The following is a 72,089-nucleotide window of genomic DNA, read 5'->3' on the forward strand; positions in this document are numbered from 1 at the left end:
AGACAGAGAGGGGACAGGGTCGTGCGTGTGGAAATCTCATCTAAATTTCAAAGAGAAGTGCCGCGCGTTTGGAAATCCCCATCTAAAATGAGAGGATAGTTTCAAATCCGATAATTGTGTGTTTACCATCATTTATAACACACACCATATTAATAACCGTACATATAAGGGCCCATTTACTGAATGGTTAAGATATTTTTATATAAGAAAATGTACATATTATCCATCTACAACTAGACTCATTATTTTGTTGTTGTGGATAACCCTCTATCATTATCACTATTTATATGAACGAGTCACCACAATTTTACAGAAAATACAAAACTCACATACATTTACACTAAAAAAAACTTCCATGAGCGTTCGATCTGGTAGGGATCTATGGGCCCACCATGATGTTTGTATTATATCCAAGCCGTAAATCAATTTCTAAACATTATTTTAAGAATGATATTACAAAATGAGCTCGAAATAAATCTCGGGTGAACCACACCACAGGAAAACAGTAGCGATTGGACGTCCACCGTTTTAAAAAGATCTTTAGCTACGGAGAAATTGGTTTTAGCTATGGATTTTATCCGTTCTTAATATTGACTGCGTTTAGCCATAGCCAAAAACACCCAATATCCAACAACTATATCCTATTTTTTGATAATACCAGCCCAACCAAGCCATTGACACCCTATAAGTAAAGGAGACTCGAGTCTGAGCTAGGTTGGCAATCGTAAAGATAGAACATTTGTGAACAACGACAAATTTATTGAACAAAAACAAAAGAAGAAGATAAAGAACTACAGCAAGTATATAGTTGATAGGATACCAGAACTCAAGCTATTCCAAAACTTAGGTGGGCCACACCTTACAGATATGTATATAGTTTTTAAGTGTGTTTGTACATTACTCCTATGGTGTATCCTACATTATGTTTAATGAAATGAAAATACATGATTATTGGACCGTAATTGAGTCAAAATCTGAAAACTTGATTCACTGAACAAAGCTAACGAATCGTTTGGATATCTTAGATTTTTCAAGTAACTGAGTCAAAATCTCAAAACCCAACTATTATATTTTCTTTGTTTGGGCAACTTTTAGTAGACATTGTACTTCCTAGAAATTATAATGCCTGTGTTTAGTAGGCTTACAGGTTTGGAATCACGTGTGGTGTACTGTCCATTCAACTATGAAGTGTCCAAGTTAAATGAATAAGTAGGGATTGCTCCATCTCTTCATCAACTGCAACTCTCAATTTCTATGGTATATCATGTGACCAAAAAAATGAGTGGATTGGATGTTGCTGATGTGAGCAAAATTTGCAAGTGTGATTCATTATATCTAGAGAAATGATTGCCCACATAGTTCACATTTCTGATCATCCATCTAGAGAAATGATTGGCCCACATGGTTATTCAAACAACTCCTTACTATATGGGAGGAAAGGGGAATCCAAACACCTTAGAAATTGCATAGACTTTTGCCCGAGGATCGGCCACCTGAGCAACCTCTGAAGATCCAAACCTACAGGCATCTAATCGACCCCTAAGGGATCATTTGGCAACCTGTAAAGAATTTATTTCCAGGAAACAAATTACATTAGATCAAGATTCGACATTAGATTTTAGTAGCTGAAAATCACGAATCCCTAATTTTCCCAAATTCAGCCCATAATATCCATTTTAAATATTCATTTTCAGCCCATAATATAAATATTTAGGATAATCCAATTAGTGTTTGTTTTTTGGGTAATGGTGTATTTGGTTGCATCATGAAATTTCTTCATTAATCAGTATAATTTTGTGTAAACATCCACTAAACTAATTCAGTAGCAGTTCACTCAATAAGCAGTCAGGGTCATGTCTTGGGCCAAGGACCGGTGGCACTGCTAGTGTCATTTAATTTCAACAAGTGTAGGGAACGCTTGCAATACTATGCCATGGGTGAAAATTGAATTTCCTGACTCTTGTGTCTTCAGGAAGTTCCTTAGATGCTGCACCACGTAAATCAAATACACAATCCAACTTTGAGAAAAAAAAAAAAAAGGGATTCGGATGTTTTAGTTTTTTTAAATCAGATACATTATCCCCTCTTCAATTGAGAGTCTGACTATCAAATTTGCAATGGACTGTTCTACAGGGTGCAATCATGGCCATTGGAGCATCCCAACCAACTATAGTTGCTACCAAGGATGGCCAGATTGGTGTGAAAAGTCAGATGTGCAAGTGAGAAACATTCTGCTTGGTGAGTTATTTGGAAGCCCGGAACATCCAGTTGCCTTCCAGAAACTCACCTAGGCAAAATTGTGAATGCTTGCAGGTGAATGTTATTGCAGATTATCGTGTTATATATAATGCTGATTTGGCTTCATTCTTGCAAACTCTAGTGAAGATCATTGAGGATCCAAAAGATCTGACTTTCTAATCTCTGCTTCAAGGCCGTTGAAGTCTTCCTGAATCATTTGTTGAGATTATACCTTCCAACAAAAAAGAAATAAAGAAAAAAGAAAAAAAACTATGATTCAAGTAACTAGGGGCATATGGGTGATGCAAGGTTCTATAACTAGTATGTTTGGGGCAGCTGCTTGAAGGTTAGGGAAGACAAATATGTGATCCACTTGAGTAGTAGGCTGGAATCAGAGACTTACACGGTGGGACTCACCTGCAGTACAACTTGGATCTTGCACCCATGGGCTACTTTGGTACAAATGGTGGTATCTTCTCTCCATTTTGTTAACAATGGATCTATCTGATTTTTTATATCTCATTTTATCATGATTCAGAGAAAATGATGAACGGAGTGGATTTTACACTGTCATCGTAGTTGGCCCACAATAATTCATATATTTTTGTGTTTTTTCTCCATTTATATCTTTGTGATATTATGAACATGTTGGATATCAAATAAACATTACTATGAGCCCAAGGAAGGTATCAACGGTGGAAATTAGTATTCCACACTGTTTCATGTGGCATGGTCCACTTGAGTTTTAAATTTATTGAAAATTCAGGATCAACCCACATTGTTCATCCATTTTTTGGGATATAAATCTCAGGTGGGCCACACCATGATGTATGTGTTTAATCCATGCTGTCCCCATGAGGTCAAGCTGTGTGGGCCCTACCATGGCGTGTGTCAAACATCAACACCATGCATTTGATGGGTCCTCTTTAAATTATGGGATATTCCAAAAATCAACCATATATAGAACTCCGGTGGGCCATACCATCTAAAATCATGCGAAGACATGCCTAAAACACATAAAAGCACTTGGTGGGCCCCACTTGAAATTTGGATGCGTCTGAAACTTGGTACCCCTCATCCAAGTGGCACACACATAATGGATGGGCTGAATTTGTGGACCACACCTCTATGGGGCCAAAAAATAATTATGAATGTTTTAATGAAAGGTAACCCCTCCCAACTTTTGTATGTGGTGTGGCCCACTCAAGTCATAGATTGATTTGATTTTTAATCGCTGGGCCCACCATGGGATGATGCATCTGACTGATAGGGTAGATGTTTGACATGCATCATGGTGGGGCCCATAGAGCCATACCAGACCTCGACCTAAATTTGGGCGCATTCTCAAAACAGATGCCCGCCAAAAAAAAACCCCAAATCTCTGATCTCTCTCTCTCTCTCTCTCTCTCTCATGCGCGCGCGCTCCGTTCCCTAACCCTATTTCTCCCGATCTTGCTCCAGCTCTCTCATCTTCCTCCCTCTCTCTATTCGTTCCCCAATCTCTCTCTCTCTCTCTCTCTCTCTCTCTCTCTCTATCAGATTCATCACCTCAGAAAACCTCAGAGGACCCTTTATCATCTCGATTGGAGTTCCATCATTGACTTGTCTCGGTGCATCTGGGACTACTGGTCTCCCTCTTTGTTGCTAGATTGAGAGGCGCCATTGCAAGAACTTCAAGAAAAAAAAAGGTATATGCTTCTTTCTGACATTTACTGCTACCATTGGATTTTCTGTTTTAGATTCGTTTTCTTCATGAAATGCATGGATTTGGTTTCATTTGTGGTGGTTTCTGTCTCTATTGGCGGTGATATCTGGATGATTAGATTCGTGTTGTGGTCTGAAATGAGCGGATTTGATCTGATCTGGTAATGAAATTTGTGATTTTCGTTTGTTTTGAGGGAAAAATCTAAAATGTGCTTCAAAAATGCTGGACTTTGTATGGAAATATGAAATGAGCTGATGGAACTGAGTAGTGTTTTCTGTTTGGGTGGTAAATGTACTGGTGGGCCCACATTTCTAGATCCCAGGCTGTTCTCTGAAAGAGGTTTCTGTCGGAGAATTGAATTGGAAAGGCTTTTTCTCAGTGTTGGTGTTTGCTACCAGCACTGAGGAGCTGCTGCATTTTTATTTGTCATCTCATGTTACTTGTCAACATTTGGAAGGGCAGTGCATCTGGATGCCTATGAAATCTGGTTTTTGGAGCATTTGAAAGGGCTGTAGATTGCTTCAGATCCACCATTGGTGCGGTGGAGTTCGTGGATGAATTGCTGTGGATTGTTCGCCCTTTTGACAGACTCCCACAGATGAATTCTAGGTTGGTGATCGGAAATATAATCACTTGAGGCTATTAAGAAGTTTTGAGCAAGTGCCCAGCTAATCGGACACGCATTTGGACCAGCCCCACTTGCAAGCGAGATCCAGCCATTCATTAGGTGGGCTGCATCATGCCTTTCCTGGGCTGAGAATCAGGTCAGTCTGTTCATCAGGTGGGCCACAAGTGAACAAATGGTGTGAGATTAAGATAAAATGGCCATCAGTCCACATTTGGTGTGTATGAGCAAACCTGCCCTGACTTTTGGACCAAAGCAAATGCATTGTGGGGGCATGTGCCATATAATAAGCAATGTAGATCTCATGCATTTGCCACATTTTGCAAGTTTGGGTTGGGCCCCATTCACATCTTTCCATGTTTAATGAGTTGGACCATGTGTTAGTTTTTACAATATTACGCAGATAGCACAGGTTTACATCAGTTATTGTTTTTTCCTTCACTCTGTAGATTCACGAGTCATAAAAGCATGCCAATCTTATAAATCCAGGGTTAGGGACTCTCCTAAAAATGAGTTCATCTCATTTTAGTTAATTGCAATTATGTATTAGAGGTCATGATTCTTGGTTATCAAGATTGTTTTTAATCCTTGTTGTTTGGAAAAACAGGATATGAACATGTTTTTGGGCCTTCTAACTTCGAAATTCTAAAGCTAAAGCTCAAACAAATGAAAGGGAACACTCAAATCTCAGTCGATGTCAAACTGCCAATCAATCTCAATTATGACATCATCTTCATTTCTGCTATAATCAGCACTGTTGCAACTGTCCATGTATTGGATGTTTTGAAATGATACAAAACTCTCACAAGTGCTCTTGGAAATGGCCTTCTATGATGGAAACCTCTCACTTGTTCCAAAGGATTCCATAGAATTCAAACATGCGAGGCTGTCACATCAGGTGAAACCAGTTTCCATTTCCAATGAATTTGACAAGATTCCAGCTATCCAAACATTCCCAGCTTGGAATAGAAGATGGAATTTACCCCTTTTTTGGAGCATCTGGTCGGTGCTCCTGTTCCAGCAATTTGTGAACAAAGATCCGCCATTTTCTCAACATGAAAACAGAGTACAAACATTGGGAATGATAAGTTTCTGCCTGTCAGATGATTAATTGCTAAAATTTCCCTGCCTACAATCCAACTAAACACAACCATGCCATGGGGTGTGCAGATTCCTCCATGCATATGCTGTGGGAGCATTCGTATGACTATTTAAATCCCCCATTAGCATTAGGTTAAAGGATTGAACAGAAAGCTTTCCATTCTTTTCGAGATTCCAATTCCACTCATCCCTCTCCTCCTGGAATGTGCTTATCTAGGCATCCCATGAGACGAATAAAGTCCTAGTTGTTTGGCACCATTAAATAATTAGAGGTTTCAAATTTAGGGGGCTTCAAAGCTTGGATTGCATATAAAATCTTTCCAAGAGTTGCATTTGTAATATGTGTGTCACTAGACTCTATTGGACACATGACCTACTAATGATATTCCAAAATAATTATAATATTAATTGCATCACTATAATTACTTTGTGAAGTACGTCGTTTCAATCATTCTTCCCTTACCAATGCTGTCATGTGTGAACTACGTCGCTTCAATCTTCCTACCCTTGTGATTGAATTGTGTTTAGTGTTGCAAGCTACCTCATTGCAAGCTTGATTTAGATTTGTGAAAAATAATTCTTGGATTTAAAATTTTGAAAATCTATTCTCAGTTGTATCTCAATGATATTTGACTCCCTCTCTCTCTCTCTCTCTTTTTAACGAGTAAGGGGATCTATTTGATTTTTTATTTGTCTGGCCAATTGTGATGGTTCAGAAATTGTACATGTGTCATACATGTGGTGCAAAATGAACTGTTCTAATGATTAGAAATCAGATTGATAAAATGGCCATCAGTCCACATTTGGTGTGTATGAGCAAACCTGCCCTGATTTTTCTCTATGAAAAATGCAGTAACCCAACCTATTGTCTTCATTAACCAGCAATGTCACAACCATCCTTGGTCTCTAAGATCAAGAAGCTCTTATCCAAAGAGATCCTTTTGCAAGCACAAAGAAATAGTGGATTTTTTTTTTTTCTTTTTTGTTTTTTGTTTTTGTTTTGTTTTTGTTTTTTTTTTTTAAAATGTTGTTGTTGAGAAATCAAAGGATTTCTTGTGGGCCATACCCACTCAAAAACCTCCAAATCCAGGTGGTAGGCCACATGATAGTTGGATCAACCTTATCTTCTAGGTTTCCCATTTTCATGGTGGGGTGCATTTTAGGTTGGATGACATACATGCACCATGTTGGACCCATGTGTCTTCAACTAGTTACCTGTGAGAGAGTGGTAAAATGGTCAATTTCTCAAGGATAACAGTGATAGTAGACTCTGTGTAGGAGTCCGCAACGAATTTGTTAGGCAGAGGCCTGCCATAATCCAAACCAGAGGGGAGGTGTTTACAATTATATCTCATAAAAAAATATATATGAGCTTTGTTAAGCCCACACGTGTGCAATAAAGCTCATGTACACACCAAACATATGCCAAAATGGAATGATAGATCCAACAACCAATCCATCCATTAGAAGCCATTGAATGATTAGGACGGCCAGTGTGTTTTTGTTTCATTTTGTTGTAATTCCAGGTGTAGCTTTGAAAGAAGTTTCTTTTAAATATTTTTATTTAAAAACTATTGTTACTTTGGCTAATGGCATGAGAACTATTTTTTTTTTCTAGCCAGAACAAATCATAAAAACACATCTATTTTTGTTTCATTTTGTTGTAATTCCAGGTGTAGCTTTGAAAGAGGTTTCTTTTACATCATTTTCTTTTAAAAAATGTTGTTACTTTGGCTAATGGCATAAGAACTAATTCTTTTATTTAAGCCAGATGAAAAAAAATGTTGTTTCATCTGCACTTTTCTTTTTCTTTTGGAATCTCTACGAATGTCAATCCGAGTTCATACTTCTATGAAAGTTTGATTTACCATTCCTTTTTTGGTTGAAACCAATGGATAGCCTTGATGCTATCGAAAAGCAGGTCTTTGAAACCAAGTTTGCCAAAATTGGAAAGAGATTTGCTAATTCCACACGCGTGTGAGCCCTGCCATCCACGTGCATTCCAGGTTTGGACAATTTAGCTTAATTACTTGCATTCCAGGTATGTAATTTTTTTAGCAATTTTTAAGTGCTTGCCTTTCATCCATCAACTCTGCCGGATTACTAACTTTTTTCTCTTGTCTGAATGTATAAATAAAAGACAGTCCACTGCTAAATACACCCAAACCACAAACCGAATGGTTAAGCTATGTTTTTTCATTGACAAAAAGAAATGTAAAGGAAACTCCAAATGGTAACCGTGCCCCACTTCACTTGATTCCAGCAGGTGGATGAATGGGAAGATGCCAAGGAAACTCCTGATGAAATAGCTGCGAACTTGCGCGATGTTTGAGACTCCTCAAGATGTGCTCAAAGGTGCCAGGCACATGGTATGAATTCTACTTTATTGTTGCCCTGAATTTTAAGTTTCAATATCTGTGTGGAATTTACAGCATATTGTGCTTGGCATTTTTAGCATTTTCATCTTCTTCTTTTTTGCATGCTCCAGGCGGCAGTAGAGATCAGCTGTGAGCCATCTGTCAGGAAACATGTTCGCAGTATATTCATGGAGAAAGTTGTGGTCTCAACTAGTCCTACACCTGATGGGAAAACTACAATAAATTATTTTCATCAGTTTGCAACTGTCAAGTGGTTGGATGAGAAGCCATTCTATCAATTCAAAGATGCACAATGGCTTCTTATCCAAAAAGCGGAAGAAGAGAAACTCCTTCGGGTTACCATAAAATTGCTGGAAAATATTCAAACTAAGTTAATAAGTGATTCAAATGATTATTACATCAGTCTTCATGTTATCATTTTGGGAGCAGTGCTAATGAGCAGCAGCGCAAGAAAAATGACCAACAACGTCTATTGAAGTTTACGACAGACCACCAGCCTCATGTTGTCATTTTGGGAGTAGTGAATTTGAATTGTAAACGTCTGAAGGATGAAATCTATGAGGTATGCAGTCCAAAATCCTGATTTCTTCTAAATTTATCTAAAGTGATGATGATGACTGACTTGGCTTTATTACTAATGTGCGCGCATGCACTCGATCTGTCTCTGTGCATCCGCACACGTCTAAAATCATTAAAGACAAGTTCTAACATATATTATATGAAAGGCTTTTATCTTTATTTGGAACCATGGTTTTTGTACATCCACCTAGTTGTGTGCAAGGCCTATCGTGGTTTTTGTATAACATCTAACCTGCCTAGCAAGCTAGTCCCACCCATGAAAATGGGATGTTCCAAAATCTGGTCGATCTGACAACTAGGTAGGTCATCATACTATGAAAAATAATAAAGAACCACCTAAAAACTTCCATATATATTCATATTTGGGGCAGATTTTTTGGAAAAATAGCAACCCACTGCTATTTTGTGTATCCCAACTGCTGAGTGGACTGAATAAGCATCCACTCTGCAATCATAGGTTAGAACTGTCCAACAAATCTGATTTCGGGGTCACAACCTATCAAATGCCATAGATTGAGCTACACATACACCACGTGCACAATTTCTAAGTGCATGCATATCAACCATCACATTCTGCCAGAGTATCAAATAACTTGGTGTAGAGTTATTACACAATGCTTGGGTGGTGAGTTTGTACGGTAAATTCGGGTTTCAGGTCTGTAAAAGATGTAGTAATGTTCAGAGATCAAAAGTGTTGATATAATGGCCGCCACTCAGATGGTGCATGCACCCAAAATCTCCCAGGTGGGAAAATCCTAACCATTCAATCGTTGGCCAGAAAAGACAAATGACAATGAAAATACAGGAACAGTCCTAATTCCATCAAAATGAGGAAAAAAATTATGATCTCCCAATCAGGGTGATTTAGAACATGAACCATCTAAGGTGAGGCCCATCATGTGATATCAACAGTAGTACCACTGAACGCATTGGCTCCCCTTGTAGAAACTGAAAAGCAGAGTGCATGATACAAACTCTCGACAGCAGCATTGCATAATGCTGATTTTAGCTACTCACTTGATGGCAGTGTATATTGCTTCTTGAGGCTTCCTTTTTTGTATTAAGAAATTTATTTGAGGCTGGATCCTTGGATGGCATGGACCCTTTTGGATCACCTCTCTTTCTCTCTCCGTATGAGACTTTTTTTTCCTAGAAGCATTATACTTTGCTCTTTATGGAACCTGATGTGTACTTAACAGGTTAAAGTGCCACCCAAAAAGGACAAAAAGCCAACAAAGACACCTGTGAAAGAACCCAGCAGCAGCGAGGAATCTTCTTCTGATGAGGTGAGTGGCATGAATGGACATTGACAATGCTTTTAGTAATGATTATAATCATGTCTAGAAGCACATTGCGGACCTTATGTTTTGCTGCATTATCCATTTTTTTTTTTTAATGAAGCACATGCTTGATTTTATTTTATGTTTCTTTAGGAGCCTGTTGTTCCTGCAAAAAAACTCCCAGTTCCTGTCTCCAAGAATGGTACTCTGACTAAGAAAGCAAAGCCAGCAAGTAGCTCTGAAAGTGATTCAGATGAGGAAGAAGTGAGTTGGCAATATTAGTGTTCACTTGTCCTCATTAAAGATACATGCTTTTGAACTACTGTAGTTTGATGCGTCCACAGCACATATGGCATGCATGCAAATCAATGCAGACATTCAGAAATGTCGACCAATGTGGACGTGGCATACCTCAGTTTGAGTGATCCTAACAGTCAATGCACTGTTTAAAAGCAAATGGTTGTTGGTCCAATTTCAATGGTCAAATTAGATGGCTATGATATGGACCAATGCACACATGATAAGAATTTGCAATGATTTTGCCCAAGGAAACCCTGCCTAATTAGATGGCAAGGTTTTGCTCGGCAATTGTTGCTTGCTAGCGTGACTACGTGATTATTAGAATGAGGGTGTTTGAGAAAATCTCAAAACTATGAGCTTGATCCACTTGTTGCTTCAGTGGCATAGTGTACTTGTTATAGTGTGTTTGATGCATATTTTGTAAGAGGAAACTAATTGGAGTGCAGCACACCCGTTTCCTTTTTTGGTGCATTGTGATCAAATTGCACGTGGCAAGGTTTGGATCATTCAGCAGCTTGAGGTAAATACACATTGATTTGTTGTTGTTAGTTTATATCTTTTTACAGGATACTGCTATTGGCGCCCACAATTGTCGGCTGGAATTAAGGTCCGTGTTTATTCCTTTAATAGTTGTGCCAGACTGGAGGTGTATGGACTCTTGCACTGTGGTTATTCATTCTAAAGATTGGAGCCTGAAATAGTTAGATTTTTGGGATGCCCCATCCATTATGATGTGTAACTGATGAAAGGCCTAGATATTGTACACGTACTGCATATATACATGTCAAGTGTTTGATAACTTCCTTGGATTAAAAATCCATATTTAGAGTTGTTGTTTTATGGAATATAGAACTATCTCTTCAGTAATACAGTTCAATCTAGGCAGTCCATTAGCTCTAGTGGAGGTTTCATGAGCTACCATGTAAAGATCATACTGATGGGATGAATCTAACCATCTGATCAATGGCATATCAAAACCATCTATGAAAAAATAGGTCCAATCAAAAATTTGAGCTTTCTATTTGGTAGAGCCAATATCTGGCATCGCCGATATTATCAATAACATCAGTCAATAGTCTTGTTAGCTCTTTTTAGGATTTATGGAGATTTGGAAGGACCTCTTACATACATTAGGAAGCCAATAGTCTAGTCATCAAATCAGCATTGGTTACAACCTTTCTACTCTTCAAAGACTTTGCTGTGTATGCCTGTTTTGTAATTTTTTTATGCAATATTTCCAGCTTGGTCTTTTGAGTTGCTATTTTGCATTAAATTCTAATAAAGTTTCACATGCTTAAATGGAAAAATACTACTCCATAGTGACAGTATGCAACTCATTGATGTGTTTGGCATCTTTGATTCAGTTCCTTCAAAGGGAGATAATATTTAGCTTGTCCTCAATCTGTCTGTTGAGTTCATGATGTGAATGTACTTTGGTCATGTACAATTCTTTACATTTGTATTCTTGTTGTGTTTATTGATGCAGGAAACCCTATTTAAATGTTGGGACTATTGGACATGTCAATCATGGGAAAACTACACTCACAGCAGCCATTACAAAGGTTGATTCTAGTTGATGTATTTTATGCTTCCATATATTGATCTTAGCTAGCGGACCCCAATCAGTTGGGATAAGCCATAGATGTTGATGATGATGACATTGATCTTATTTGTCTCTCTCAAGATCTAGAGTTGATTTGTTTTTTTCTGAGTTTATGATTGTGTTGTCCCTTAAGGAGCTTGTGCGGCATTCTAATTTCTATGGGCTTTTTATAGGTACTGGCAGAAGAAGGTAAAGCTAAGGCTGTTGCCTTTGATGAGATTGACAAGGCATCAGAGGAGAAAGCTCGAGGAATTGCCATTGCAACGGTTAGGATGCCATTTTCTTTCTTGCATCATGCACATTATGTGTTGGGATATGCTTCTAGCATAAGTACATAGCATGTTTTAATGCTGTCTTCTATTGGCCAACCTGGAATTTGTAAAACGGACTTGCTATCTGGTGGAACACATGTATACATCAAATGTGTTATGAAGCAAGTTTTCTTAACTATCTATTCTTGTCTACACATGAGGAGACATGATTAGCCCATAGACCCGAGGTTTGGGCCAACACATCTAAGTTGTGGCTCCACCCGATGAACAGTCAGGATCTCAATCATGTGTGGATCAAGAGTCCCATTGGAAAATTCTGAAACAGATTGGTTATAAGTCCATGAATACCTTTCTTTTTCTTCACTATTTGGAGTGCTTCATGTAGCTTTTCCTTGTTTGACTGCAGGTTTGTATTCTTGAGTTGGGAGCTTTGTGTATTAAGAAATGATGTATTTTAATAAGGGAGTTTGATGTATTTTAAGAAGGGAGTTGATATCGTCCACACCCACCATTTTTCCATTGTGAGAATTGAAATATTATTGCTTTTGTACTATTTCAATTCCCAAATGGAAAAATTGACTGTATGCTAGTGACAAAGGTGGGTGTAAATTGTGGCTGCTCCCTTTTTGAAATTATTGCTTGGTAGCTTCTTCTGTCAAACATACTTCCTTAACATGGGTTGCTGTCAGAAATTCAATATTTGCTCTATGGTTGCAAATCTTGCAATTCATGTGTCCCAAGTTGAAAATTCTGAATAAAATCATATGTTCATTCACTTCTGTCAGCACCAAGTCCATGAGAGCCAACGGTGGAATCGATGTTATCATTAAGGCCATTGAGAAGCTGCGCCTGCGTTACAAGGAGCACATTTCTGCATATGGGGAGGGCAAAGAGAGAAGCTTAACAAGGCGCCATGAAACCGCCGACATCAACACGTTCTCATGGGTGAGGAAAATAGGTTCTCATGAATTTTCAAACGCACACGCACACACAAAGTAGCTTTCTATTATTCTTCCAAAGATGTCACAATCCATGCATTAAAATCTGTAAATATATATGAATACACTGTCATGTCCTGGAATTCTTGTATATGGTTTGGTTGATTGTTCATTTCTAGCCACAAGGCCGTTTTTGTAGTGAGGTGGATATGAACTTATATCATCTTACAGGTTGCAATCGAATGTACGGTGGAGAGTTGTAATGAACCTGCCTGGGTTCTTTCCGACTAACCAAAGAAGTCAAATAATTAACGCCTAATAGAACACCTACATGAGAAATTTCTAAGCACCATCTTTGGCAATTTCCTTAAAAATTTTCCCACCCTTTATATAGATGTGAAAAGTCAACATTAGCTCTCAAATAGTTGAGGTTTGTACACTACATCAGTTCTCTTCTATTTGTTTTCTTTTCTGATTTCTTTCCTTGAAAGTTTTTGCTTTGTCCAACTTCTTCATACATAGTTTGATCTGCAGACGGTTGGATTCGCTTCTTTCAAAGTGGGGATTATGTTCTTCTAGCAAACATGTTCGCAAGTGCTAGCCAATGGAACAAAGTGACAAGAGTGAGAGAGGCAATGAGAAATAGAGGAGTTCAGAAACCAAAGCTAGGTAACAGCCTCATCGAGCTACATCCAACAATTTAGCTTGAATCAGAATTTTCAAGGACTGTTGTGGATGCATTTCTTTCTTGTGTAGCAGATTTTCTATGTTGTTAGACTCCCCCCTATCTGTCTCTGTACTTTTCTCTCCCAACTTTTTTTTTTTCATTTTCTTTCTCCACCTGATTTGAAAATAGAAAGGGAATTCATATTTATTACTCTCCTTCCACTGGTAGACAATTCACTTTTTAGGATAAAATGGTAAATTCAATAGAGCTATTGCATCTATATGTGTTTTTTTTTTTTTTTGGGCACCATTTAAAAATTGGCCGTGACTCATCCACCTTATATGTCAGATTGATTTACAGCTATACACAAATAAAATGGTAAATTCAATAGAGCTATTGCATCTATATGTGTTTTTTTTTTTTTTTGGGCACCATTTAAAAATTGGCTGTGACTCATCCACCTTATATGTCAGATTGATTTACAGCTATACACACCATCCACATTGTGGATCTCATTGTTGACATTTCGAAAAAAAGACACTTTTACCAACGATTTTTTTTTGTAGGTAAAAGTATAATCCAGGTTTTTTTACCTACGAAAGTTTTTGTAGCTACGAAAGTATGGGTAAGGAGAGCGTTTAAGGTAAAAGTTTTATAAATATTAACTTTTCACATACCAAAAATGCAGGCGAAAAGTTATTGTAATGATTTTTACCTACGAAAATATTCGTAGGTAAAACTTTTATAACTCTGAACTAAACTTTTTAGCTACGAAAATAATCGTAGGTAAAAAGATTTGTCAATATTTTTGGCTACGAAGCAAAACGTTGGTAAAAGCTTTTCACTTACCATTACAATTTGTCGGCAAAAGTCTTAGATCTTTGCCGGTGAAAATTTTTTTCGTTAGCAACGAAATTGCCGACGAAAATATTCGTCGATAAAGGTTTTTGCCTACGCTAAAAAGGCTTTTACCGCTCGAACTATGGATCAGGGTGTATCACGCAGGCAGATTGATTACTACTCCAAGGGCCCAAAATCCATAACACACGTCACATGTGTAGTTTGTAAACGATATTGATGACCGTCCACATGCATTCAACCATCATGTGGCCCACCTGAACAGAGAACCCACCTTATTTTTTGGATGGTACAGTCCCTATGTTACTCCTCCTTGTGCATGTGAGCACGTGTGGGCGCTTGCAAGTGGAGCTTCTTTTTTTTTTTTTTTTAGACAGAAGAGGGAAAAATACTCGTTGACTTGGGTGAAAAGAGAACATTCCTTGAGACTTGAGATGAGGAAAGGCTCGTATTGCGGGTCAACGACTAATTAGGTAGAATTGTACAATTTTCTTTGGGCCCGCCCTGTTGGACCATTCCAGTTTTTATTTTTATTTTTTTCCTAACCGTCCATTTTTCTCCTTCAAGTGTGATCTTCCTGATGAAATGACCCATTTGATCTTCTGGTCAAGAGCATGTTCATAGTACACACTACCTGATGAATGGTCAGGATCTCTGACATCCATGTGATCCAACGATGGGAACAAGGCTCAACATGGCATCTATGATGTGTGTGCGTATGTAGAAAAAATTACTCTTGAACAAATACAGAAACTGCCGTCCAATGCTTTGCACGAAATGCTCTGATTTTCCGGTTTGATAAGGGGGGGGGGCCATGGTTTGGTAATATAGATTATTGGTCTGCTGCATGCCTGCATCCCATCCCGTATAAGATATGGATTATCTGATCCATATGACAGCTATAGCCTTCGGATTTCTGTCCTCTGGATACTGTTATGACTGCGCTAGCTTACGAGGGCCTACCTACAACTGACAACGTACCACATGGGGAATAAGTGTATCAGATGCATGCACCCCCATAAATCCGGTGTGCCACCTGAAAATCAGACCAATTCAAGACTTATGTGGGCCACATCAGAGAGAACTGTCCCAAAAACCCTAAATTCAGATGGTATGGTCCACATGAGTTCATCCTTGTGTGGCGTATCAGATGAGTGGACTGGATCACATGTACACACCACTTTGAACCCCAAATACAGTTTGGAAGATTCTAACGGTAGGATTTCCCATCTTAGCTATTCCTAATGGTGTAGCGCATGTAAGGTTTGAATCAGCCTGATTTTTTAGCCGGATTCAAAACAGAAGGTGGCACTCCTGATGTACGAGGTGGATCCCATGTAAGCTGTGAAAGAATACATTGAAGATTTATTTTTATTTTTATTTTGAAAAGATGAATGTGTGAAATACTTACATCTCATAAGCTTAAATAATATAGAATGCCCATTTTATATATACAAATAAGATTAGTTGTTAGAGGGAACAAATATCCTCCATTCATGACATAAAATCACTGGTATATATATCTATATCTATCAAGCAAGCCAACTGTAAAAAGCCCCTATGCAGCAACTATTAAAAATGTAGACTTGTTTCCTAATCTTCCTATGATCTGGTAATCATAATTACTAGGAAAGCAAAGGGAAGATATTGATATTGATTTTGAATCAGGAAGGTGATAGGAGAGTATGGGGAGAGGGTAGTGGAGCTGTGCAAGAAGCTTTTGAGGCTGTTGGGGGAGGAATTGGGCATTGGTGAGGAATGTCTCTTAGAGAGATTTGGTGGGGAGGAAGGTTTGGCTGCTTGTTTCCGCATCAACTACTACCCCAACTGCCCTCAGCATGAATTGGCAATTGGTTTGTCTCCTCACACCGATCCCGGCATTTTCACTGCCATCTTCCAGAATGATGTTTCTGGCTTACAGGTCTTCAAGGATGGCATTTGGATCTCCGTTCCTCCCACTCCTGATGCCCTCCTCTTCATCATTGCTGACCAACTCGAGGTTGATTCATTTTCACTTTTGGCATCATCTTGTTTTTATTTGTATCCATGATCTCATCAATATCCCATGTATATACAACAAATACAGATACTTTCAAATGGAATTTACAAGAGCGTGAATCACAGAACACCTGCGAATGGAGATAAAGAGAGGATGTCTATGGTTGTGTTCTTCAACCCAGAAGGGAACAAGAAGATAGGACCCATGGATATACTGGTGGAGCGTTGTGGAGGTCTTCGTTTGTACAATGATATGACTTTCAATGACCACCGCAAGCTCATCAGGACTTTAGGTGTCCGCGGTAAGGCCATCTTGGATTCCAGGTCCACCACCAAAGATAGTGTCCTCAGCTGAGCCAGGCCTTAAATAAATTCAATTAGTAATGATCCTAATGGATTCAGCATCCACTCTCTTTGCTGCTAATTAAATACACCTACCCATCTTTTTATATCATTCCATTCCATAAATCAAAAAACTCTTCTTCACTTAAAACTACAAACCTATGATGTACTGTTTCTCTTCTTTCTAAGCCAGTATGAGTTGGCAGTTGTTTGCACCGTTTGTCTCTGGCTTTGTTGGGGTGTTCTTTGCTGCCCATTCTTTCTTGTAAGCTTCTTTTATGTTGCAATAGAATTTACTTTTTACTTGGCTAGTAAAAGAAAATACATCATCACAGCATTCTACATGAACCATCTCTACTGTGAGTTGACTGTGCATTTTCCATACTAGCTAGCAACACCGAGCAATATCTTCTACTACAGTTCACATGCACTATGTATACTGGTGGCCACCTTCCACATGATGCCCAACCATGATAAAACTTGTCTAATTCCTTCACTTGTGTGAAATATAAATACACACACACACACACACACACACACACACATACATGCATCGAACAAATACAAAACCCCGGATAAAATACAGGAAAGTTCTCAATTTTCCTTGATGGAATACTGCCATTCAAACAAAACTGAAAATCGAACAAAGAGGCACCACAAGGTCATCATCCAACAGGCAAAACAAGATCTTTGTTTTTGTTTTGGTATGTGATTTGAGCAATAATATGATAAACTTTTATGGTTTTGTGTTTCTTTTTATTTAATTTAATTTAATTTAATTTTATTTATTTATTTTTGGTCAATCAGCTCCCACAAGCAGCTATAGTTTAATAATGTGACTAACATGTAATTAAAAAACACAACAAGAAGAATTTAAAGATCCTTAAAACCTGTTAAGGTATGATGCAAAACAGCAAAAGGCCAAAGCCCGGTCTAGGAAGTCTGCAAAAGTAGTCCTTGAGGACTACCATCCACATTGACTGTTTAAATATATGGCCCCCTGGACCCACCATTTCACAATGTTGGGGGTCCTAGCAAAGGATGCATCAATTCTTGCACAAGTACAATTTGCAACGACTGCTGAACTTTTCCCCTATATCATATAAGGAGAGAAATGATGATACAATCACGTTCATATACACAAGCTCAATATTCCCTCACTTCATCCAACCAAACTAAAGACCAGCCATGCTTTATGGGCCAGAATGTTGGCCAATCAAGGAACATGGTCATAGGATGTGCAGCTGAAAAGACAAGGAAGGACATAATTAGAAATGAATGCATTCAAGGGAAATCAGGGCCAGTGCCAATTGGTAATAAGATGAGGGAAAATAGACTTGGATGGTTTGGCCATGTGCAACAAAGACCAAGAACCGCACCAGTTCGAAGTGGGTTTAAGTAGAAGGCTCTAAAAGAGTAAGGGGAAGGCCCAAAGGGACATTTTGGAGGTTGGACGAAAAGATCTGATGACCTGGTTTATATGAGGATATTATAACCGTTGATAGTGTGGAATGGTGGAACAAGATTCGTTTAGCTAACCCATTCGGTTGGGATTAGGCTTTGATGATGATGATTGCTGGCTGTTTCCCCAAAATGATATAACAAGATAAGTGATGATACAACCATTTTTTCTAATGGTAATGATACAATCATTTCAGATACAGGAGCTCCAGTATTCCCTCCCTTCATCCCTGTGCCGGGGATTTGGCTAATGACTTGGGAGTTGAACCAGATTGACTAAATTGTTGCTTCTCACAGCCAACGAGCTTGACTTAATTGTTGCTTCTCACACATTTAAGGTCCGCAGCCTGCAATGGGAAACAAGCTCTCTAAGAACGATGAGCTGATGACAAGTTTTGCATGCCAAAAGTTAGAGAGCCAAATAAGGTGCAAACGGGATCCTTCCCAATATCTTCTTACGGTCACTTTACAAGGAAATTAAAAACAAAACCCCCACAACAGTGGCACACATGAGTTTGTGAAAGTAAAGTACCTGGAAACAGTGGTGCACATGAAATTAAAGCAAAATGTTGTGGAGGTGCTTTGGAGGAAAAACACTGGCACACATGGAGCTCATGCGAGTGGAACCAAAAAGCAGTGGGCTATGGAGGGAAGCAGGATCCAATTCAAGAGGGGAGGACAAAATGAGATGCAGCAAAGAAATTATCACCCCGCACAGGAAAAAAAACACTGGGGACGCATTCCATATCGCAGTAGGAGATCTTTCTGTATATCCTTTTCACACAGATATCACCTAAACCACCATTACGAAGTATTTCTCAAAACAATTTGTGCACATGTAGAGGCAGCTTCTGCTCCCTAACCTCTCTGTTCCCTTAATGGAAAAGCTTTTCCTCTGTGTAACTATTAAGGAGATGTTTGGATGGGCGCCAAATTCATAAATTTGACAAATTTTTAATTGCCAAATTCATGAATTACATAATTAATATGTTTAGTTAGCTTCACTGATAAATTAAGTAATTGTTCAATTAGCTAAAAGTGGCATATATCATGGACTTGACAATTAAACTTAAAAGCTAAAATCTCCCAATTTACGAAGTGAGGGACTCAAGGTCTTTCTAGCGTTAAGCTCAAGAAGGTTCCCTACGCTCCACAAAACATCCACTTTTGTGGCCTTTGGTGTGATGAAAATGATCTTCCAATCAAATTGATATTTGGGAGGGATGACCAATCAAAGGCAGACCTCACATTAAGAAAGGTCCAAATCAATGACCCTTCATAGTATAATTAATATAGACCATCAAGTTTATGAGTCACTGCTCATATGGGTAGCAGCATCTGATCAAAGTAATTTTTTAGAGTGAATGGCAGTCAAAGGTGGACCCCATTATTGAAAACAATCAAACCTTTTCTGGATCATCTTTTTTCCTTGATGTTGATCGGTGGTTTGGATCACACAATCAAAGTGATTTTTTTTCAGAGGGACAGATAATGAAAGGTGGGCACCACATAGAGTGTCTAGATCACAGATAGGATATTTTCTAGTAATAAAGAATATGGACCATACCCTTATTGTGTGTGAGTGTGTGGACTGTCAATTTCCTATCAATTGATCGAATGGTGAAAATCATTATATCAATGCAGATCTTCGTGAGGATGGGAATCAGATGTGAGCGGGGAGCCCAATGTCATGCATGGTCCAAATCAACAACTAGACCTCCCTATCATAATGAATATGAACCATTGATCAGATGGTTGGGATCATCTGATCAAAGTGATTTTTAAGAGGGATGAGCAATCAAATGTTGGCCCAACATGATGGATGCCCTAGATCAATTACCATAACTTCTCTATTAAGATCGATATGGTCGCTCCCATTTTCCTAGCCATTGGCCAAATGGTTAGAACAATTCCATCAAAGTGGCTTTTAAGAGGGATTAGCAATCAAGGGTCCCACATGAACGGTCCAGATCATGTATAAGAGGGATGAGTAATCCAAACGTGGGCCCACATTCCGGATAGAAGTCAAATGTTTCTTTATGATAAATATGGACCACACAGTTCCAGCCATTAATTTATTGTTAGGATCATCCAATAAAAGTGATTTTATTTTATTTATTTTATTTTTTGGGGGGTGGGGGGCAATGAAAGGTGGGTCCACTTGATGGATGGTCCAAACTATAGTTGCACAAAGTGTGACGCCAAGTGGCACCAGATCCCGACATAAGAGCTGGGAAGCATCTGTTTCCGAATGTCTCAAGTACAAATAGGTGGGAAGATGGAGCTGGAGTGCATGTTTGAAGGGTGAATTGAAGCAGGAGCAGAACCCAGTTAGAAGGTTTGTGACGCAGGACAATTAACCACTTGCTCCAAAAGCTCGAACTGAAAAATCAAACTGATAGAGCATGGCGAATTAATCCCTTTTATCTCATAGCCTAGGCCCCAAATCCATGCGTTAGGTCCTCGGCCGAAACCTCCTTGTGGGCCCCAAATTCATCGGCTCCGCCTCACACGACCCCAAATCCGTAGGTTGTGCGGGCCGCCCACCCCGAGTGTGCCCCTGCATCCACAGGCCACCCGATCGAGCCCAGTGTGAAAATGCCCCCACATTAATCACCCCCGGTGAGGAGTGTCGAACTGCACGAGACCTCCCGCTCTGATACCAATTTGATGAAGGACAATTAACCACTTGCTCCAAAAGCTCAAACTGATAGAGCATGGTGAATTAATCCCTTTATCTCATAGCCCAGGCCCCGAATCCATGGGTTGCCACAAATCCAAGGGTTAGGTCCTCGGCTAAATCCTCGTCGTGGGCTCCAAATCCATGAGTTTCGCCCCCTTGTAAGCACCAAATCCATGGGCTCCGCCTCACACGAGTCACCCGCCTGACACGGGCCTCAAATCCATGGGTTATGAGGGCCACCCACCCCGAGTGTGCCCCTGCATCCATAAGCCACCCCACTCGAGCCCGGTGTGAAAATGCCCCCGCATTAGTTTGTGCAACTAAAGTCCAAATGTCTGATAGAAACTCTTTGAATATATTGTATATGGACCATCCCAAGTTACTTGGATCGTGCACGTAATACGGGAACGAGCATGCAGTATCACGACTTTCCCGAATGCATGGTACATTAGGGGGGGACCAAGTTTGTCACTCCAACACATACTATATACACAACATAGTTACATATAAAAACTAATATTCTGACGTTGCAATTTACATATGAAGAGGGATGATTATTATTATTATTGTACATCAGCATGGTATTATGTGCCTACCATTGCATAAATCAAATAATATATATCTACATTCTCAATATAAATATTATGACTTAATCAATGGTAGGAGTAGAGAATCACAACTCCGGTGCGGGAAAAAAAAGAAGTGATGCAGATCACAAAAATGACTATAATCAGAATCGCGTGATTTACAGTGGAAAACTTGAGGGGGTTGACAATCTAGATAACATTGGACAGTCCATTTCCTATCCATTGATGGATGGTTAGGATCATATTATTAGAGTGGTTTTCCAGAGGGGTGAGCCACATCATGGGTGGACCATTTCCAATACAATCAATATGGACTTCATTTTTATAGCCATTGATAGTTGGTTAGGATCATCCAATCAAAGTAAGGAATGGGCAGCCAAAGGTGGTCCTCACATGATGATGGTCCAAATCAATGATCGTACCCTCTTCCTCCCTCCGCGTGCGTGCGTGCGTGTGTTACATCCATTATTCAACTTTTCTATAATATAATTTATATCTTTTGGATTGTCCAATCTCTAGAGATTTTTAAGGAATCAAGAAATTAATGTAAACCTCACTTCCAAAATAAAATTTTGATTAGGCTACCAAACTAAAATTTGGAGAATTTCACAAAGAAAACCATAAAATAAAACTTGCTATATTTTACCAGTTCAAATGCATTGGTTGCAAGAGACCCTTTTTGTTTCTATTTTTGGGTAAGCAGCAACTTTTGAGGAGACAATAGGACCACCAGCAAATCTTTCCAATCTGATGGCCTTGCCATCCGTAGCAATTACAAATATCACTAAGCTGGCTAAAGCGACAAAAGATGCAGCTTACTCAGGATATATTTGCATTCTTCAAAGACCTACACACTACCACGCCAGCTGACGTCCGCATAGGCATAGGATGCCCTCCAAGAACAGCAACACAAGAATCAGTAGTCTTGAGATGAGGCTGTACAGATTCCCAGATCTTTTTCTTTTGAACCTGTGGTGTTCATTGTAATAAGCATAGAAAGAAAGAAACAGGGTGAATGGATGTCCAGGACAAAGGGTTCAACAAAAGACTAAAAAAGATGTCCCTGACATGTCCGTCTAGTGTAACCGCATGTAGATGAAACAAAAATGACCTTAGTGTGTTTCCCATTAAAAGAAAAAAGTAAAAAAGGCCCTTAGCATGTTTACCACAGATGATCGAATTCGTGAATGCTTTCTCACGTCTCCCATGACAATCTTCGGCAGCTGGCGTCCATTTTTAGGTGCAAACAGGGATCCTTCTTCTTATCTTGGGTTACCGTTGTGTATTGCAATATGGCTAAGCATCTTTGGGACAAAGTCATTGAGAGAATAGAGAGAAAATTAGCTAGGTGGAAGCATCGGTATCTTTCATTGGGGGGCCATCTAACTCTTATCAAATCGGCCTTCACCAATATGTCGATTTATTTCATGTCTCTATTTAAGTGTCCTAAGCCAGTTTTAGATAGGCTAGAGAAATTAAGGAGGGATTTCTTTGGGAAAGGAACAGGGGATTCTGCCAAGTTTCATTCGCTTAAATGGGATGAAGTTTACAAGCCACTAGCTGAGAAAGGGGCTGGTTTGAAGCCACATTCATTGTCCTAAGCCAGTCATCTCACCCTTGTTTCAAGACAAAGACTCGCCCCATCCCTTTGGTTGTTTCTTTACACGCTCGCTTTATGGGTAGCACGGGCACACCCCCCCCCCCCCCCCGGCGGGGGATAACAGCTTTCGCCTGGCTTGTAGGAAGGAAAAGAGTTCTAACTATACACAGCCTTCAAAGGAGGTCTCCCATCCTCCCGAACATATGTTTCGTGTGCATAAGGGATGCAGAATCTATCGATCATCTTTTCATTCATTGCCCCTTCGCACGCCAAGTTTGGGAGCACTTCTTCCGCATTTTTCATATCTCATGGATGATGCTGAAGTCAGTTGATTAGCTCTTGTGGGCTTGGCATGGAGGTGGAGTGGGGAAGTCCCAAAAATCCATTTGGAGACTAGTTACAATGGGAAATTTATGGTTCATTTGAAACGGCCGTAATAGTCATTGCTTTCATAACAAGGACTGCTCTGCTGTAAAACTATTCATATGATGTCTTGGAATGGGCTTTCTTTGTAAAATCAGCTATGCACGCTGATCTTCCCTCCTGGTTTTCTTCTTAATTCCTGTATTTTTTCCTGCTTTCACAGTTAATAAATATTTTTGTTCTCTCTCTCTCTCTCAAAAAAAAAAAAAAAACACACACACATTGGATGGTAGTGCATGTGGTAGTGATGGTGGTAGTGGTGATGATGCGCACAAAACATTCTCAACGAAAACAAATAAATTCAAAATATTCAATCACAAGCAAGCATTTGATATTTCTAGAGAGAATAAACATTTACAAGAATTCCCATCAATTCATTGTAAACTTTGTTGTGCACAAACTACAAATAAGAAATGTGTTGAAACAACATATGCATGAACTGACCACAAAACATTATTATCAAAAATTTGAAATCATCTGAGAAAGAGTAGGAGAATTATCATGTTGAAGGAATTCCAAAATGTAGCTTTTAAAGGAGCTACCTGGGACAAACAAATGCAGTTGCTTTGGAAAACAAAATTTAACATATGAACTTGGAGCAATTTAATAAAGTATGGAAGATTGAAGCTTCAAGACAATACCTGATTAGGTGTAGCAGCATTTAGTTGCTTTTCCTTTTCATCTTCTGACCCAAACCAAATTCTTTCACCGGGGATTGAACCTTCAGGTGGCAAAAGAAGCTCAACATTCTCATGTGATGCATCAGAAGCAGCCATAAGCATCCCATTTGACTTGACACCACGCATGTTCCTTGGCTTAAGATTAGCAAGGACAATAACTTTTGTGTCCTGCATGTGATATCTATTCGTATCAAATAAAACTGCATGAACTGAAATTACTTAATTCTCTTCTAAATAAAAGAATGCAATAACACATGTTAACACAAACAAATATAATATATATGTTGAAAGCATTAAAGAGGGATTAACAAATAATGCATACAATTTCCTCGTGGTAACTTATGATGATTTCATATAGTATGCATTTTTCTCTACTTAGACTATGACCATAAGCTCAAGCAAACCTAGATCCCACCTCCCTCTTGGCAACCTCATTGCCTTATTAAATCCACCATGAAAAATCTCCCAACGTACCACTCAAGTACTTGTCCCTCTTCAAAATTCAAGCTAGAGTAGTCGCAAAGAAGCTTGCAAAAGAATTCAATGAGATTTCCTCTAGGAGATTGGGAGGTATACTACAATTGTCGCAATTTATTTTTATTTTATTTTTTCAGAGAAAAAAAAAAGCAGAAAAAACGCAAAAGAATATAACCCAACTCTACAACTCAAAAAAATGAGAGATTGGCCGGATTATCAGCTTTTACACAGAAGCCAAACCCAAAACATTATATTCGACTTCCCTAATGACCTCCTCGTACAAAAATTTCCAATTTCGAAAGCATCACTTCATATGCTTTCCCCATATGGACCAAAGCACCACAAGAAATAGAAGATGCCCCAAAGCTTTCCCATGTTTACCCACCCCACCTCCATGCCAAGCCCAAAATAAGTCTACAATCAAACTTGGCATAACCCATGCAAAATGAAGAGCAGAAAGGAAGGAGTCCCACACCTTTCAAACAAAACTACAATGAATGAAAAGGTGTTCAAACGATTTTGTATCATCCATGCACATCAAACAAATATTAAGGGGAATGAGGGCCCTTCTTTGCAAATTGTCAATTGTTAAAACTCTCTTTCTTCCCATGAGCTAAGAAAAGCTGATGCAGAATAATTAACCACTTGCTATAAAAACTCTAACTGATAGAGCATGGCGAATTAATCCCTTTATCTCATATAGCCCAGGCCTCAAATCCATGGGTTAGGTCCTCGGCCGAACCCTCCTCGTGAGCGTCAAATCGGCTTCCGCCCCCTCGTGGGCCCCAAATCCATGGGTTCCGTGAGTCACCCACAGTGAGTGTGCCCTGCATCCCACAAGCCACCCCACTCGAGTCCGATGTAAAAATGCCACCGCATTAATCACCTTCAGTGAGAAGTCTCGAACACGAGACCTCCCGCTCTGATACCAATTTGATGCAGGACAATTAACCACTTGCTCTAAAAGCTTGAACTGATAGAGCATGGTGAATTAATCCCTTTATCTCATATAGCCCAGGCCCCAAATCCATGGGTTAGGTCCTCGGCCAAACCCTCCTCGCGAGCGCCAAATCCATGGCTTCTGCCCCCTCGTGGGCCCCAAATCCATGGGTTCCACCTCACATGAGCCACCCGCCTCACAGAGGCCCCAAATTCATGGGTTCCGCGGGCCACCCACAGGGAGTGTGCCCCTGCATCCCACAGGCCACCCCACTCGAGTCTGGTGTGAAAATGCCCCCACATTAATCACCCCCGGTGAGGAGTGTTGAACACGAGACCTCCCGCTCTGATACCAATTTGATGCATGACAATTAACCACTTGCTCTAAAAGCTTGAACTGATAGAGCATGGCGAATTAATCCATTTATCTCATAGCCCAAGCCCTAAATCCATAGGTTAGGTCCTCGGCCGAACCCTCCTCATGAGCCTTCCTCATGAGCCCCAAATCCATGGCTTCCGCCCCCTCGTGGGCCGTGCCCTTGCATCCCACGGGCCACCTCACTCGAGCCCGATGTGAAAATGTCCTTGCATTAAAAGTCATCTGATGCAGGATGGTCTAAACTAAAATGCATGTGTGAGCACAGAAATTATCCAGCGAAATAAATTAAGCAAATCAATTGAAATATTCAACATTCCACATCATAGTAAATATAATAACAAAGGAAACATGCAATATTTGCAGACCATCATCACAATCCTGCGGTACTGTATTCAATCATGCATGGATTGGATTCGGTGAGGGATGGAACCTCCCGATCTTGCATGGTTTTAATCCAACAATCAATGCAGCTTCTCTAGTCCAAAAAATCAAATGATTTCTGGAATAGGGACGACTGAAAAATCTGAGAGAGGGTTGGGATCAATTCTCAGATTTTCAAGGTCACTAGCAATCAAAGAATACTAAGCATAAAAAGAGAAGAAGAATGTTGAAGGGCTAGAAATAGAATTTAGAATAAGAGAAGAGATTAGGAAAAGAGAAGAAATTACCATAGAGAGAAAGGGATAGGAGGCACCAAGCTTTCATTAAAAAAAACATTATTAGGTTTAGGGTAGAAAACTCCATATTTATATATTTAGATTTAAAAGAAAATGACTAAACTACCCCTATAACAAAAGAAAAGGAAAGGAAAACGCACAAAACAAAGATTTCTTAAAAAATAAAATAAAAAATTCCGCGTAACAGATCAGTCTTCTAACTCATCCTACACGTGTGTCCTCCTAATGTGGGGCCTTCAATTAATCCAGGGACACATGTAGGGTCTTCAAAATCCTCATTGGTTGTGCCACGAACCATCTTCGAGCCATAAAGATGTATTCGTCGGCTGCCTTCGTCTTTTATAAACTTTGAGTCATCACCATCACTCTAGGAGGAGCGTCGTATGACCAAAAGAGATGCAAGAGATGAAGATTGTGGGTCTCCCCGTTAATTAACTTATAAAAGGAGCGAACAGAGATGAGGCCCGAACTATGAACTTTCCAAACCATTAAATCTTTTTCTTGAATCGAAGGGGCAACACTCTTCAATCTGACCAATAAATCCACAAAATCAAAGAACTCATTGGACAAATCCCTACGACAAGGAGTGATGATGAGAAGGAATGGTCATTCATTTTGCAAGCAATTCCTAAATTTGGAAATAAATCTAGAGGGGGCCAATCGTTGACAAAAGGTGTTAAATTCAAAGTAGGTGGCAGTAAAAGAATTTGTTTTGGAAGGGTATATGGCTTAAGAGACCACACTTGCTTTTAGACTTCCAAGGTAGCATTCTCTCACCCGGGCGAATTCTCTTGTTAAGGAATATGTTATTAGATTGTGGATGGAAAAATTGTTTGGTCATTCCAATTTGACACAATATGTCGAACTATAAATTTGTGATGGTGGTGGATCTCCTTCATCTTCTTAGGAGACAGCCCTTCCTATATCCCACCTTCGACCATGAGTGATGAGGATTTACGCGCGTCATCCATTCGAGTGTATGCAAGGAAGAGGAAAGCACCGGTATCTCTATGGCTAGACAACCCGTACACGTGACCCACTTGGCCCGGATCATCATGAGCTACATTCCAAGGAGTATTGGGCCGTTGATCTTCATCGTTATATCGTTTCGACCACTGGATCGCGATCGAGGACCATTATCGCCATCGGATCGAGATCGCGGCCACCCATGGGGCCCGATGGGAGGCATATAGGCCATTTGATGGCATAGATTTGTTTTAGGGTTTATTTGTTAGTTTATTTTACATTTTTGGACTTTTATGAGCTCTATGTTACATTTTATTTAGTTTTAGGGATAATTTGGTAAATTGATAATAAAGGCATTATTGTAATTTTTACCTCCCAAGTTCTTTCTCTCTTCATGTGATTTGAAGATTACTTCCAAGTGATTTGGATTTAGGTTTGGTGTGATGCCATTCCTCTTCAACGGAGGTGCGAGGCTTTCTTTTTTATTCCATTTTCTCTCTTTCCTTTGTTCAAAGAGGCATTTTATGCAAACTTTCATCTTTTTCCTTTTTGCTTTTAATTTATATACATATGCAAATCCCTTCCTTCTTTCTTGCTTACTTCACCCACATTAACCCAACCAAACCCAAACCTGTGAAATCATCAAACCCTAGCCAAAACCGTCCACACATGTGACCGTATGACCACACGTGTGAGTCATCATAGTTGGTCGTACGGCCAGCCCTACACTCTTCCTTATTTCCCCATCAAAACCCCCTTGAATCTCTAACACTAACCCCAACCTAAACCCTAGATCCCTAAATTCCCAAATTTCCCAAATCCTCTAAACCCTAGGTTCCTAATTACCCTAATTGACCTGAAATTTCCAAACACCTAACCCTCCAATTCTACAATTCCCATCACTTAGGACTTGAAAACCCAAATCCTTTAACCAATCAAGCAACCTAAGCCGCAATTTCACCTTTCCCCTAAATCCCATGAACCCTAGATTAGCCTAAACCTTAATTAAGCAAACCGTAATTAGTATTAGCTTCCCCTTTTGATTTAAATTAGTTCCTATGCTAATTGGATGTTTCTACATCCATAAGATCCTATCAATTAGTGTTTTAATGGTCATGCAACGTGTAGTTATTACATATGTGCCTTGAAATTCTCATGGTCTAATGCATGAGTATTGATATGTATGATGATTTAGCGTAGTTTGTAAATTTTAATTATTTAGATTAAGCTGCTGATTGATCTCACTTGTTTATTTATCCACATGCATGTGTCTTGCATCAACGAGTCCCTTCACTTATGGGGCAACTAATTCCTCCATATTTAAAATACCCATAAACTCCATTCCAAATTTGACGGGTCTATTTGGTTTTCCAATTACAACAGTAATTGGCTAGAAATGAGTAATGATTACTAACCCTTGTAATTGAGTGGTGACATCACTTACATTTTATTGCAATGATCACATTATACCTGGGGGTGTACATCGAGTCGAACCGAGTCGAGCTGGCCTTAGCTCGACTCGGCTTGGCCACTAGCTGACCCCAGCTTGAACTTGGGTCGGCTCGGTCCTCGAGCCTGACTGGTCAGCTCAACTCTGTTTGGTCAACAGCTCGGGCCAGTTCGAGCTGAGTTCGCCTGTGCAACATTTTCTTAAACACATGGACCGCACTTTCAAAATCTCAATGTATGTAAAACAGCAACAGTGGTTTTACAGGTATTTTATCAAACATCTTCTAAGCAACATAAAAATCAAGAAACAAAGGGTATTTGTTTCATATACATACCTTCCTTGGCACCAGCCACACTTCGTTGAGTCATTTCATCAAACGCTTGGTGAGCAACATCAATATCAAAGTAACCGAGTCACCGAACTGGTTCGATCCGAGTTCGATTCGAGTCAAGTCGAGCTAAGGCCAGCTCGAACTCGGCTCGACCTCATTTTTGAGCTCAAAAAATCAGCTTAACTCGGCTCGAACTCAGCTTCGAACCAAGTCGAATCGAGCTTTTTCAAGTCGAGTCGAGCGAGCTAACAAAGCTAGCTCGGTTTGTGTACACCCCTAATTATACCATTGTTTGCTTTACAAGGGAATTAACATTAAAATGGGCGTTTTGGTATGTAAAAATGTAATGATTACAATTTCCTTTTACCTCTTTACTTCAGATTTGTATTTAACTCTCATTTTTTGTGCAATAATTCTCCCTTAACCAAACACACTGAAAAGTAAATCATGGCTCATTTACTTTAAATTACACCAGAAATTAGAAAAACAAACACACCATAAGTGAGGGACTTCGAATAAATTACCATATTCTCATGAGATTCAATGCCTAGGAGCTATGATAATATGGAAGCTTTTCGCTCTTCGATCTTGTAAAGAACTTTTGTACACCATTCCCCAAACTTTATTTTGATGAGTTTCAATGTTTTCATGAACTAAATCCAACCCACAATTCTTAGAAATTTGGTTCTTTTCTTTTCCTTTTTTTTTTTTTGAAGATTAACATCAATTTATTTTAAAAAAATAACCGCTAAAGGCGAGAAAGAGAACAGGCAAGGCCTGTTACAACCAAAAAAGAGAAATAAAATACTAGGATCGGAGATCCAGAGATAGAAACAACCCAAGAGAAAAAAGAGGAGGAATTCTAGAAGCAACGATTATTACTTCTTATTCCAAATGGCCCAAAGGGTTGCCAGAATAACCAAACACCGACTAACTCTAAGATCCTTCCCAACCAAGGTGTTCCGTAACAGTAACAGTGGCCATAACGAGCACACCATTACCTTTACGATACGGGGCATAACGGCTGTTACGGCCCCATAACGGCCGTTACAGTCTTCTTTTTTTTTTTAAATTGAAAAAAACCTCGAAAAACCTGTATCTGCCCCATAATGTTGATTAAAAAGTATGAAAAACATGTATTTGCCCCATAATAGACTATTATGGGGCTGTTATGGCCTTTATAGGGGACGTAACGTGCCGTTAATGGCAATTATGGGTCATTTTTTTCATAATGGCCGTTATAACCCCGTAATGCGTAACGGTTGCCACCGTTACCTTTACGTAACGGCCTTTACAGCCCCGTAACAGCCTTTACGGCACACCATGTAATCCCAACACATCCCCCATGCTAGGCAAAAAGGAGATCCTCAACAAAATAAGGCATAAACCCAAAAGGTGTAGTGAAGGACCGGGTGAAATTTGGCTTTTCCTACCAAATATCCCCAAATAAAAAAATGGTGAAGGACTGGGTGAAATTCCTGATGTTTCCAAAACAATCAAGTTCTCATTTGGTATCGGTTTTGGTCAATTGGATTTGTTGGCACTGCCAAACTGATTTCCAAAGAGACATAAATTGGAAGGTAGTCCAACTTACTCTTAACTAGAGGCTAGCCTTTAGAGATCATTCTTCGACATCAAAATACGTCCTTGTGAAGGCACAAATACAATCAAGTTGCTTTGAGTAATGAACTCTAGAAAGCTTATCGTGCTTGTCTTTATACTACTTCTACCCAACTTCTTGAGAGAGAACCTTATCATGTTGAAATCAACCCGAAGAATACATGGTATATTACATAAAGGAATTGAATTGTGTTCAACTTGGAAGTCTTCCCTTCTACCATCCTTTGTGAGAGCATGGATTCAAGATGACCAACTAGAAATCGTCACAATTTAAGATAGCTTTATTAGTAGCAACACAAATTAATTGGTTAGAATCATAAACTTTAGCACTTCAAGACTCCAATAATTATACATCTGCCTAAGTTTCCCCTCAACAAAATGAAATGTATGAAATCCCAATCAAAATCTTTTAAAAGCCAACATTCTATAGTCAAACTCTACAACGACCTTTCAAATTTTTATTCTTGAATTAGAAAACGTCAATTCCTTGCTTTCTCATCCTAAACCCTAGAAGAAGAAAAAGTCACATAATTACAACTCCAGCTAAGTGGTGAAGGAGGAGGAGGAGAAGGCGCATAACTGCAAGCGGTGATTTATCTATTGGTATTGACGCATGTATCACACCCTTGGGATATAGAAACATACCAGTATTGCATGGGAAATATCGCATGTACAATAGAATGCATTGTTGTTTTTGGGAAACAATGCAATATTGGTCGAATTTTTCAACAAAAGTTCATTACGCACTAAAAACTCAAAGATCAAAATGAAAAAGTACATATAATAAGTTTCCTTTGCAAGTGATGTAATTATATCTAGAATTAGTTCATATCATTTACAAATCATAGAAGATATGTATGAAAAATATTTTACAAAAAAAAAAAAAAAGAAAAAAAAAAAGAGGCTTTCAATGTATGGTGCATTTATTTAAAAAATAATAATTATTTTTTATAATTTAAAATTTAAAATTTTATTTTTGAAAATAAATAAATGAGTGTGGTTGAGGTTAACATTAGTATACACTCATAAATACTTAAATATTGTGAACAAATAACATCTAGCCAATATAAAAAAAATTTTAAATTATTTGTTTTTCAATATTTTTATGGAGAAATTTCAATCACTTCCGTCAATCTGTAGATCAACCTATAAAGCACTCTCACATGATTTTTTCACACTCTAATTGCAAGTTAAATGGGTAAAATAGGGAAATTTTGAAATATTCTCCAAATGCCCCCATTTTCCCCAAAATTGAAAAGTGAAGGTCAAAATCTATGATTGAGCATGCAAAATGTGCAAAATTATGGATTATTGACTCCATTTCACATATCCTAAGCAACTTAAACAAGAGAAACAATTTAAATTAAATTAACAAAAACTCACGAATTGAATTCCCAGTACCACATGCTCTCTTATCACAATTTTTCCACCCAAATCCCCTTTTCTCTTCAGACAAATGAAAAGGATTGGTACAAATCCCCTTAGGATGTAATCCCATTAAAAAATTCAGAGAAATTTTTATTTTTTATTTTTTTTGGTGATTTTCTCTTTTTTTCACAAGGGGTTTGACGCAGAATCCATATCGTTGACTAAGTGGTGAAGAAGTGTTGCACTTCTTCTTCTTCTTCTTCACCACTCGATTGCACTTGTAATTATGTGACTTCTTCACCTTATTATGTGACTTCTTCTTCCTCACTACTCAGTTGCAGTTGCAATTGCAATTATGTGACTTCTTCTTCTTCTTCTTTTTCTTCACAACCATTCAGTCGCACTTGGAATTATGTTGACTACTTCTTCTTCTTGAAGTCACATGCAACCAAGTGGTGAAGAAGAAAAAGAAGTCACACAATTGCAAGAGTGACTAAGTGGTGAAGAAGAAGAATTAATCACATAATTGCAAGTGCAACTGAGTGGTAAAGCAGAAGTCACATACTTGCAAGAGTGACTGGGTGGTGAAGAAGAAGAAGAAGAAGAAGAAGTCGCATAATTGCAAATATAAATTCTTGGTTATCGATTGTCCGATGTGCACCAGTAAATCCGGACTGTCCATCTAAGGCATCTTACCGCATAAGCAATGAAGAAGAAGAAGTCTCATAATTGCAAGTCCAAAATCACATAATTTCAAGTGAGATTAAGTGGTGAAGAAGTCACGTAATTGCAAGTGTGACTGAGATATGGACCTTAACTCACAATATTTAGCTTCTCCAGTTGATTGTCCATGAGGGCATTGTCCCCAATAACAAGCCATGAAAAGATCAATGCACAGAGTGGCAAGCGGAATATTACTCCATAGTACTCTTTAATTTACCAATAAAATCCTATCTGGTATCTTGACCCAGATGCAACCAACTCCCCTAAGCTTGGAACCAACATGCTCAGTAGATCATTCCTAGAAATAGAAACACGGCTAGACCACAATTGACCAAGCCCTCCTTGCATCTTGGTCCTTGTGCTATCTGATCCAGGAAAAAAAAAAACTTCGACTAATTCCAGAGCAGAGGATTCAAAACCTTCAACTAATTCCAAAGCAGAGGATTCAAGCTCAGATCCTCCTATATGAAGGCAAGAACTGAGCAATAAGTTTAGTCTCCCATTGAGGATGAAGCATAATTAAGATCATGTTGATAGTGGTTAATGAATTTAGATCACTGATTATTTTCACTAAGCAGTTCATCTGTTGGCCACAGGCTTGATTGTGGTGATCATGGGATGTGTCCATCTGGGAAATGCAGCCCTTCTTTTCTAAAATGATAATGCAGCCCATGATTGGAATGTGCGCAGAAAATGGATGGCGGATGAATCCTACCGCTTGAGAAATGGTAGAAGATGAACAAAAATAATGTGGCGGGCCCTTTTGCTTCTTTCCAGGAGCTATTAACTTTGATCCAGTTGTTCCCATATGAGTGCTTCAACCCTGATAGATCCCGAATCCCATCAGAAATACATTGTGTTTGTGTGGTTTATTTCTAGATAAATTGCTTTTAGAGGTTGTTTGGATGCTGTAAATGATTTAAGTTGTAAATGATTAACAGGTGTAAATCATTTACAGCCTGTCCTGTTTAGCCTGTAAATGGAGAGCCGTTAGGTTAGGCTGTAAATGAAATCCCTAACATTTTGCCATCCAAACACAGAGTGTAAATGATGTACATGTAAATCATTTACAACTTGACCCATTTACAGGCATCCAAATGACCCGCCTCCTACGAAGATTCTAAATGACCCCTTAGGTTTTAAAGGGACGCCTCCTAAGAAGATTCCAAGGATCTCAGAACACAAGAAGGGATGATGAGTGAGTAAGAGGACGCACCTGAAGCTCCTCTAGAGGGATGAATTTGACAAGACCACTGCATATCGTCCTAGGTTCAGGTTCGCCCACATCTACCTCTTCGACATAGAGGGAATCAGCTTCTGGATGCATCCAGGCTCTTAGGATACGTCCAACTCTCATGTCCAAGGCATCAGCAGCTTCCTTTATTGGATCGGAGGAGGAGGAAGAGGGTATAGAATCGACAACGCTGGTCTCCGCAGCCTCCGAAGGTGCACAGAAACTCCTGGAGGGAAACCAGCTGCTCCCGGTTACTATTGGTGGGCATTGCTTTCTTTGTTTGAGAGGGAATGAGAAGCCTAATATCGGAAAGCGTGCGTTGAAACAACAGCTTCGGTAAGAGACGACAAGGAGTGCTCCATTTCTCAGAACAGCGCTGCCCATCACTGTGTCCGGTGATGAATGCCGTGTAAGAGAAATCGGATAATAATCTCCTCTCCGAAACGACGATGCTGTATATGATAGATATCAACTTCTTTTATCTGTACCACTACCATACCGTATGGATTCGATGCACAGGGGCTATGGCACGTGAGACGCACGTGGAATGAACGGTTAGACAGAGAGATTGGGAGACTGGAGAGAATACAATAAGAGGGGGGCGGAGGGACGGCAGTCCTCTCTATTCATTACGTGTTTCACGCACCTCGTAAAACATAGGTTCTTTGGGCACCACCATTTCTAAATGTAAAATCCACTCCGTTCCATCAGCTTCTATACTCGCTCAAAAATAACCACCATTTCTAAATGTAAAATCCACTCCGTTCCATCAGCTTCTATACTCGCTCAAAAATAAGCTAGATCCAAAATTTGATTGGGCCACGCCATGTGGAACAGTGGGAATGGGATGGCGACCTTAGGATTATGTGTTGGGTCACCATGTGGTGTATCTTACCCGCTACTCATGTCTAACTCACCAGCAGACGAATAGATGATATATATATATATAGAGAGAGAGAGAGAGAGAGAGAGCCATGCTCACACACAACTAGTTGGACATTGCATTTTCGTCCAACTAGCCATGCATTTAATGAAACAAGTCCCTCTTAATTAATGCAAGTAAATGCTTCCCACCGCATACTAATTTCATTTTGGCATGGAAAAGGGGCCACGGCTTGGGTGGGCGCCATCGCTGTGTTAATGTAAAATCAACCCCAACCACTAGGTATATCACCCCATGTTAGATCAAGGTCTCAATTCTCATCTCCATCCTTAGTTCAGGTCAACCACACTAGTGGAAACAGTGTACATGAAAAGGTTAACCCACTAAACTATTTCCCATGGTGTGGCTCACATGAATCATATATGGGCCTGATTTTTGGGACCCAAGCTTACTTTTGGTGTGACATCTAATGGATAGAATGGATTTCAGAGTTTCGTCATGATATGCCCCGTAAAAATCAAGGATGGATGTCTCCCTCCTAATTGTTCCCATTGGTGTGGCCCATATGAATCACCGGTTAACCTGATTTATTGGCTCTAGGTTTATCACTGGATTACACATCTAATGGGCGGAGTGGATCTCACATACATGTCAGAGTGGGCCCATAAAAATCAGAGGTGGGAGTCCATGTGGTTCCTTTTCCCAAAACACTACTGCTTGGCGTAATTTAATATGATAATTAATGCTCATGATGCTTGGAAGAGAAGTGGCGTTATTTTGGTAATTAATCCTCGTAATGGGAGCAGATGAGTGATTTAAACGAACTTTGGAAAAGAGTGGCCCGTTCGGGTCAGCCCACCACGGTGTTAGTTTTAAATCATGGGTGGGCTTGATTTTTGTCTTCTTTACCCAACATAAGATTACACATCTAATGGTTGGAGTGGATCACACATAAACATCAAGGTGAGTCCCATAAAATAAAAATAAAAAATCAAAATAGAAGGTATGGTGAAATTCTTTTTTCCAATTAAAAAAAGTCCAAGTTCGTCGGGTTGGAGTACCGTTTTGTGACAACCGGTACGTATCATCCAACCTTTTGCTTAAAAATGACATCCAATCCGTCTAATAGGTTGGCCCATCACAAGCACTACTTTTTTTAAACACCACAACAACCAAATATACAAGTCAGTTGGCCAACCACAATTTGGTTGATTTTAATGGTGGGACTTTCTATCTTAACTACTTACCATGGTGTAGCCCAATCTAGTGTTGAATCTACCTTAATTGCCATGAACAAACACAAGGTGGCCCACATGATAGACGAGGTGGATCTACTCCACATGAACTCTTTCCTTCTAGGAAAGCAATGCCGCGTTACCCTTAGGAAGGTCAGGCAAACTTTATGCTAAATACTTTATGAAAATCCCGTGGTATTCCGTATTACCATATGACTTCCTGTGAATATACGAGATTTTCAAACTCTCAGCCATATCAGACACTGATTTGAAGAGTATAATCGGACCCACAAGAGGTGTGCTGTGTGGCCCAAAGGTCGCATTGAAGAGATTTCCCATGCATCATAGCCCATTTTTCCCACAAACGTCCATGTTTGTTTCAAATTTGCATTTCAGTGTATTTTTCAATATGCCCCATCCATATTTGGGCCCAACAGATGAACCGCTCAAAATCAACATACACATGACTGCGTCCAGCACAACAAATAACTTCAGCCTGTAGTTATTTGATTTGCAGGTCATTTCCTCATTGCAATTCAATTCGAAATTGCATCCAAACACAGTTTCCAACTTTTCAAGTCTCTGCTAGTAACTAGCAAATCCCTTCTCCAAAACCAAATGGAGATTGAATCATCGGGCCTACACGGTCCCACACAACAGCAAAGGTATAGCTTGCCCACACAGGATGCCCCATGGTGCCAGCGATCCAAACCATTGATCTGATGGACCTGTCTGCAGACAGCAGATGCCACAGAATATTTCTGTATTGAAGGATTCCAAGTTCGCAACACTTCAGTCGATGGACTATTTTGTTGAATGAGCAATACTGTTGCATTTCTCAGGACCTTTTCAGGTCATCCCCCATCCACATGAGGTCCATCAGATCAATTGGGATCAGAAATCGGCGAACCACACATACATAATCCTGCATTATCAGAAAACTTTAAATTTGCGGATGAGCAAGACTCTATAATTCCTACAAGCTAGCCAGCAGTCAATCACCTGCAAAGACCACTTAAGATTATGATCCGATGAAGACCACTTCTTCAGCCAATGGGGCTATAATGCTCTCAAACAGAAATGATCAGAATCAGAACTACTGATGACTTCCCATGGTTTTAAGACTCAGACGAGTTTTATGCAACTCATCTACGTCAACTCAGATTTGGCAGTAACCAATCATTTCCAATATGAGTCATTTCCACGAATTTCCCGATCAGTGGCTCATACTCAACTGCTTCAACTCGAGCATCCAAACAGGAATTCATCTTGCTAGAGTGCACCAAATCAGCAAGCTCCTGAACTTCCCTAGTTATCGATGGGACAAGCTCCGATGCTAAATCTGATAGTTCAGTCGCGGGCCCACTCAGCACATCTTCTCTAGCCACCGGAAACCTCAAGTCTGTGAATAACTGAAGTGCCTTTTCCGCAGCAGTATCTAAACTAAGTAATGCTGCTCTGCATTCCGTGATTCTTTCTGAGTAAGTTGTGTTTGTCATGTAACATCTTGCTGTCTCATTAGTCAAGTCATTTTCTTCATGATTGTCAGTGGAGCCTGAAGAGCTTCCACTTTTATCTGCACCCTACAATAGGTATGGAATGGTAGCCGAATCTTAGTATGTATGATCAAGTTCTCAAAAATGTTAGCTGTGGGTTATGTTTAACAAGGCCTCAGCAAACTGGTATCCAGCACAAACCCAAAACGAGGAATGCTACTTGCAGCCATCAATCTCCAGGCAGCCTGCCAAAGTGGCTTGGTTGTATGAGATCCAAGCCATTCACCATGTGGCCTGCTGTTAATTAGTCCTGGATCGTAGATCGAACCATTCCATGCTTCTAAATATTGTCCAAAACCTGGTTGAGTTGTCACAATTTTGGTGGGCACGCAAAAGCGTCACTGGAGCAAAACTGACTGAAACTAAACGAGTTGAGGCAAGTCATACCAGTTTCTTTCTCCTGGCGAGTAGCACTTGGGAACCGCTATTTAAAACCATTGGCCAATTTTCTCATCAGGGAGGAAAGCATACACATGAACTAGCCTGTTTAAGCATCCAGTTATTCGCACACGCATGAGGCTCGCCTAATTGATTAAACTGGTCTGATTTTGACTAGGGCACATTAAGGGCCTGTTTGGATACCACCAAATAAGTTACTTTTTCTACTTACAACAGTAGATAAGTTACTTATTTCAGATTAGTAAGTTTGGTTTATGATTAGTTATAACTTATAAGTAACTTTTTTACTTAAAAATACATAATCACTTCAATTAATTTTTTTTAGCTTTTCTACTTTTCAGAAGTTGCTGAAGAGAGGAAGAGAGACGAAAGAGAGGAGAAGCCGATAAGTATGTTGTTTGCCAAACATACTTATCTTCTTAATAAGTAGAAATTAAGATAAGCTACTTGTGGAATAAGTAGCTTATCTTAAGCAACTTAAGATCCAAACGCACCCTAACTGAAGAGCTCCTGACGTATGGGCCAAATCTAATACGAGTATGTCATGGACGTGGATGGCAACCAGGTACGGTGACTACTGATGTGCAACTGCGAGTAGGATTCCTAACAAAGACTACTGAAACTAAAACATTTGCTGGTGGAAAAAACTTTATGCCCTCGATCATATAGTGTACGCAAGCTTGACTTATGTTACTGAAATCTTTTAGTAAATGAAAATTCTAAAAGAAATTGAAGTTTCATGTTTTAAGTGAAACAACCAAGATTCCCTTTAAATCAAGGTTTTAGAAACTAGAATGAACTGCCCAGGCCCCAAATCCATGGGTTAAGTCCTCGGCCGAACCCTCATCGTGGGCCTCAAATTCATGGGTTCCGCCTCACACAAGCCACCCGCCTCACATGGGTCCTAAATCCATGGGTTTTGCGGGCCGCCTACCATGAGTGCGCCCCTGTATCCCACAAGGGACCCCACTCGAGCCTAATGTGAAAACACCCCTGCATTAATCACCCCCATGAGGAGTCTCTAACACAAGACCTCCCGCTCTGATACCAATTTGATGCATGATAATTAACCACTTGCTCTAAAAGCTCAAACTGATAGAACATGGCGAATTAATCCCTTTATCTCATAACTCAGGCCCCAAATCCATGAGTTAAGTCCTCGGCTGAACCTTCCTCGTGGGCCCCAAATTTATGGGTTTCGTCTCACATAAGCCACCCACTTCACACGGGCCCCAAATCCATGGGTTCCGTCTCACACAAGCCACCCACTTCACACGGGCCCCAAATCCATGGGTTCCGCAGGCTGCCCACCCCAACTGTACCCCTGCATCTCACGGGCCACCTCACTCGAGCCCGGTGTGAAAATGCACCCGCATTAGTTACACTAGGACCTGAACAAAGACCCAGTGAAGGTTCTAATCATAGCCAACTCAAAATGAGTACTCGAACCAATTCCTTTAATTAGAATGCTTATATTGTAATATGATTTTTTATGTTTCTTGAGTGCTTTCAAGATTTTTGAGTCCTCAAATGGAGTTTCTGCATTAGAAAATGGGAGCAACCACATTAACCCGACTTATGCCTTGACCGTCAAGTTAACTCACAACAACTTCTAGTCAAGCAATAGTTCAACAATGGAAATTCCTCAGTGAGGTTTCTTTTATACATTGTAAATTGAATGCGCTTTGCACATGTTGGTCACCTATCATAAGGTAGAGAACCGTCTTTAGAGCTTTGGCCATGAAAACATCTCTGGGCCTTTTTTACAGAATACGTGTTCTCAACTGATATGTATATAAGATCTTCTCTAACTGAGAGTAGGTTTGTTCTTTAGCTTCATATGTGTGTGACGATATCCACCACATTTATTACAAAAAAAAAGAAGCAATTCCATCCCACTTAATACCCTAAAGGGGTATTTAGCGTATAGAATTATATGGTATTAAGTGCGATGGAATTTTATTTTTTATTTTTGCAACAAATGCACTTGTCTGTGTCACTTAATGCCATGGAAGTGAGCTATTCACTCTGGTGTTTGGATCATGTAGAATGTAAGGCTTGAATACATGTTTTGATTCATATAGTGTTTGGTTGTACATAGAAAACAACTACCAATCTCGAAATTCGTGTTAAAATTATAGTGAAAAGTAAGGTGGGGCTCACCTTGGTGTTTGTGAGTAATCCACCCCATTCATCTGTTTTGTGAGATCGTTTTAGGACATGATACGAAAAGTCAAGCAGATCCAAAACTCAAGCCGGCCATACGAGAGGAAGGAGCATGGAAATAATTTCCTACCGTTGAAACCTTCTTGAGTTCCACCTTGATGTTTATATGTCATCCCAACTATTTATAAGTTCATTCCTATTGGGATGAAATGACAACATAGAAAATTTTATATCATGATACGAAACTTTTGTGGCCATATGAATGTTTCAATGGCAGTCACTCAATCTCCACTGTTTTCTCCGTGTGACCCACCTGAGTTTTAAATCTACCTCATTTTTTGTCACTTACCCTATAATGATCCTGTAAAACAGATTAATGGGGTGGATTCTCCACAAATATCAAGGTGAGCCCCACCTCCATGCCCACCGTAAGAACTTCCTAGCTCATGCTGTTTGGAGGAAATCTCATGGATTTCACTTGGGAAAGCCTTCTTAACCCTCCCTACTCCATGCATAGGATTCAATGTTGGAAACCTAAAATGAACTAAATAGGGATGATTTTTCAAACTAAGGGATTTAAAGTTTCATACCACTTAGTACCATCTAATTCCATGCACCAAATACCCCTAAAGGTTTTGATAGAATGCTACCATGTTGGCCCAGTTTTCACCATCCAATGGCACACTTAATAGCTTGCTGATTCATTGAGCAATGGATGACGTGAGCATGAAAGTATCAATTTTCACCATCCAACTGCACATTAATAGCTTGCATATTCATTGAGCAGTGGATGATGTGAGCATGAAAAGTGTTGTATTTTGTTTCAAAATATACATCAAATTTTGGTTTTTAAAATTTTCGATTTCCCTCAACATTTGAAAATTTTAATGCTTTTGAGTAGTGGATTTTGTCCCACATCGGATTTGACAAAAGAGAATATCTTTATATATAAGATTGACCTTTTGCCTTGGGCTTGAGTCCCATTCAGGGGACATGTGAATTTGGTTCGGGGGGGAGGGGGGCTATAGCAATTGTTCTAATCTGTGCCATTGACCACATGCGCGCGCGTTAAGTCGAGCCGAGTCCATGTCTGCGACGGGACAGGATGGGCTGGGTGCGGGTGTGGGAGCGGTGCGAGTGTACTCACGTTGGTGTGTGTGTGTATGGGTACTTGCGGGACTTTATTTGTGAGAGTCTACTCGCACTTGCACATTTTTGTTTTAAATCAGAGAGATGTGTCTGTTCCAGTTAGTGGAGTCTATATAAAGACTTCCAATTCATATTTAAAAAATACGAAAATCCATCTCTCTTATAAAACTCTCTTTGATATTTTGTTTTACGAATTTTAATTGCTGAGTTCATTGCTGAGTCAACGCAGCACTTTTGGGTTAAACTGCAAGTGGTTCAAGCCCGCGTACAGTGAGTGTACCGCTGGGACCGGGTCATAGTCGTTGTATCCTGTAGGTCGATTGCTCTGGAAACCTGTTGACTTAGGATGCTGTCCAAGGGAAGCAAGTTCGATTTCAAGCCGAGTGACTCACGTCACGCTTCAAATCAAATATATAAGTTTTCTATCTCTAATTTTATTTTCTTTTTTTGGTTCTAGATTTTAATAATCTATTTAATTCAACCAAATATTCCAATAAAAAGTACCAAATATTGGATATATAGTGCACTCGTTAAAGTGGCCCACACATGTTTATTGAATTTGGACCTTTCTACAAACGTTTAATTTCATATACAAGTGTGATCAGCTTGATCTGCGGACCAATACCATTCGTGATGTACATTACCTAATTATAAGCCTGCCATGGAGCCTACATTCTATCCATTATTTATTCTATGTATAACCTCAAAATAAAAGATTATAAAGAAAGTACAAGAATAATTTGAATTTGAAGAAAAAATAAACTAAGTATTGGATAGCTTTGATCTCCCAATCAGGTCAGATTATTTGGGGACCATCTATACACGGGGAGCCTCACCCGAAACAATAGCTTATGTTGATGTAGAAATACAGTCGCTCTTTCCCTTGGCTCGTGAACTTGCACAAAGAGCAAGCAAAGAAGATTTTGGCTCATGTGCCAAGGACCCTTCGATGCCAATGTCAGGAATATGGGTCTAGTTGGGTATACAAGGGTTAGGTCTAGAGATTGTGCATGTCTCTCCTCTCCGAAAGCCTTCTTATTTATAAATGGGAAGAGGTGGTGGCATGGAAGGCATCTATTCCCGTTTTATCGGGGATAGAATCATATTAGGATTCGGATCCTGCGCGTGGCAAACTCTTCTGGATCTTCGGCGAGGAGATCCCTCGTGGGAGATGGTCTTCGTGATCCTCGGCACGAATCGCGGGCCGAAGGGGCCTTGGTTAGGTCAGGTTTGGTCCAACATTGGGGTCAGGTTCGGCCTGATGTTGAAGGGTTGATCTCGCTAGCTGGGGCTCTATCGTGTCGAGGTCGGGCACAGTCTTCTCACTGAAGTCGAGCTCTGTCTACCCGCAGAGGTCAAGCTCGGTTTCTCTAGTGAGGTCTAGCTTGGCCTGGGATTTGAGATGTGGTTCAAAGTGGAGGTCAGACCTATTGCTCGCGAGGGCACTTGACCTAGCCTGTCCTTCAGTAGGTCGGCCTATTTTCCCACGAGAGCTTAGATCGCCCATCCATGAGCCACACTTGTGAAAGCTCGAGACTTCAGTGCATATATGAGCACGGAGGTTCACATTATCCCTGTTTCATTTTGGGAGAATTTTTATTTATTTATTTATTTAAATAAAGCAGATGAGAGAGAGCATTGATTGGAGAGAACATTAAATGAAAAGAAAATACATAGCAGAGGCTTCCTCTCCTATTTAATGCAGATGTGTTGGAGGCCTCATTTATACGGAAGCAGATTGGCTAGTGTACCATACACCAGCTATATAGCTGTTGTAGTTACGTGTCTGTGAAGACGAGCACTAACGCTCCTCGAGCTCCGAGTTGTACAAACGATTCAAAGGAGATCAAAGTTTTATGGGCCCCACAGTGATGTATTTATTATATCTACACCCTTCATCTATTTTTAGAGATAATTTTAAAGCATTATCCAAAAAATGAATCATATCCAAAGATCATCTGGACCACACCATAAATAGAAGCGGAGATAATGATTTTCAGTGTTAAAAAATTTCTAGGGCCCACCATAACGTTTATTTTCCATCCAATTTGTTCATAAGGTCACAAAGACTTGAATGAAGAGGAAAAACAAATTTAATATTGATCCAAAACTTTTGTAACCCGAAAAAGGGTTTCAATGATAGACGTTCAATCCCCCACTGCTTTTTTCAGTGTCATCTAGTTGATAGTTAGATGTGTCTTATTTTTCTTCTCAAGCCTTAATATGAGCTCACCAAATGGATGGATGGTTTGGATATAACACATACCTCGTGATGAGACCCACAGAATTTGCTGACGTCAATACAACAATTATATAGCTGGTGTGAGCCAATCCGCTTCTTATTTATACTCCAACTCGTTGTGTGAGCATTGCTCTCTTGTAGACAAAATCTTGAGCTGGGACCTAGAACCAGCATAAACATTATGGGCAGCTTTTAGGTTGTACTTAGCTCATTGTGGACCTAAGCTGGGCTCAAGCTATTAATGGGATTTTCCTCCTCAGGTCAGAGGAGATGTGGTGCGGTTCAGATGCCATAAATAGTGGAATCACCGCACTGCTTGACCAGTCGAGAGCATTGCTCGACTAGTCGAGTGAACAGTGCTCAACCAGTCGAGGGTCACTCGACTCAAAGTCCAGCGAGCTCAGTGAACAGTGCTCGACCAGTCGAGGGCTGGCTCGACCAGTCGAGTGAACAGTGCTCGACCAATTGAGGGCCGACTCGATCAGTCGTGTGAACAGTGCTCGACCAGTCGAGGACTCTGCTCAACTAGTCGAGCTTACGCAAATTTGAGTCCGGATCTTGTGCGGACTGTAGAAATTGGAGGCAGTTTCGCAAGAGGTGCGAAAGGGAGTTTCCAAATCTATAAATATTGGTGCATAGGGTCTTTCTATGCAATGCAAAAGTGTTTCCTAAAGCTTTGCAAGAGTTTGCTAAATGGTTTAGGGCTATCAAAGGTGTGAGAGAGAGAGAGAAAGAGAGAGAGAGGAAGCTTGTAGAAGGGAGGTTATGCTCGTGGAGGTGATCTATTGTGCAATCAACATATCAACACTTTTATGTCCTCGTGATCGGTGAGATCTCTCTGTTATCTTTGTTTCTCTTACTGTTTATCCGCTCCTGCGTGAGTGAAGAAGGTTATAACGTTCTACTTCATAGTGGATTGTTGATCTGGACGAAGTCTCGTGGTTTTTACCTCTTTAAGGGTTTTCCACGTAAAAATCTCTTGTGTAGTGTGGTTTATGCTTTGATTTATTTCATTGCTTTACTATCCCATAATTCTAGTTTGTTTTGGTGTGGTTTATGCTTTATTTCATTGTTTTATTATCCCATAATTCTAGTGGATTTTGACTCAGACTCGACTCGAACTCGGCTCAGCTAGAACACACACACACACATACACACACACACACACACCGCGCCTGAGCTTCACAGTTTCTCTCTCTCTTAGCACCAACAACAAGGTACCTCTATGACTTTATCTAATATTTTTTATATATATATATATATATATATATATAATTACTTAATTGAATATTTGATTTGGAAGTTGGGTCAGATGGCTGGGTTGAATCGGGTGTGAGGTGGGTCAGGTTGCTGGGTTAAGTCAGGTGCAAGTTGGGTCGGGTTGGGAGAAGGCTCGACTTGATTCGAGGTAAGTTCGTCTCAACTCGATCCATTAGCTCGCCTCAAGCTCAACTCGAATGGTTTGGCAAACAAGCCAAGCTCCAATGGTAAGGTCGAGGCCGAGCTCAAGCTCGGGCTCGAACTCAAGGAGAGCAAGGACAAGTCAAGCCAATCTTGGCTCACCTCGACTCGACTTGGCTGGATGTACAGTCTTCACGTTGGGTACAAGAAAATACCCACATTTCTGGGCTATTATTTCACTCATATCTGCACCTGCTAATGGGTGGGAGACTGGGAGCGGAATAGGTGTGGCCGGTGGGGCACACCTTGATGCATTTATTGTATATCCACACCGTCCATCAATTTTTCTAGTTCAGTTTTGGACATGAGGTAAAAAATGACGCAGATCCAAATTTCAAGTGGAGTATACTAAAAGAAACAGTAGTGATGGAGCATCCTACAACTAAAAACTTGTTCGGATCCACCGTAATGTTTAAATAATATTTATTTGACATCTAACCTGTTGATAAGGTCACAAAAAGCTGGATGGAAGGGAAAATCCAAAACTTGTGTGGCCCAAAAAAGCTTTTAATGGCCAGTCACCAGTGTTTTCTAAGTCACGGTCCACCTGAGATAAATATCTGCTTTATTTTTGGGTTCATTCCCTAAATGGATCTACGGCCAGAAAAGCATCCAGGGGCTCGTGGCAAGGGTCGCACCGTTCATGTATGGCCTGGAATGAACACCGTGTCCCAAGCCTTTAATACGCAATGCTTAAAATACCAGATTTTTTCAGCAGAATATAAAAAACTATGCATTTTGTTTTTGTTCAGGACAAAATTCCTGACAAGGAGACGTGTGCGTACCAAGCACCGAGTAATTGCAGTAAGCCGAGTACACTCGTGGGGAGATCCATCCGGTTCATCAGATGGGTTGATCAAAAGCATCAGCAACCCTCAAAAGAGTGGACGGTTAAAACTTTTCCAATTTAGAGCACCTTAAAGAAAAAAATCAGTGGTTGCCTAAAATTAGAGAAAGAGTATGCGCAATGCAACACCAGAGGCACATGATATGTACCATTAGATTATAATTCCAACTAAAAATTATAAAAATATATGATCATTGTGAAGATTTACGGAAAAGTTTTGTTCTATTATCATTTCTTACTCAAAAATTTTAAATTTGCATAATAATAGGTTGTATTTGTCCTAACCCGCTAGTTTGATTGAAATTCTAAATTTTCTATTTCTTTGTATTTAATGATTCATTGTGACTTTTGTTTAAAATTTTATCTCCTCAATCTATTTTATGATTTTTCAATTTTCCTTGCTAAATCAGATCTTCACTCATATGAGAAGAAATCAATTTTCTAATACCTGCTTTTATTTTCAAGAGTAACATAGTATTAAAGAATCTACTAATGTTATTTAATGAAAATTCTAACACTAATATTTAATTAGGTTATCGTTGACAGTTGTAAATTTTAATCTGACCACAGTTTGTTTGTGTGTTTCATGGGAGTTGAGAGACACGAGCCATCTAAATTCTACTACTAATATTAAATTATTTTAGTTTTTATATATGCTTTTGTTTTTAGGAGTAATATAATTTTCCCTATCGTGACATTGCAAAACCTATGTATGAAGTGGATTTGTCACACCCATATCTGTGGGCCCCACACAGCTTCCCACCACAGGAATGAGGCAATCTGTGTCCACTTCCCCTAGTGGTGACGAAGCACATAGTCTGCGTCAACACGTCACATGTCCGAGCCCCTATAAGATGAGGCGAGCGGTCATCATCTTGCAGACGTGCGCCTCTAGTGAAGCCTGGCAGGTGAGGCGGTGGATCCAAACCGTCTATCCAGTGGTTAGTGCTTGGATGGCCTCAGGTTGAAAAACATTTAAACCGGACAATTCTGCCCATGAAGATAGGCCCACTAGTTGGAAGGCAAAAATCCATCTCCATCCATCCACGTGTCATTCACTTGGCTAGAATTATATGACTATAGCTTTTGGGGGTCTGGCCTATCTAAGGTAAGGCTTCATAGATAAATGGTCCAGATCTTGTACACGTATGCAACGTGCATACGTGCATCCATAGCATGATTGATAACTTGGATACTTTCAATGGGTGGAATGGAGGGGAGCTCTCTGATTGCTCGGGAGTCGGAACTTCCCATTGGAGGGTTAGATTTCATCCACCCGGTAGAAATTATTATCATCATTATTATTATTTTTCCTTTCTATTGCCTGAGCCATCCAAAATGGCCCCAACCATGTTAGCGGTTCGCATTACCGAACAATGGTCGTAACGACTCGATGTAGACAATTGGTCTTTTTTAATTTTTTAAAGCCGGGGCCACGCACTACGGTTTGCGTTTGCAACTGCTTACTAGATTGTGGCAACTTTTCCAACGTACACGTAGCATGTGGTCACCAATCTGCACCGTCCAAATTACGGGCTTCATTGTGGATGGGCCATTGACCAAAAACCACATTAACAAACGAGGCTGGATCCAATAGTATGTTTGGTAAGTTAAGCTTAACGTACAAGTCAATGTGTGGTGCCCACCATGACGTATGCATGACATCCAATCTAACCATTATGTGTGAGCCCTCATGTTGTTATTAGAAAATAAATACCAGGCGTCCATCATTTGCGCAGTACAGGGTCAAGGGACAAAATTGGATGGTCAAAATCATGTGTGTGACATCCAGTCCGTCCATCATTTGCACCATTTCATATTAGTACACGATCCCAAAACTCACGGCGACACCCACCGCTGAAACATTCCTGGGGCCCTCCACGATACTTATATGCCATCCAACCTGTTGAAAAGGAGAGGCATGCAAGGATGGAGGACAAAACCAAATATCATCCTAAGCCAAATCAACGATAGGTCCAGTAAGATTTCATTCGTAGGTGGCCCTATTTCCAGATCTCTGTGTGGGGTGGGTCTACTTGAGGTTTAGATTGGCATTCTAAATGACGGACGAAGTGGATGTCACTCACACATTACAGTGGACCCCACAGAGGCTTTTTTTTTGGTTGCACAGGATCTCTATAAGAAATTTGCGTCTTGATATTTGGGCCACAAAGTTTCCCATGTCTCTCAATCCAAACCGTCCGCTATGTAAGATCCTGACACTCTTATTTAGCCTGTTGAATTCGGCTACTGACCGTTTTCTTTCTAGCAACCCATTTTATCGGCAGAGGTGGCGAGGAACCGTCTTGTCGGGCTATTCCCATTCCACCATGGACCCACAATTTGGATGGTCGGGATAACCGTACACATGTTTGGTAGACGGTAAACGGTGGCAAACATACATGATACAGAGACCGTCATTCCGTTGGAAACGGAAAGTATCCGTTGGCGCCTTCCAGCTGGCTGTGACCGTTGGTGCCTTCCAGCTGGCTGTGACCGTTGTGTTGATATGGGTTTGAAACGGGCGCGGATTAGGTAGTTTCCCCGCCTGTTCCGAGCTCGGGGCAGGCGGACGATCTGAGGGCAACTGAGGGTCCACCGTGGCGTTTGAATTTTATCCACACCGTCCATCCATTTTTCCATATCATTTTAAATTATTAATCCAAAAATAGAGAATATCAAAGGCTTAAATGGACCACAAGGTGGGGATTAAATTCCTATTTCTCGCGCGATCTCTCCGAAAGCTTCTCCTATTCAATTCAATGGCATCAACAATCAGGTCAAAACGCCTTGTTTTCCTTGCCTTGCAGCTTCAATGGTTGCAGAGGGATCAACCCATCTTTCATCCGTCCGATTCTAGGAAGCTCTCCATCTCTAATGGGAGCTCTCTCTCTCTCTCTCTCTCTCTCTCTCTCACCTATACTCTGATGGGAGTTCACCTTTTTTATCCGATCTTGAGCAGCTCTGAAAGAAGGTCGAACCAGACGGTAACCGCTGATCTAGATGAGACCCTCCTTGTGTCCCAAAACCCTCTTTCTCTGCTCTTTGATCCTTCTCCACTGGTAAGATTTTGATCTTCTCATTCCTCAATAGGTTCTTTCCTCTCCAATCTTTTCGAAATCTGTATGCATCCAAATCGTTGAGTGTAAAATCAATCCTATTGCGTCCATCTATCTTTGATTTTTTATTTCTTTTCTCATTTCAGGTTTTCTGATGCCCTATTAATGGCTCTATTTTTATATATAGAGAAGCAGAGGCAACCATCAATCATCTCTCACCATCACCTTCATCTAATCTCTCTTCTCTGATTTCAACGGCCTCTGATCATATCCCATGGGATTTCTGTGTATTTCTCTAGAAAGAGCCTTGGAAATGTCACAAGGTATGGGATTTCTCCGATTTTGATTATTATCTCTCTTCATTTCTTCAGTCTTAGATCCATTTCGGGATATTTCTCTTGAGATCTGCGTATGTGATTTGATTAGTGTTTGGAATTTCCTTCATTTTGTTTTTTTAAAAAAATAAAAAATTGTTGAGACGATTAGCTTTGGATTCTCAATTGAAACTTCCCTAGATCTGTTCATTAGATTGGGTTTCCCTTCTGATTCTTTTGATATTTGTTTTTTTTTTTTTTTTTTGCTTGTCTTTTTATGAATGCATGTTTTGTTAGATTTGGAGAGATGGGTGATTCTCTGATGTTAACTCATCCTCATTTACAATGAAAAGTTATACTCTAGAATTGTTGAAAATGGAGCTAATTTATGGTTCTTATCATAATTTGACTGCACATTCTCTGGAGCTGCATTTTTTTACAACAAAATAGGGAGGTATTGGAATCATGTCCAAAGCATGATTTCCCAATTTGATCCTTTTACATTTTTGTGATAAATTATTTCTATTTGATTTGAGTTCTATAAGCAACATGTGGTTTTCTTTTTCTTTTTAAAGAAAAAATTCTTCTCATTGAGAGGTTGTTGTGAGCACAAGCTAGATTGGAAATATTTATGCAACAGAATTACTGATACCCACTATGTGTATCTTGGTAAACTTTGAAATGATGCATGGCGTTGGTCTTTTGGTAGTCTTTAATTTATGTAATTAAACAATATTTCACTGTGAAAATCATTTGGTGATTTATTTATTTTTATCTGCATAAATCTCCTTCAGGATTCAAAGTCCATGCATCTGTAAGACGTAGCTTGGAGTTGATTTGGAGAATTGTAAGAGCTCATGGAAGGGACAACAAATTCATTCCTAGTTTAGAAATGAAGCTTGCCTAAGTTATGCTTCATATTAGACATTTTAAATGAACTTTCAGTATCGATACTATAGGACATCAGCGATTGTAAGTCTTGGGCTGAACTATCTATCGGTGTGATATTTGTAAGTTACTTGTGATGTTTCTTATAACTTGAAAATTTTCTTTTCACCTTCTTTTGCCTTGTGGAAATTTGATTTCATCTAGATGGGAAGTAGATCCCTAAGCACATGATTAAAATTGCTTTTGAAAATGTTCTACGCTTTTTTTAAAAAACCCAACTGCTCCCTCACCTGAACATGTCATTGCTTCAATTTAGATTTTGTGCAGTTATGGTCTGGGAGCGGATAGGCATTAGATATGTTGGCAGGATAAACAAATCATAATCATAATCTTTTCTTGACATGGCTGTTGTGCAATGCTCAGTACCTGTGTCCAATATCATGCAATGAGGGTATTAGATCTGTCTCAGAAATGGCCAGCCATATCCAAATAATTCATATTAAAATAATAACTAAAATTATAATTTAACAAAATATGTTAGTAATATGATCATCAACATAGCCTTCTCCACACTATATGGGGTTGTCTTTGTGTAACTTGTTTCACGAATCATATTCAGAACAGGAATTCTTGTGATTGCATGGTAAACTTTTTACCACCAGCTACTCACCTTACATCAACCCTTTCCTTTATCCTGAGTTGGGACTGGCAGGCACATATTGCTTCCAGGCAGAGCTTCAATTAGTTAGAAGATATTAATTATTAAATGCTAAGCTGTGTCCCTGTATGCAGTGATTTGGATTCAAGTGAGTCTCTTGCCTCAAGTTGTACTGTTACCCAACACCCGCATCCACACCCAGGTAAGATAGGCTTCCAAAGCAATCCTTGAGATGTCAAATGATTTTGTAACTTTTTTTGTGTCCCTGTATGCAGTGATTTGGATTCAAGTGAGTCTCTTGCCTCAAGTTGTACTGTTACCCAACACCCGCATCCACACCCAGGTAAGATAGGCTTCCAAAGCAATCCTTGAGATGTTAAATGATTTTGTAACTTTTTTAAAAAAAAGTATATTAATGATATGGCTGTTCCTGGTACCTAGTTGTTGCCTTGTTGGTATTGGATACAGTTACTGTGAAATAAACCTGATTGCACTCAGCCCTTCTTTAATTTGGTAGCCCAGAGACACATCTGATTCTTAATTGTACTTGAATTAATCCTGGAGATGAAAGTTCGTTTCATAAAATTCAAAGCTAAGATATTCTCAAATTTATAGTGTTACTGCATAACTAATCCTGAAATTTATAGGGTTAGTTATATCTAGCATTTGATACTTCACTCATTCTAAATTTCTTTAGAGTTCCTGGTCATGCTCTGTCATACAAGACCTTCTACATAAATTGAGTGAGTAAACATGTACAGAAATTGTATTGAAGTTGCTCATCAACAAAGACCTAAATTGAAGGAGCAAGCATGCAAGGGTCCTTTTAATAGTTGATCTGCATGTATGGGATATGGTTTGTAATCTCAGATCTTTTTCTAGAAGATGGTTGCAATATGAATCTTTGAATGTATTTTCTTGTATAGGTTTTCAATTCATCGTCCTTTCTCTTAATTGAACTGTAGTAAATCAACAACTTTTTTTCAATCTGTTTTTGTTCTTTATGTTGATTTGTCTAAGTGGTTCTTATTGAGATAAATTTATTCTACCCCTTTCTTGTCCAAGATTTCTGCTGATGCCACTCCTAAATCATCAGATGACATCAAATAGTTTTTCATCAATCTTCTCCAATTTCTTGCAAGGTAAGTGTTCGAGATTATTCTCAATGATCCAGTGCAATTTTGATTCAATTGATGACCATATGGTACTCTTTTCAATCACTACCACGAAATGTAGAGTTGCTCTACCTGATGGTTGCAGATGATGTTCATTGTACATGCCATTTTGGCCCCCTATGCTGGCACGTACAAACTGTATTCTGATTGCTTTTGTTTCTACTGTAGGTCCTAGCCAGAGTCCAGGAAACTCTGAAGAAGCACTATCTTACAAAAGCTCTTGCAATGAAAGAGCAGGTGTGGTTTGTGGTTTGTACTGATTCTATATTCTCTGTATATACCTTGACCTTGTACTTGTGGTTGCTAACTGGTACTGGACAAGTGTTTCAGATTTTAGATTTATGGTCCAAAGAGGCCAAAGCATTAAAATTCGTACTTGGGCAGACTGCTAAGGATTGGTAGTTTAATTTCAGCATCTACTAGAATTGGAGTTGTATCTTTTGCAATTTACGGTTGTTTCTCTGTTTGCAGTTGTACTACACGTAATATTTGATAGTATTTAGCAGCAACTGGCATCGAGTATTGGTGCAGCTCTTGTGACAGTGTGGTAGGAGTCTGTAGTACTGACTCCTCTGTTGCATCTTAAAAGTAGTCCATGGGGAACTATTTGTTCTGATGAGTGCAGGACTTGCATGTCATCTTAATGCTTATTGTGCATTGCCTTTGTATTCTTATTGACGAAAGAGTTACCAAAGGTGCACTTGGTGTTTTTAGGATTTGGTTCGTGAGGGAGAAGAAGCATCTTTTACATCATAATTATTGCTAAGTTAGTAATAAAAACTTTCTTTGTTTTGTAGCAATTGATGATTAAGCTGCACGGCAGCAGGTGTGTTGTCAGCTCTGTAGATTTACCTGTTCCCTGCTCTGCATAGCCTTTGGTTTGCTCATTTATGATGTGGCGCTATATTTTGGTTTCATAGGTTAGTTTGAGAAAAAGTGTTCTCAATCAACAATTAATATATTGGGAGAGGAAAATACCCTTTTGTTTTTGCAGGCCTTCTATTAAGGTGACCAATTGTGTTCATTGATAAACAACAAGGAAAGTTAAGAGCATTGGGCCCATGGAATCTTTTTTCTTTTTCTTTCTATTATTTATTTATTTATTTATAAATCAGGATAGCTCTTGTAAGTCACAATAGGCAGGTCCAATATTCAGCAAGAACCATTCACTTTACATCCTTAGTTCTATAATCAATTTTATCCTGTATACACTTCAAAACATTCAAGATTAAAAAACAAAGACCCCCCTGCATTATCAATCAGATCTGTCCATCCATTAGACCTTAATAACGATTGCTTCGTTTTCAAAAATCAAACTTGTTGAACAGTCTTCTTATTCATCACTTTTCTTTAAGAAATTTAACTATTTTTCTTTTTTCATATGGTTGCTTTAGTGGCCATTGATCAAATGGACAGAAATGTCTAATAGTGGACGTTACACAGAAAATCGTGGACCCTGCTTGGCTGATTCATCATGGGGCCATAAGCCATGTGCAAGGAACTTTGATGCGATGTCCTTGTTTTCCGAGCAAAATCATTTGTTGATCTGGGGCAATATAAGTCCTATAACTCAAAATCAGCTTTTCTTTAAATTATTTATGTGATGCCCTTTTTTTTTCCGAGCAAAATCATTCATCTGTGCAACTCTCTCCTCAGGAACTATTTCTGCATCTGTTTGTAGTTCAGGGTATTATAATTCTATTATGAAAAATAGGTTTTTCTTTCAATTGATGTTGTGTTGTGCTTGTTTTACTTTTAGAGTGAAACAATACAAAACCGGTACCATTTAGCCCCCAGTTTATCATCCATGTTGTTTAACATAAAGTAGGGCATGTTTCCTTTTATTGATCTTGAAGAATGTGTTGTTGAAATTTGTTTTACTTATTTAAGTTCTTTTCTCTCATTAGAAGATGGAAATGGTTAAATCAGATAGGAAAGTGGACACTGTCCAGACACGGCACAATCTGAACGGAGGTATGCGTGTGCCTGTTGTGGGTTTTAATGCAGTGAACTATTTCCTTTTGATGAGAAGATTTTCTTTGATATTTATCTTCGTCAATGCAGGTTGTCTTGGGAGCTTTGCTGGCTTCACTGGTGCCTGTTGTTGGTTTTAATGCAGTGATGACTTCAGAGCATTTTGCATCATTTTGGGTCAGTTCATTTACAATGATGACTCTCTCTCTCTCTCTCTCTCTCTCTCTCTGAGAATTCTGGAATCTGTAAGAGCTTCTCAAAAGTCGATATCCATCCCTATTTCTTCTTCTTCTTTCTGCTTCTTCATGATTAGAAATCTCCTATCTACGTTTCTCCATCTTTTTTTCGATTATTTCAATCTACTTTAATGATTTTCAATAGATAGTTTTCGAATTGCAGTTCTTGAATATATAATTCTCTGATTTCAGCTGATGATCTGATCTCTGCAATGTCTTCTTTTCTAATTCTTTCCTCATTTCAATTCTTTCATCTGAATTTCACGCTTGTTGACGGATTTCGAAGATTTTGAGGTCTATGCAACACATTTCGAGCCAATTATGATGATCTTCCATGGATAATCTTGGATTTCTTCAGACGATTTCGAACTTAAATACTATTAGATTGAATGCAGTTTCTTGAATTTTACTTGTTCTTGTGATGTCCAGATCCCCGCAGATAAACTCATCTGTTTTTTTTTTTTTTTCTTTCCAACCTGAAATTCTGGCTTAACAACTTCACTTTTCGAAGATTTTAGATGTTTTTTGATCGAATTCGATATTCTTTTGGTGATTCTTGTGGATGATCTTTGAATTCTTTGAGAGATTAACAGATTCAAATGATCAAATCACAGTTCTTGAAAGGTTTTCTGTCACTTGATTCTCGACTGTGTAGAATCAGTATATCTTGAGCATCAATGAATCAGACCTCTGTAATCTCTGTTTTCTGATTTCCCGTTTTGGAGATTTTCTCAGTGAGATCCATTGAAGCTTCCTTTTTAACTCTTTTATAAGCAGTTTTGGTTGCCTTTAAAAAAACAGTTCTGGTTTATTCAAGCAATTCCCAGCATGGAATGAGTTACGTTTCTTGAAATGGAAATCCCAAAAGCAGCTAGCAAAGCAAGATTTTTATTTTGCCTATGGATTACTAGATGATTTGTGCTGTTGACTGTAAATTTCTCTGTTATGGCTTTCAAATTTGTCTCTCTTCTTTGTTAATTCAGGTTTCTTTATGGTTGCTTTGATTTCCTCATTTCTCTGTATTTTTTTCTTCTTGATCTTGATTTTTTGGGATTATCTGTCGAGTTGGGATTACTATTAAATCAATCATTTGTTTCTTTTTTTAGGCAATTACAGAGATCTTTTCCAAGCATTCTGTTCCTCAGCTTTTCGCAGCAATGGCTAAGCTGCTTCTGATGCGTTCTCCTTGCATTTCTCTATTCTGCATTACTGTTTTCTGCAACCTCAGCAACTACCAGTCCGCTTGATGGTTCTCTCTCTCTCTCTCTCTCTCTCTCTCTCTCTCCTGATTGTTGATTTGGTAGAATGACTTAGATATAGGCTTTGTATAGAAAAATGTCAGCTCATTGTGATCAGTATTGATTTCTTTTCTTTTGCAATGCAGAAATTTGGCATTCAATCAAATCAGACAGAAACTGACAGGTGCGGCAGGAGATCGTTTGAAGGAAGCAGGGAATATTAATCGTTCCCTTTCTCAGCTTGGGTATGAGGTTTCTATTCACAAAATGTAGATTATTTTTTCTTTGTTGTTTTGAAGGGCCTACTAAATTTTATTTAGAAATGATGTAAGTAAAGCATCCAAAATAAACAATACAGAGCGACAATCCAGTCTGATCAAGCCTCTTATGATCTCACAATCCTATTTGAATGTCAAAAAACTGGATTCCACCTGCGTGTGCAAGTGGTCAGTTACTGTATTGCTCTGATTCAACAGAGGGTTTTATGTGACATGATTTTCGTTTCTTATATTAAAATCTACTGCTGTTACGTAAACAAGCAATATTGTGCATGTGTTTGTCAGAGTTGCATCCTTGCTGTAAAGATTTTTTATTTTTATTTTCTTTCCTATGCTGATGGCTGTTAACTGGGACTTGCAGCAACTTGATAAATATTCTTGCAGAAGTTTCCCAATCAGGTAATTATTTCTAATTCGTCAGCGAGAGTGTTTCTTCTAGCACCCTTTTCTCACGTTTTCCTTCTTCATTTGTGATGTGTGCCTTTGTACTTAAGCTGGAGGGAGGTGTTTCAGTTTTGTTGTTCCCTGCTTTTGTACTTGAGCTGGTTTTGCAATATTGAGTGCCGGATATCAGCAACACCAATCTAATATATTCTTTTTAGTGCATTTGGGTAGTTATGCCTTTTGTGGTGGATGCAATGTGTTATGCCCTTTTCTCTCTGGATGAATCCAAATTCTGAAGGGCTTCTTTCTTACTCTTGCCTTTGTACCTAGAAAGCAATTATCTCTCAAGTGTAGACGAATTCCATTCCAGTCCAATAATTCCAAAATTCTGCAATTACATATTACCATAAGGTCAGATACTACTAGCCATTTTTGTTGCTATTGCATTGCTTGAAATTTGCACATTAGTTTAAATTAGGATAATTTCAATTCTGCAATTACATATTACCATAAGGTCAGATACTACTAGCCATTTTTGTTGCTATTGCATTGCTTGAAATTTGCACGTTAGTTTAAATTGTATAATCCATGGAATCAAACAGAATATGATCAAATTTCCTTCCTGTGTTATAGGGAAACTCCAATTTACGCATTCTATCATTTCAGCTAATAGTATTTGTTCCTTTTATCATCATCATCATCATCATCTTGAACTGCAAGTTATTATGTAGTTTTTTTTTTTCCATTTGGCAGAAAATAAATTAATTACGTCAATGCAACTTTGAATTTTTTTGCCCGATTTTGTTTTGCAATTCACAATTGAGCAATATTTAAAAGCTTTGTTGGTTTTGTAATCAGGCTTTGTGGTTGAAACCTGATGATCAGTTTTGCTTCTTCCAGATTTATATGTGATCTTATTCATAGGTTGGATGATAAATAAACATTAAGAAACATTACACTAAGCTTTAGGAAGTCTTTAATGGTAGGGCGTTCAAATTGAAGTTGCTCGTCAGGAAACCTTTGTTTATGCCTTGCCTCAAAATATTTTTTTTTATGACCTGATATTGGTGCAGGTACACGTACAAGTTGGGGCATAGGTTATTCAATGGTTCGTACATTTGGAGTAGGACATATCACTTCAAAGCATCTCCATATCACTTCAAACAAATACCCTCTCTCTCTCTCTCTCTCTCTCTCTCTCTAATGAATTTGTAGTACATGGTGTGGTATTTTTTCCTCCTTTATTTGATTATGTCATTGGGATTTTGATGTTTTGCTTGATATGAGTTGCATTGAGTTGTGTTTTTTTTTTTTTGGAGAAATTGGCAGGCTTCATTCACTTGTTTTTTAATTTCCATTGATGATGAAATTTTGGATTTTGTGATATGATTTTATCTGTTAGAAATTGGAAGATGGATTGGATTGTGAAACGGTTTTATCTAGTGTCAATTGTAGAGGAATCATTCTATCCTCTTCTTCTTCTTCTTTTTTGGGTTAGTTTCAGTCTTCTATGATTACTTTGTCGACTCTATGAATGGTTCATTGCTTTCCGTATTCTATTGTTTCCACATGCTTCTCTCTTAGTAGTTAGTTACTTGGAGTTCTGCAACAATTTACTTTTTGTGGACCAAGTATAGCAGTAGGGAATACTATGTTAAAATGCTCCAGGCCATGGTCAGATAATTTCTTATGTTATATGTATTCTTTACTTCTTCTTCTTCTTTTTTGGGTTAGTTTCAGTCTTCTATGATTACTTTGTCGACTCTATGAATGGTTCATTGCTTTCCGTATTCTATTGTTTCCACATGCTTCTCTCTTAGTAGTTAGTTACTTGGAGTTCTGCAACAATTTACTTTTTGTGGACCAAGTATAGCAGTAGGGAATACTATGTTAAAATGCTCCAGGCCATGGTCAGATAATTTCTTATGTTATATGTATTCTTTACTTCTCGCAGTTATGCATGACTTGCGACTTATTCGCACAAATCTAAAGCCGGAAAATATTCTTGTTTTTGTAGAATATGTGAAGGTGCCTGATTATAAGGTGAACCTAAAACATGCATATTTAGGTTTACAATTTCATATGAGATTTTTATTGAAGTTTAACCTAGTAAATTTGTTTTCCTTTTTATTTATTTATTTATTGAAATATGTATCCTCTGGCATGCATCATCATCTCAATTTATTTATTTATTTAGCTTTTTTGTGATTTGTTTATGTTATATAGATATGTTATATGTATATAAACATGCTACAAGGATTTAATTGTTTTTATTTCATTTGTATCCTGCAGAAGGCTTCCTTCTACAAATGTTCAGTCACCTGACATAAATGCACTGTGGTTTTAGAAATGAGAAGGTATTCCATTTATATGAGTTTTTGATATAAATTTCCATTTTCAATATTGTTATCCATATGGCTGTTAATGAGTTGGGCCTGGGTTGCTTTTGGCGTGGATTTTGAACTGATTGGATGTACCTATTTGGCTGGGCCCTATTAAAAATTGTTAGTTCCAAGCTTCCAGCAATGCTTTCCATTTGCTTTAGGCAGTTTGCTTTTTCTCTCAAGGATAGTTTCTAATCAGCCAGAAATTGGATTTATCTAGAACGAGCTCCCCTCGGGTCAGGAGTGCATCGAGCATATCCAAAAACCAGGTGAGTCGACTAACAACAGTCCCCCATATGCATGTTTCAATCTATTCACATGTTTTTGTTCTTATTTTTTACTTGTTGCTTGTTAGTTAGGTACATAAAAGGCCATCACATTGTGGAGCTCTTCATCTGCTTGACGGACTTTCATTGAATTGTCTTTTTATTTTGAAGTCTTCCAATGCAGATTTTAATTTTTACTGCCAGGTTTGCAAGTAAAGTCAGATAAATAATGTTTCAAATTACATCATGGTTGTTTTTACTATCTTTTGATTCTTAAATGAATATGGCTTAAATATTTGTTTCTTTATTTTATTTTATTTTTTGCAGCAGGTTTTTTGGTTTAAAACTGTTCTAAAATAAGAAAAAATATCATTCCCAAATATGACTGTTGGCACTAGAACGGTTTAAAACCGTTCTTAAAATTCCGTCTCTAAAATTTGAAACGGTACCCAAAACGGTTCTGAACCGTTCCTACTTTTTACGGCGCCTCATTTAAGAACGGTTTTAAACCGTTCCTGAAGCATTTCCTAAATGACAATTTTGGTGTAGTGTGTACATCTCTCTTTTCATATCATTCTAGAGTACAAAACCCAAAATAACGCATATCCAATTCTCAAGAGGACCACACCATAGGAAGCAGCGGTGCTAAGAACGCTCACCGTTGAAATCTTCTTAGGGCCCACTTTGTAGTTTATTTTCCATCCAATCCCTTGACATGGTCATGTACACCAGGATGAAGTTAAAAAAAAAAAAATCATCTTGATACGAAACTTCTGTGGTCATTAAGAATTTTTCAACGGTAGAAATTTAATATCCACTATGTGGCCCATTTAAGAATTTTATCTTCTGTATTTTTGGGATAATATTCCAAAATAATATGGAAAAATGGATGGATAGTGTGGATAAAGTTCATACATCACAATATCACTTGTAGGAGTCTCCCGTCCCGAGGTGGCGGTAATACCTAATCCGCACCCAAGTTTGAATTACGCGGATTTCCTGCGAAAGCTTTCGCAGCTGCGCTGGAAACCGAGGTGGAGCCTACCATGATGTTTGTAAGGAGTCCACTCCGTCCATTTGTTTTCTGAGCTCATTTTCGAATTTCAAACCAAAATTGAGCAAGATTCAAGACTCAAGTGTGTCGTACTAAAAGAGAAGGTGGTTAGGAAATTTCATACCGTTGAAACCTTCTTGGGTCGATAGTGATGTTCACATGCCATCTATATTGTTCATAATCTCATTCCTACTGGGATTAGTTGAAAACATAAATATTAAAATGATTCAAAACTTTTGTGGCCCCACGAATATTTCAACTGTGGACGTTCAATTCTCACGTCATCGGCCCACTTAAGCAATGGATCCGGTTCATTTATTCTATAATAACCTAAAAATAACACACAAAATGGATGAACGAGGTGGATTTGTCATAAACATTGTAGTATGCCCCACCTGGATTCCCAAGCGCAGGAAATCCGCGTCCAATTTCAAACCCATATCAACGAAACGGTAACAGCCAGGCGCCAGCATACAGTTCGAATTTCACCGGATACTTCTCTCAGCCCCCATCGTTCTCTCTCCCTCTCTCTCTCTCTCTCTCTCTCTCCTCCTCGATTCCCTTCCCTATCTCACAAACCCCCCAAAAAAATCCTAGATCCTCTCCTTCACTTCTCATCCCGATCTTTTCTTCTCAAGTTGATTCAACAGACCCCTCTGCCTGTGGACCCACTGTGATTTATCCTCGCACACCATCATTCATTTTATTCCTCCCCAAACCTAACTCTCCTTCCTTAGATCCTCTCCTCAATCTGACACACCTTGTTGAAAGCTATGCCTTGATGATCCCGTGCATGCCTCTTGTTTGTTGAATTGCCACAGTGAGTGTAAGAAAGGTGGAATGATCTTTTGCCTCTCTCTCTCTCTCTCTCTCTCTCTCTCTCTCTCTCTCTTTTCCCTCGATTCTGTTTTGTTATGAATTTTAGTTTTAACTCGATTTGTTTTCTAGCATTTGTTTTGGATTTTGGTGATATTTATTTGTTTTTTGATTTTTTCAAGTTGTGGATTTGATTTTTTATTTTGATTTTTTTTGTGGATTTTTTTAATGGATTTTCTATGCTTTTCGGAAATTGCCATAGTCAAGCAATGGATTTTGGGCTTCATATGATGGACCCTGAAGTCGATTAGTTTGATTGTTATTTAAACCTAAAAAACTGTATGATTATTTACTAGGTCACACTATTGATTGGTTCGAACACTGCGTGAGCTCTTGCAGATAAATCGGTGCACTAAAGGATCTGTTGACTATCCAATCGTTGAATAAAAGTCGCTTGTCACACCAGTAGTCAGATTATATAGATTCTCTCTATATAATCTAGTAGTCAGATTAATTAGGCTGCTTCATTAGCACATTAAACTCTAAGTTTGGTTCAATTTAGTTGTACTTTTTGGATCCAAGTTTGTCACCAGTAGTTAGAGAATAAGTTATACTTGATTAGTAGGAGTTTAGCTTTATATACAAAGTTGGGATTCATCAGTCCTACATGCATATATGTATACAGAAATGAACCACTTTGATGAACTTCTACGATTAAAACTTTGAGTGGTTCCTCACAAGCAGGTGAGAATCCACAGAAAAGTTCAGAGAGATTCTGTTACTGGGTCCTCAATAGGTGGTGAAACTCCACTGAAAATCTGCCTTGGAAAGATTCCCAGACAGAACTTTTGAAATGATCCCCTAACACATAATTGCTGACAGTGCATCCTTGTAATTTTATTTTTTAAAATTTTTTATTATCAAGCACCTTATAATTTTGTTATATGCTTGCATCAACAACTTTCAGTTTCTAATATAGATGAGGCCACTGTTGTCCACACATGTACACCATAACTTGGATAGTTTCTTAACCTATGTTGCTCAATCACCTTGGATACAGAGAGGTAAAATCAAAGAAAATGTATTGTTTGGTAAGGAAATGGATAGGGAGAAGTATGAGCATGTTCTTGAAGCATGTTCTCTGAAGAAAGACTTGGAGATTCTATCAGAAGTATGTTTTATTTTTTCCTCTGGATTTTGTTATATTTTCACATTACATCCCTGAAATTAACAAGTAGTCCAATATATTTGAGAAAATTTTAGAACTAGTTCTTTTGGTTAGATCCTGTTTCATTTACCTTCTTTTGGTGATCTTAGAACCAGTTCTAAAACCCAAACCCAACTCCTGGCTGTACGATCGGATTGGTTAACCTAACGGCTAGATTTGATGAAAAATCAATGATTAGAAAACCCTGAGAAGCTTTTCTAACCTTCTTTCTGAATGATTCACCGTTCAAGTAAACCTATCTCTCGGTGATTAGAATTTCACTAATTGTGTCCCACTTCAGATGGGCCATTTCATCGATGGAAATCCTTACTATTTGAATGCTTGGATGTGTGAATCAACGGTTAGAATGATGTTGTACTTGATGATCATATTCGATCATTTGCATAACCCAATATGGCCAAGTTACAGTGTGGAAATCACAAACGCCAGACAAAACCTACTTAACATATTGGATTTTTGCAAATGGACTTAAGTGTTTTCATAGATCAAGTGAGGAGAAACCGAAGCTTGTATAAATCACACTCACACACACGGACGCACCTGATTGGTTGGTAGGGCTGTCAATCCTCACCATTCAATTGTGAATAGGCCCCATCTTGCTTGGTCATGGATGAGCTTTGTAAATATAGCTTAATTTATTTTACAATATCTGTTTTTCTTTTCCATAGGGGACCTTTGTGCATGTACAACCATTCATCCTCCATGCCCCCTTGGCAAGAGATGGTTAACTACTTCCAAAGGTGATGGAGTTCCCTACTTAGTCACAATTATGTAGTTGTAATTAAGCAAATCCGACATGGAGGTCATGGAGCCAATCTCCCAGTTTTTGGGCTATCCCCTGTCCAGATGGACACTCATATTGGTTTTGATAAATCTGAAGCAAATCTGGGCAAATGCATAAAAACAAAAAAAAAGAAATCAGGGCAGCACACTCACCTGTGAGCCACACATCTACATTTGAGTATGGACTATTGAACTATTTCTTTTCCTTTTCTTTTTGAAAGATGAAGATGGATTCTTAAAGGATAAGCTCACTTGTATATTGCCATTGCATTGTATGTTTAACTGCTGATGTATATTTGTTATGGATTTCATTACAATACTCCTGCTAGACTGTTGTTGGGATTTCATTCCAGTACTCTTGCTGGTGTGATCAGTAAGAGCAGAGGACTCAAACCCGACCCATTTATCACATGGTTTGGGTTTGGGTTGGTCTTGAGTCATGTCTTGGTTGAATATAGAAATTACAACTGAGTTTTCACATGAGTAATGTTCCAAATGATCTAATTGATGTTGACTATCAACTAACAATTACTACCCATATATAGCTAATTCAATCGCATTTGGATCTTGCAATAACCAAGCCGGCCAAACGGCATTGGCCTACTGTAGGTTCGAATTTGAAGCTTCAAATGATTGCTACAAGACCTTCGATGTGCTCGCCATGTTTCGTTCTCGAGGTTTGATCTATTACTGTTTCTCATCTTTTATATATTAGTGGAAAGTTTCTATAACTCGAAGTTGTAGTTGTTGAAGTGGAATATTGGTCCATTGGATGTGCCTTATATGGTTTGTGATCTGCACTTTGCTGCAACACTTGATTGAAGGCTTGGTGGGCTGCAAATGACGACACCCACATCAACTTTCCTCCAATGCTCAGCAATGGAGCTGAAAATCACTAAAAATAGAGCAGGAAAAATATTTAGTAGTCCATTCAGACTAATGAAGCAGAAACAACCTATTAACCTTCCTCAACATTCATATTGAGGAACCATGCTCCAAATTGCAATTGCATTACTTTTAAGGTGGATTTGAAAAGAATCTATCTGTAATTTGAGGGCTACTTTCTCATCACGAATACTAGGAAATTGGGATTTCATTACAATACTGTTTTTGTCAAAGGTATTTTGTTTTGCCATTTGTATCTAAATGTGAATTCTTTTCTTGTTTTCGTTGTCATTTCGTCATTTGTCATTTCTTTAGTTACCGTTTCAATTTCTAAAAAAGCATCGTTTAGTTGATGGTTCGTAATTACCTTGAATTAGCACCATTTATCCTGCTGAGATTTTTTTTTCCTTACGTCATGCTCAATAATGTATTTAGACTCAAACTGTCCTTGTAGGGAACCTTTTGGAGAATTGAATTCCATTGTGGGGGGCAAAAGCTAATCATTCCTGTAAGCTAAATCTCATCCTGTGCACCCTGTACTAATTTATCTTTACCTTTCATGGTTGCTTAAATGCTCTAGAATTAAGTTTGACAATTGGGCTTCTACCCATGTTTGCATGTGTGAACACATTGGAAGTCATCACACAAACTATTTTAATCCTTGATGTGATGATCAGGTGTCGTTTGATCAGGCATGGTACTATTTCTTTTGGATCCGGATCAAACTATTTGTCTTCTTGGTTTCTCTCAACAAATTGTGAAGAGAATAAAAGCTTGTTGGTTTTTTTTTGATAGGTTTTTATAATATTGTTTTTGATACATAGGTTTTTATAATATTAATGCTAACATATTGGCATGTGTGCATGTCTTGCTTTTTAGACATTTGAATCCTGTAATCGCGACTGGGGCATTAATCATATTGGCATGTGTGTCTTGTTTTTTAGACATTTGAATCCTGTAATCGCGACTGGGGCATTAATCATATTGGCATGTGTGCATGTCTTACTTTTTAGACATTTGAATCCTGTAATCGTGACTGGGGCATTGATCATTTCATCGTCACTTTATTTTCTCCTCAAGGTTTTGTTACTCTTTCTATCAACCTTTATCATTGTTTCCTTAATGAAGAAAATAATTTTTTTCATAAATGTTGGTTGAAAGAAAGGAGCTGAGTTTGTCACTCTTTTCTCACTCGTTTCTATCAACCTTTATCATTGTTTCCTTGATGAAGAAAATAAATTTTTTCATAAATGTTGGTTGAAAGAAAGGAGCTGAGTTTGTCACTCTTTTCTCACTCGTTTCATAAAGGAGGAGGACATGTTCTAGGGTGAGAAAAGCCAACACAATCATAAAAGAAAGGAATGATTTTTGATATGGGTTTTGTTTTTCATTGGATTAATGAACTTCTACCTTTTCTTGGATGGCTTTTCTATGTAGGACCATACCGAAGACTCTCATGTGCAAAGAAGTAGATATGCCTTTCTTCATTGATCTGTACTGTTCATTAGGTCGAAAGCACATTTCATGGGCTACCATGCAAGCATCACTCTAATCTAGCCTATTTTAACCATTGGATCAACTGATTTTATTATATTGACGGTCAAGATCATGTCATAAATGTAAATAGCACTCTAATCTGGCCATGAATGGGTTAGACAGCATATAAACATCACTATGGGCCCAGGTAGGGGTCAACAGTGGGCAGTGGACATTTCCAACTTTCTATCCCATTGTTTCCTATGATGTGTGGCATCCTGGTTTCCGAGTTTGGGGTGTGACAGTTTTTATACTTGCTTTTGTTTTCAGGAGTAACATGTCGTGGAAGAATCTACTAACGCTATTTAATAGAAATTCTAATACTAACATTTATTGTGGTGGTTAAATGCCCAATCCTAAGGAGCAATGTTGATTAGATGTCCACATTGATGGGGAATGATGGTTAAATGTCCACATTCTGAGCTTGGTTTCTGAGTTTGGGGTGTGACAATTTTTATACTTGTTTTTGTTTTTAGGTATAACATATTGCGGAAGAATCTACTAACGCTATTCAATAGAAATTCTAATACTAACATCTAGTTTGATTGTTAAATGGCCACTCCTAGGGAGCAATGTTGGTTAGATGTCCACATTGATGTGTAATGATGGTTAAATGTCCACATTGTTGGTTTTCGAGTTTGGGGTGTGACAGTTTTTATACTTGCGTTTGTTTTCAGTAGTAACATGTCGTGGAAGAATCTATTAACGCTATTTAATAGAAATTCTAATACTAACATTTATTTTGGTGGTTAAATGGCCAATCCTAGGGAGCAATGTTGATTAGATGTCCACATTGATGGGCAATGATGGTTAAATGTCCACATTCTGAGCCTGGTTTCCGAGTTTGGGGCGTGACAGTTTTTATACTTGTTTTTGTTTTCAGGTATAACATATCGCGGAAGAATCTACTAATGCTATGCAATAGAAATTCTAATACTAACATCTAGTTTGATTATTAAATGGCCACTCGTAGGGAGCAATGTTGGTTAGATGTCCACATTGTGATCCTGGTTTCCGAGTTTGGGGTGTGACAGTTTTTATACTTGCTTTTGTTTTCAGGAGTAACATGTCGTGGAAGAATCTACTAACGCTATTTAATAGAAATTCTAATACTAACATTTATTTTGGTGGTGAAATTGCCAATCCTAGGGAGCAATGTTTATTATATGTCCACATTGATGGGCAATGTTGGTTAAATGTCCACATTCTCATCCTTGTTTCTGAGTTTGGGGCGTGACAGTTTTAATACTTGTTTTTGTTTTCAGGTATAACATATGACAGTTTTAATACTTGTTTTTGTTTTTAGGTATAACATATCGCGGAAGAATCTACTAACGCTATTCAATAAAAATTCTAATAGAAACATCTAGTTTGGTTGTTAAATGGCCACTCCTAGGAGCAATGTTGGTTAGATGTCCACATTGATGTGCAATGATGGTTAAATGTCTACATTGTGATCCCGGTTTTTGAGTTTGGGGTGTGACAGTTTTTATACTTGCTTTTGTTTTCAGGAGTAACATGTCATGGAAGAATCTACTAACGCTATTTAATAGAAATTCTAATACTAACATTTATTTTGGTGGTTATATGGCCAATCCTAGGGAGCAATGTTGATTAGATATTCACATTGATGGGCAATGATGGTTAAATGACCACATTCTGAGCCTAGTTTTCGAGTTTGGGGCGTGACAGTTTTTATACTTGTTTTTGTTTTCAAGTATAACATTTCGCGGAAGAATCTACTAACGCTATGCAATAGAAATTCTAATACTAGCATCTAGTTTGGTTATTAAATGGCCACTCGTAGGGAGCAATGTTGGTTAGCTGTCCACATTGTGATCCTGATTTCTGAGTTTGGGGTGTGACAGTTTTTATATTTGCTTTTGTTTTTTTAAGGAGTAACATATCGTGGAAGAATCTACTAACGCTATTTAATAGAAATTCTAATATTAACATTTATTTTGGTGGTTAAATTGTCAATCCTAGGGAGCAATGTTGATGGGCAATGTTGGTTATCCTTGTTTCTGAATTTGGGGCGTGATAGTTTTAAAACTTGTTTTTGTTTTCAGGTATAACATATCGCGGAAGAATCTACTAACGCTATTCAATAGAAATTCTAATACTAACATCTACTTTGGTTGTTAAATGGCCACTCGTAGGGAGCAATGTTGGTTAAATGTCCACATTGATGTGCAATGATGGTTAAATGTCCACATAGTGATCGTGGTTTCCGAGTTTGGGGTGTGACAGTTTTTATACTTGCTTTTGTTTTCAGGAGTAGCATGTCGTGGAAGAATCTACTAACGCTATTTAATAGAAATTCTAATACTAACATTTATTGTGGTGGTTAAATGCCCAATCCTAAGGAGCAATGTTGATTAGATGTCCACATTGATGGGGAATGATGGTTAAATGTCCACATTCTGAGCCTGGTTTTCGAGTTTGGGGCATGACAATTTTTATACTTGTTTTTGTTTTCAGGTATAACATATCGCGGAAGAATCTACTAACGCTATTCAATAGAAATTCTAATACTAACATCTAGTTTGGTTGTTAAATGGCCACTCGTAGGGAGCAATGTTGGTTAGATGTCCACATTGATGTGCAATGATGGTTAAATGTCCACATTGTGATCCTGGTTTCCGAGTTTGGGGTGTGACAGTTTTTATACTTGCTTTTGTTTTCAGGAGTAACATGTCGTGGAAGAATCTACTAACGCTATTTTTGTTTTCAGGTATAACATATCGCGGAAGAATCTACTAACGCTATTCAATAGAAATTCTAATACTAACATCTAGTTTTGTTGTTAAATGGCCACCCGTAGGGAGCAATGCTGGTTAGATGTCCACATTGTGATCCTAGTTTCTGAGTTTGGGGTATGACAGTTTTTATACTTGCTTTTATTTTCAGGAGTAACATGTCGTGGAAGAATCTACTAATGCTATTTAATAGAAATTCTAATACTAAGATTTATTTTGGTGGTTAAATGCCCAATCCTAAGGAGCAATGTTGATTAGATGTCCACATTCTGAGCCTGGTTTTCGAGTTTGGGGCATGACAATTTTTATACTTGTTTTTGTTTTCAGGTATAACATATCGCGGAAGAATCTACTAACGCTATTCAATAGAAATTCTAATACTAATATCTAATTTGGTTGTTAAATGGCCACTCGTAGGGAGCAATGTTGGTTAGATGTCCACATTGTGATCCTGGTTTCCGAGTTTGGGGTGTGACAGTATTTATACTTGCTTTTGTTTTCAGGAGTAACATGTCGTGGAAGAATCTACTAACGCTATTTAATAGAAATTCTAATACTAACATTTATTTTGGTGGTTAAATGGCCAATCCTAGGGAGCAATGTTGATTAGATGTCCACATTGATGGACAATGATGGTTAAATGTCCACATTCTAATCCTTGTTTCTGAGTTTGGGGCGTGACAGTTTTAATACTTGTTTTTGTTTTCAGGTATAACATATCGCGGAAGAATCTACTAACGCTATTCAATAGAAATTCTAATAATAACATCTACTTTGGTTGTTAAATGGCCACGAGTTTGGGGTGTGACAGTTTTGTAGGATTATTGGTAATGTTACTAACGTTAGATTCTAATACTAACATTTATTTTGTCCACATTGATGTGCAATGATGGTTAAATCTCCACATAGTGATCGTGGTTTCCGAGATTTAGTCATGCTATTCAATATAAATTCTAATACTAACATCTAGGTTGATTGTTGAGGCGCGACCGATTTTATACTTGCTTTTGTTTTTTGGAGTTTTGTTTTCAGGAGTAACATGTCGTGGAAGAATTTACTAACGCTATTTAATAGAAATTCTAATACTAACATTTATTTTGGTGGTTAAATGCCCAATCCTAGGGAGCAATGTTGATTAGATGTCCACATGGATGGGCAATGATGGTTAAATGTCCACATTCTGAGCCTGGTTTCCGAGTTTGGGGCGTGACTGTTTTTATACTTGTTTTTGTTTTCAGGTATAACATATCGCGGAAGAATCTACTAATGCTATTGAATAGAAATTCTAATACTAACATCTACTTTGGTTGTTAAATGGCCACTCGTAGGGAGCAATGTTGGTTAAATGTCCACATTGATGTGCAATGATGGTTAAATGTCCACATAGTGACCTTCCCTTAGGCCCTTTGTTAGGCCGATTATCAATACTGATTATGAGTATGTAATAGTATAACATCCACATAGTGATCGTGGTTTCCGAGTTTGGGGTGTGACAGTTTTTATACTTGCTTTTGTTTTCAGGAGTAGCATGTCGTGGAAGAATCTACTAACGCTATTTAATAGAAATTCTAATACTAACATTTATTTTGGTGGTTAAATGGCCAATCCTAGTGTAACGCCCCGGATTTCATAGCATGAGTTTGACACTCATGTACAAAAATCGGGATGTTAACTATGAAGAAGGAATTTCATCCAAGCGAATGGGAAAACATTTAAGAGTGGCATCACATCCAAAAAAGAGATGAAAACCATGCATATGGAAAATATGGAGTCCACATCCAAACGCAATCAAGTAAAGGCCCATAGGGCTTATACAATGCAAATGAAAAACTAATAGGGAAATTATATCAGTTATGTTCAGGAGTCTCCACCCAAGTACAAGATCCATCGCGCTTGATCTTGGCTTGTGATTCGTCAAACTCCTCTTGGGACCAATATGGCCATTTCTCTCTAACATCAGTTGTCGGTTCCTCATTCATGGGTACCGCTTCTTCATCTACGACACCTACGATTGGTGCAATTGCACAATAGTATACATGAGTGGCCATCTCAATGAGAAACACCCCCCAAGATTTCAATCGAACATAGTAATTAGGATATTTCAAATCAAACAATCAAGCAAAGCAACATTTTATAAGATGATCTTTTTAAAATGAATGGATGCATGAAATGCACCTCAGCCTGGGGATGCACACCCAGCTGGCCATCGGATGGGCCTTTCAAACAGTTAGCTCATCCATGCAAAGAATGGGTCTTTCAAACAGTCGACCCATTCGAATGATATTAGGGTCATTCGAACAGTACACTGGTCTTTCCAAACAGTTGACCAGGCACCCGATAACGCCCATATACAATGTATGCATGATTACCTGTCCTTTATTAATCCGGTTCACAATCAGCCATTATTGTACATCCTTACAACTAGTGGCCACATTAATACTATAATTCTCAAGTGATCAATATATTGAAATCATTTCCATTAACCGCTAATATTAATCCATATTCCCCTAAGGACACTAAGTCCACTCTTAGACACCATCTTCAAATCTAATTCAAATATTCCCAAGATGGTAAATGTAATCAATTGATTCATAATGAGGCCACCAATTTAAGGATCATTCTTCATACATGAAATTTTATGATTCCAATACAATTCCAATATAATCACGCCATAATATATGCATGCTATGCCACACATTTGCAAACTCTTTTCTATTTACAACCTATACAATGAACTAAGCATATGCCACATGATACTAAATTATCTCCAATTGGAAATCTAATCTCTATGTTTTACACATTGATATTCATTCCAAAAATCCCCCACATTATAATTGTAACAAAAACTACCTATAAGCATGAGTACATTAGTTGTAGGAATTCTTTCTACACCATAAGAATTAGACAAGAGAGTTCATCTTACAAGGATAAGAGTACATGTGTGTTCTAAACAAACAGTTTATATTATCATGTTCAAACACTAGACAAGAGATTATGTAATGAAATTACTAAAATGAATATTCTAATAAGCATAATTGAAATAAGCCTAAGCTACTATTGTGAAAGAAGCTTGAAGGGTAGATCTCACCTTAAGCTTGGATCTCTCTTACTAAGAGGTAAGAAAGGAAGAAGAAATTGGTAAGGATCCAAACCCCTACAACCAAGTAGAACTAATCAACAAATTATTAAGTAAAAATCAACATCCTAGCTGGAATCGAAGGGATAATAATAGCTCACCCCTAATCCGAGTTGATTTGGATCAAAATCAACTCAAGACCTACAAAGTGCCAAGATCTAGTCAAGGCTAGATCCAACTCGGTTTCGTCACCAAAGCAAGATTAAGAACTCAGTTCACCAGGTGAAGTTTTCCTGAGATTTAGTTTTAGGAAGACATGCATTAATTAGTTTCAACACTACTATAATACAAATCACTGCATCACCGAGTCAGTGACTCAGTGGAGTGCATGAAACATCACTAGGTAACTCAGATCTCAACTGAGTTAGATAACACATTAAAAATGAATCAGTGAGTTGAACTATGATTCCTAAACCAAGCTAACTGCAACTGCAATTCAGCAGATCTAAACATGATAACTCAGTCATCAACTGAGTGTAACTCAGTTCAAGATAATTTGAGTTGAACCGCTGATTCAGCCCTTATTTCACATGAGTTGAACCCAGTTTATGACTGAGTTAGTACAAATTATCAAAGCAAACAATGGACTAGCACGGGTTGAAAACTCGGCAATAACCC

At 38.7% G+C, this 72,089-nt stretch overlaps 3 protein-coding genes and 3 long non-coding RNA genes across 9 annotated transcripts; 5 read left to right on the top strand and 1 right to left on the bottom strand.

The window, feature by feature from the left end:
• The first annotated feature begins 7,884 nt into the window (after positions 1 to 7,884).
• Positions 7,885 to 8,876, top strand: LOC131241380 (transcription elongation factor SPT6-like). 2 transcript variants are annotated; one of them, XM_058240198.1, is made up of 3 exons: positions 7,885 to 8,038; positions 8,158 to 8,382; positions 8,477 to 8,876. In XM_058240198.1, the coding sequence occupies exons 1-3, from the start codon at positions 7,994 to 7,996 to the stop codon at positions 8,480 to 8,482; spliced, it is 276 nt and encodes a 91-aa protein (XP_058096181.1). In that variant the 5' UTR covers positions 7,885 to 7,993; the 3' UTR covers positions 8,483 to 8,876. The 2 variants fall into 2 exon arrangements, with proteins under 2 accessions (XP_058096181.1, XP_058096179.1); XM_058240196.1 differs by having other exon boundaries at positions 8,158 to 8,876.
• Positions 8,877 to 12,708: 3,832 nt separating this feature from the next.
• LOC131241381 (uncharacterized) lies at positions 12,709 to 13,784 on the top strand. The gene is made up of 3 exons (XR_009169001.1): positions 12,709 to 13,026; positions 13,251 to 13,449; positions 13,554 to 13,784. It is a non-coding gene; the product is annotated as an uncharacterized LOC131241381 (long non-coding RNA).
• A 1,436-nt stretch (positions 13,785 to 15,220) lies between these two features.
• LOC131241356 (jasmonate-induced oxygenase 2-like) lies at positions 15,221 to 17,232 on the top strand. Its single transcript, XM_058240173.1, has 3 exons — positions 15,221 to 15,252; positions 16,213 to 16,543; positions 16,631 to 17,232. Exons 1-3 carry the CDS (start codon positions 15,221 to 15,223, stop codon positions 16,895 to 16,897), a joined length of 630 nt encoding a protein of 209 aa, XP_058096156.1. The 3' UTR covers positions 16,898 to 17,232.
• A 4,940-nt stretch (positions 17,233 to 22,172) lies between these two features.
• Positions 22,173 to 34,894, bottom strand: LOC131239217 (uncharacterized). Its single transcript, XM_058236819.1, has 3 exons — positions 34,465 to 34,894; positions 24,280 to 24,486; positions 22,173 to 22,584 (listed from the first exon to the last, which is right to left on the bottom strand). Exons 1-3 carry the CDS (start codon positions 34,864 to 34,866, stop codon positions 22,435 to 22,437), a joined length of 759 nt encoding a protein of 252 aa, XP_058092802.1. The 5' UTR covers positions 34,867 to 34,894; the 3' UTR covers positions 22,173 to 22,434.
• Positions 34,895 to 49,142: 14,248 nt separating this feature from the next.
• On the top strand, positions 49,143 to 54,357 carry LOC131239218 (uncharacterized). Of its 2 annotated transcripts, XR_009168091.1 has the most exons (7): positions 49,143 to 49,482; positions 49,626 to 49,802; positions 50,588 to 51,541; positions 52,405 to 52,481; positions 52,683 to 53,209; positions 53,312 to 53,340; positions 53,435 to 54,357. It is a non-coding gene; the product is annotated as an uncharacterized LOC131239218 (long non-coding RNA). The 2 variants fall into 2 exon arrangements; XR_009168090.1 differs by lacking the exons at positions 50,588 to 51,541; positions 53,312 to 53,340; positions 53,435 to 54,357 and having other exon boundaries at positions 52,683 to 52,767.
• A 4,007-nt stretch (positions 54,358 to 58,364) lies between these two features.
• On the top strand, positions 58,365 to 59,586 carry LOC131241382 (uncharacterized). 2 transcript variants are annotated; one of them, XR_009169003.1, is made up of 4 exons: positions 58,365 to 58,667; positions 58,917 to 58,981; positions 59,229 to 59,277; positions 59,368 to 59,586. It is a non-coding gene; the product is annotated as an uncharacterized LOC131241382 (long non-coding RNA). The 2 variants fall into 2 exon arrangements; XR_009169002.1 differs by lacking the exon at positions 58,365 to 58,667 and having other exon boundaries at positions 58,790 to 58,981.
• The last annotated feature ends 12,503 nt before the right edge of the window (positions 59,587 to 72,089 follow it).

This window comes from Magnolia sinica, chromosome 3, assembly GCF_029962835.1.
Source record: "Magnolia sinica isolate HGM2019 chromosome 3, MsV1, whole genome shotgun sequence".
Classification (NCBI taxonomy): domain Eukaryota; kingdom Viridiplantae; phylum Streptophyta; class Magnoliopsida; order Magnoliales; family Magnoliaceae; genus Magnolia; species Magnolia sinica.

What these genes read in the sequence shown, in the direction of transcription:
- LOC131241380 (XM_058240196.1), top strand. Translation starts at nt 7,994, where the DNA reads ATGTTTGAGACTCCTCAAGATGTGCTCAAAGGTGCCAGGCACATG. An exon ending in TCAAAGGTGCCAGGCACATG is followed by an intron (nt 8,039 to 8,157) that starts GTATGAATTCTA and finishes TGCATGCTCCAG; the next exon opens with GCGGCAGTAGAGATCAGCTG.
- LOC131239217 (XM_058236819.1), bottom strand. Translation starts at nt 34,866, where the DNA reads ATGGGCAGCGCTGTTCTGAGAAATGGAGCACTCCTTGTCGTCTCTTAC. An exon ending in TCCCTCTAGAGGAGCTTCAG is followed by an intron (nt 24,487 to 34,464) that starts GTGCGTCCTCTT and finishes TATCACATGCAG; the next exon opens with GACACAAAAGTTATTGTCCT. An exon ending in ATGCTGCTACACCTAATCAG is followed by an intron (nt 22,585 to 24,279) that starts GTATTGTCTTGA and finishes TGAACACCACAG; the next exon opens with GTTCAAAAGAAAAAGATCTG.
- LOC131241356 (XM_058240173.1), top strand. Translation starts at nt 15,221, where the DNA reads ATGGGAACAAGGCTCAACATGGCATCTATGAT. An exon ending in CTCAACATGGCATCTATGAT is followed by an intron (nt 15,253 to 16,212) that starts GTGTGTGCGTAT and finishes ATTTTGAATCAG; the next exon opens with GAAGGTGATAGGAGAGTATG. An exon ending in TCATTGCTGACCAACTCGAG is followed by an intron (nt 16,544 to 16,630) that starts GTTGATTCATTT and finishes CAACAAATACAG; the next exon opens with ATACTTTCAAATGGAATTTA.